General features: G+C 36.5%; 1 protein-coding gene across 2 annotated transcripts; it reads right to left on the reverse strand.

Moving 5' to 3' along the window:
* Positions 1-8,886: 8,886 nt before the first annotated feature.
* Positions 8,887-52,270, reverse strand: PHF6 (PHD finger protein 6). 2 transcript variants are annotated; one of them, XM_051967774.1, is made up of 11 exons: positions 52,078-52,270; positions 47,570-47,753; positions 47,266-47,367; positions 34,970-35,103; positions 34,674-34,717; positions 28,041-28,210; positions 27,738-27,881; positions 26,885-26,989; positions 23,737-23,870; positions 21,678-21,807; positions 8,887-10,233 (listed from the first exon to the last, which is right to left on the reverse strand). In XM_051967774.1, the coding sequence occupies exons 2-10, from the start codon at positions 47,705-47,707 to the stop codon at positions 21,678-21,680; spliced, it is 1,101 nt and encodes a 366-aa protein (XP_051823734.1). In that variant the 5' UTR covers positions 47,708-47,753; positions 52,078-52,270; the 3' UTR covers positions 8,887-10,233. The 2 variants fall into 2 exon arrangements, with proteins under 2 accessions (XP_051823734.1, XP_051823733.1); XM_051967773.1 differs by lacking the exon at positions 8,887-10,233 and adding an exon at positions 18,193-21,380.
* Positions 52,271-72,089: the final 19,819 nt, after the last annotated feature.

Here is a 72,089-nt window from a genome sequence, read left to right on the forward strand (position 1 = left end):
TACTTTTCTTTCTTGTACAGTGATGGATATTGTACTAGGATGTCCAAAATTAATGGCAAAGGACAAAATGTCCCACGATGTTTACAAACAGTTCAGGGCTGGGTATCACTTTATAAAAATAATAGCTCTAACATTTATATAACATTCTCAGGTTTGCTGGGCATTTTACACAGGTTATTTCAACAACCCTGTGAGGGAGGAACTGTTCATTATCCCCAATTTTACAGATAAGAAAACTGAAGCACAGTTAGGTTTATTGACTTGTTGGGATCATACAGGTAGTAAACAGTCTGAGCAGATTTGAACTCCAGTCTTTCTGACTTGCTTTATAGATGGAGTTTCAGCCCCAAAGCTAAATTTAACATTTCCTATAGATTTCCCTTACAAGCTTTCATTTCTTAGACAAATGTATGAAGTCGTTACCCTACTCATTTAAAAAAATATTTCGATAAATGTAGTTCAACCTACTGTAAATTGCTTTTCTTTGTAATCCCATGTGTTTTATTTGATGCGATTAAAAACCTTATTCTGAGAAGGGGTCCACAGGCGTCCTCAGCCTGCCAAAGGGGGTCAGGACTCTTAAAAAAGGTTAAAGACCTCTGCCTTAAAAGCTAAAGGGCCCCCAAAGGGGATTATTTTGTAATTTGATGGCCATTCTTTATACCAACCGAGCAGTATAGAATTTAACATTTATTGAGCAGCTAAAATTTCCTTGAGAAGTAGGTCTCCAACTGGGGTTTGTATTTTCACACTCCATAGGAGGGAGAGGTCACCCCTGTGTGCCCCAGACTGCAGATGCTTTTGCAGGCATTGCCTTAAGCCTCCTGCTCATGCCTTGCATTCTCCCTATCAGAAATGAATGGAAATCTTCTAATCTTGCTCTTTCCCACAATTGCTGCTTCAAACCTTCCCACCCCTTGGCCTGCCCCCTCCTTGCCTTTTGGGCAGTGGGAAGGAGATGAAATGCCTGAGAAAAACCCTGCTAAACTGTAATTTTTTTTGCAAACTGTTTCTTCTTTTTGCAACGTGATTAATATGGAAATAGCTTTGACATATGCACATATATTTGGCAAATTGTTTACCATCTTAGGGAAGGGAGAAAATTTGAGACTCAAAATGTTATTTTAAAAAAAGCATTTTAAAATTGTTTTTACATGTAATTGGAAAAATAAAATACTATCAATCAGTGGGGCAAAAAAAAAAAAAACCCTGTTAGAGGATTGTTGGTGAGATTTTTGAACAGAGTACAAAAATCTTAGCCCCTTCCCAGCAAATGTTAAGAAAACACTCTTCTTTCTTCAGTTCTCTAACTAAGAATCCATGGAGATGAAGGCTCAAAGGAATGTTTTCTACTAATGCTAAATCAAAACTCAATTTATAACCTGTGCTTGCTATGCAGAACTTAAAAATAGACCTCTTCATTTGAGGGTGCAGTGGAAAGAACATTTGCTTAAGAGTCAGTCTATGGTGCTTTAGAAGAATCAATTTACATGACTCTATTTCCACCTCTGAAAAATAGGCAAATAATTCCTTTATTACCTAATGTTTAAGGCTATTGCCAGAAAAGTACCTGTAAGCAAAGCCCAAAATGCTCTGTAAAACTGAACTCTATACTTTCTTAAAGAAAAGGAATATTTAGAAATCACTCTCTATAGTAAACTCCTTTTTAGCACCATATCCTTTCAGAATATATAGCTCCTAATTATTGCTTTAATTTCCTCTTCATTGGTAGTAAGTTTATCCTTTTCATTTTTGATTCTGGTAATTTGATTTTCTTCTTTCCTTTTTCTAATCAAATTAACTAAAAGTTTATCTATTTTGTTGATTTTTTTTTTCATAAAGCCAACTCTTAGTTTTCTTAGTTCAGTGGTTTTCTGACTTTCAATCTCTTCTTTTATTTTCAGAATTTCAAATTTGATGTTTAATTTGAAAGCATCCCAATTCATTGATTTTCTCTTTCTTTATTTTATTCAAGTAAGCATCTAGAGATATAAAATTTCCCTTAAGAACTGCTTTGGCTGCATCCCATAAATTTTGGTATGTTGTCTCATTACTGTCATTCTCTTGGATGAAATTATTGACTGTTTCTAGGGTTTGTTGTTTCACCCACTTGTTTTTTTAAGATTAGATTATTTAGTTTCCAATTAATTTTTGGTCTAGTTTTCCCCGGCCCTTTATTACATGTAATTTTTATTGCAGCATGATCTAAAAAGGATGCATTTACTATTTTTTTGATTATAGCCTTTTATTTACAAGACATCTGCATGGGTAATTTTTCAGCATTGACCCTTGCAAAACCTGTTCCAATTTTCCCTCTCCTTCCCTCCACCCTCTCCCCTAGATGGCAGGTAGACCCACACATGTTAAATATGTTAAAGTATATGTTAAATACAATATAAGGATGCATTTACTATTTGTTATTTTCTGCATTTGATTTTGAGATGATCATTTCAGAATACAGCAGAACAGTTACACTTGGGAGATTTGTTGCCTATCACTTTAAGAAATGAAGTAAAAACAAAAACAAAGAAACAAACAACCCCAAACACCACAGAATCAGCTCAAATGATTCATTTGGGGGAGAATTGAGGGGAAAAAACATTGAATTAGGAAGGTGTGAAATTTTCTCCAAAATTATTCCATTACTTGGCTCTTTCTCAACAATGCAGTGATTCAAGGCAATTCCAATAGACTTGAGATAGAAAATGCTATCAGCATCCAGAGAAAGAACTATGGAGACTGAATGTGGATCGAAGCACAGTATAGTATTTTCACCTTTTTTCTTTGTTTCTTTTCGTTCTTACGTTCCCCCCCCCCCCCCTTTGGGTCTGATTTTTCTTGCACAACATGTTAAATATGGAAATACGTTTAAAACAATAGCACATGTTTAACCTATATCAGATTGCTTGTTATCTTGGGGAGAGGGGAGAAAAATTTAGAATATAGTTTTACAAAAATGAATGTTGAAAATTTTTTATATGTATTTAGAAAAATAAATTATTATTGAAAAAGAATGAGGCATATATATTTTGGACATAGCCAATGTGGAATTTATTTTGATTAAGCAAATTTGTTATAAAGGCTTTCTTTTCTTTCTTTTTTTCTTTTTTTCCTGTGGGAGGGAAAATTGGAGGAAGAGAAAATAGATTTTTTTTGGTCCACTGAAAAAATAAAATAAAATAAAATAAAATAGTAAGTTAAAAAAACTGTCCCATTATTCTTGAGTTTGAAATATGCTCACTATGGAATAGGTAATTTTGTATCTAGACTTTTGTTTCTAGCTGACTTTCTCGGGAGTGTAAGTCTGGTAGTACAATGCTGGTTCATAAGGTCTAGACAGTTTAGTCATTTATCTTGCACATTTCCAAACAGATATCCAGGACAGTTAGACCAATTGAGAGCTCCACAGACAGTATGTTAATTGCCTGTCTCCCATCGCCTCGACAACAATAACTATTCTCATTTTTGTCTTGGCTAATTGGCAATATGTGAAGAAGGCAAACCTTACATTTCTTTTAATTTGCGTTTTTCTTAACTATTAGTGATTCAGAGCATGTTTTCAAATGGCTTTAGCTAAAGCTTACGGCCTCATTAAGACTTTTGGAACAACTTGTATATTCAACCAAGAATCATTCTCCAACAGATGAGAGGTCAAGGACAAAAAGGGGTTTTAAAATATTGCAAACTATAATGATCACTCAAAAACATGCTCTAAATCACTAGTAGCAGGAAATGCAAATTCAAACAATTCTGAAGTTCCATTTTGCATACTGCCCAATAGCTATTAAAGCTTTAAACTGCCCTGAGACACCCTGTGTTTATGACAGTTCCCTACATATTTTCTAAGTTAATTTTTTTTCAGTAATATTTAATGCAAGTATTTTCCCCACTAGATAATATTTCTTCTTATTCCATCTTCATTGATTTTGTAGACACAAAACTTTGAACAATTTTATATAATCAACATTATTTTGTCTTTTATAATCTATCTCTGGTTAGGAATTCCCCTTCCATTTCTCCTCCCTCCCCCATCCTCAGGCACAGCTATGAAAGGTACCTTCTATAATTTTTAGGTGAATTTTTATACTTAGGTTGTATAGCCATTTTGAATTTATTTTGACACATGGTTTAAGAAACTGAGCTAACTTTTCATCAATGAGATGATTCAAGGCACTTCCAATAGACTTGTGGTGGAAAGCGCCATACACACCCAGAGAGAAAACTGTGGAGACTGAATGTGGATCAAAGCATAGTATTTTTCACCAATTTTTGGTTGTTTGTTGGCTTGTTTTTTATTTTTCCTTCTCATGTTCTTTTCTCCTTTTGATCTGATTTTTCTTGTGCAGCATGATGAATATGGAAATAAGTTTAGAAGAACTGCATATGTTTAACCTATATTGGATTGCTTGCTGTCTTGAGGAGGGGAGAGAGGGAGATAAATTTTTTTGCAAAGGTGAATGCTGAAAACTAAATTTGTATCTATTTGGAAAAATAAAATATTAAGAAAAAAAACTGAACTAAACTTAATTTCTGCCAAACTGTTTTCCAGTTTCCCCAGCATTTCTTGTCAAATGAGTCCTCTTTGTAATAATTTATGTTCTTGAGTTTATCAAACACAGGGCTACTATTTTTGATTGTTTCTATTTTTATCAAGCTTGTTCCCCTGATTAACTTTTTTGTTTCTTATTATATGTATCAGATTCCTGTGAAAATGTCTATTTCATAATTTCTTTTAAAAAATTGTTTTCTTTTTTCTGGTAATACATTTAAACAATACACATTTGTTTATGAATCATATTGGGAGAGAAAAATCAGTACAAAAGGAAAAACCATGAGAAAAAAAACAAGAAAAATTTTTAAAAAGTGAACATAGTATGTGTTGATTTGCATTCAGTCTTCGATATTTCTTATGGTACAAAGTGTTCCATTACATTAATGTACTATAACATGTATATCCATATTTTAAGAGCATTTTATTTTTCTAAAAACATGTATAGTTTTCAACATTCATTTTTGTAAAACTTTGTGTACCAAATTTTTCTTCTTCCCTCCATTATCTCCCCCTTTATGCATGATTAAAAAAATTTTTTTTACAAACATTTATTATCTCTCCTATTCTCTTCCCTTAGAATAATTTTTAAAAAACAAAAAAGCTTCATAAGAAATGTGTATAATCCAGCAAAACTAATTCCCCCATTGGCCATGTCTAAGAATGTATCTTATTTTTCATGCTAAGTCCATCATTTCCCTGGCAGGAGGTGGGTAGGTAGTATGTTTCCTTTTCAATCCTCAATTATCTTCTTTTTAATTGTATTCATCAAAGTCTAAAAGGCTTTCAATGTATTTTTAGAAAAAATGTTGTCATCATATAAATTGTTCTACTTCAGCTCATCTTCCTTCCTTCCTTCCTTTCTTCCTTCTTTCCCTCTCTTCCTTTTTCTTTTCTTTTGCAAGACAGTTGGTATTACATGGCTTGCCCAGAGTCACACAGCTTAAGTGTTTGAAGATGGATTTAAACTCAGGTCCTTCTGATTCCAGGGATGGTACTTTATGCACTGTGCTATCTGGTTGCCCCCTTCTCATCCCCTCCCCCCTCCCCCCCACCCCTGCTTATATATCTTTGTCACAGACATTTGCTACAAAGATTTTTTTCTCCACTTACCTATTAACCTCGAAATTTTAAGTTCATTAGTTATGTTTGTGCAAAACCTTTTAAAATTGGCACAATTAAAAATGTCTATTTTATTTTGTTATTCTTTTTTTTTTGCACAACAACTTTATTATATATTTAAAAATAATAGTGAGCTGTACATAATAGATTTGAAGTTTCATGTTCTATCATTTTTTTTATTATACTATGTTATGGAAATGCGATTTTTATCCCATAAATTAAAAATAGCATAAATTAAAAAAAAAAGAATTTGTTTGCTGCAAAAGAGGAAAATATAAGTCAAAATTCAAAATATCTTTTGTGTTTTAGTCAATTTACTTTTCAGATGTATATCTGAATTTTGAGTGTGAAATTTTTACTTAAATCTATTATTCTTTCTATCTCTTGCTTGGTCATTAGTTTTCTTTTTTCTTTTTCTTTTTTTTTTTTAACCATTACATAAGAGTGATGATGACTATTGCTTTATCATATAGTCAGAAGTTGGGTAATGCTAGGTCCCTTTCAAACATAACTTTTCTAATTATTTCCCTTGAAATTCTAGACTTTTTGTAGAATGAATTGCTAACAGGCTTTGCATGGAGGGGCAACTACCTCCCCAACCATTTGCTCCTCTCCATTCCTCTCTACCAGTCACCCTGAGCAGGAGAGCTCTTGCACAAGGCAGGTTGAACTCAGTCCAGGCTCAGGCCAGATCAGACCACCACTCACCATTCCTTTTAATTCCTCACTCCTCATCTCCACCCCAGGTGAAGAAACAGAGTCAGACTCTCTGCATTATTGCTTAGAAACTGTGAGCTTCTTTCTGTATCTACCACCCAACTATTATCCCTGTGGTCCTTTCTGTTTCTCTCCTTATGACTGCAATAATTAATCACAGGCCATTTAAGGAAAAAACAAACCAACAAAAAACAACTGTCTCCTGCCTCCTCCTTCCATTCTCTCAAGCCAACCCCATTCATGTTACCCTCCAACGCCTCCCACTGCCCCTTACTGGAATTGCCATTATTTTATAGAGATTTAATCCTCCTTCATCTTGGATCTTTTGTACTTCTATTCTCTATTAGTCTTCATGGAGACTGGGCTCGCCTGTGAGGACAATGCATCCTTGCCTATCTTCTCCAGCACTTCTCTCTTCCTTCTTGCCTTATCCGGGAGAAACATCAGAATACGGTTTCCCGCTCTTACTCCCAGACTTTTGCTTCTGTCAGTAACCTTTCTTTCTTTAAAGTCTACACAATTACAATTTTCAGTCCAGTCAAAAATGGATAGTAGTACACTGAACCGGATTATATAGCAACTACCTTCTTTCTCAAGGAGTTGTCTCTGGCTCATCATTTTTCTCTCCTCCTCAACTCCTGCCTGTATACCAGGGGGCTTTAATATTTATGTGGATGGTCCCTCAAACTCCCTAACCTTCCATTTCCTTAACCTTTTAAAGTCCCATGACCTACCCCTTTATTCCACCTCAGTCACACATAGGCATGCATGGTCATACACTAGATCTGGAGATTACTCACAAATGTTCCACTTCCCTAATTAGAAACTCTGACATTCCCCTATCTGACTATAACCTCCTATCATTCCTGTCTCCCTATGTTTTCCCTCTCCTACACCTGTTCTCCTCTGTCATCGAGACATCTATTCTTTCCACTCCTTAGTACTTTCTCAGGCCATTGCCCCTGCTCTGACTTCCCTCTCCAAACCAAAGTTAGTAGTTTGCCATTCTAATTCTACCTGCTACTTTGCTCTTCAATTCCTTGTCCCTTTGTCCTATTCCCTCTCCTTCTCTTTTTCTCCCTCTCCCCTCAATTTGTCTCACGGTATCTCAGCTCTGGGTTATGTTCATTGATAATCAATTCCATTTCTATTCATAAGCCACTAATGAAGCTAGAGGATGTTGACTGGATACATAAAGAAATTCAGGTTATCCAAGCAAAATTGGGCCCTCACTACAGCAAGGCAGTTCTTTTATTTCTTGACTATTTTTTTCATTCTCTATAGAAGCTGTTTCAAAATTTCTTTCCTCTTGAAGCCTCCACATCTTCTCCTTGCTCCTTTTCTTGCAACTGAGAACCTTGCCTCTTTACTGAAAAAAAAACCGAACATACAAAAAAACCCCAAACTGAGGCCATTCAATGTAAGTTCCCTCTGCTTATTTTCTTGATTTCAAAATTCCTTGACACTCTCCTCTCTCTCTGTTGCTGAGAAAAGGTGACCCTATTCCTCTACATGTGTACCCATCTTCTCCAGATGACTTTATCCTCAGTCATCTCCCTTGCCCAGGCTCCTTGAATCTTGCCCTCTATCAACTGGTTCCTTCTCTGCTTTCATACGTGCCCATCTCCCCCATCCTTTTTTAAAAAAAACCCTTCACTAGGACCTTTCAGCCCCTCAAGCTATCATTCTATATCCCTCCTCCATTTCTCATCCAAACTCCTTGAAAAAGTTGTCAACACTTACTACCTTTACTTTTCTTCATACTCATTCCTTAATCTTTTCAATCTGACTTTTAAGCCAGTCATTTAACTGAAAATGCTATCTCCAAAATTATCAATGATTATTCTCCAAATCTGATGGCCTTTTTTTCAGAACTAATCCTTATTAAGACCTGCAGCAGTTGACATTATCGACTATCTTCCTTTACTGGATGTTTTCTCCTCTTAAGGTTTTTGTTAGCCTGCTTTTTGCTGGTTTGCCTGCGACCTGTCTGACCACTCCTCAGTCTTGTTTTCTAGCTCATCATCCACATCACACCTTCTCATTGTGGGTCTGTGTGTTCTGTCCTGAGCTCTCTTCTCTTCATATTTTTCTCTCAGTAACTTCATTAGCTCTTGTGGGATTAAGTATCATCTCTATGTGGAGGACTCTTGGTTCTATCCAGTCCCCGTTTCTCTTTTGAATCTTAGTTCTATGTCACCAATTGCAACTGGATATTTCAAAATGGATGTTCTGGAGAACTCTCAAACTCATCATATCTGAAAAACTCATCTTTGTTCCCAAATCATCCCCTCTTCCAACCCTCCTTATTTTTAAGGCACAACCATCCTTTTCAGCTTCTTAGACCTGTAATCTTTTTTTGCCTTTTTCTTTTTTAGTTTTCAGTAGTATTTTATTTTTCCAATTACATGCAAAGATAGTTTTCAACATTCATTTTTGTAAGACTTTGCATTGCAATTTTTTCCTCCCTCCCCGCCCTTCCCCAAGACAGCAAGTAATCTGATATTGGTTAATGCAATTCTTTAAAAAATATTTCCATATTTGTCATGTTGTGCAAGAAAAATCAGACCAAAAGGGGAAAAAAACATGAGGCAGAAACAAAAAGGTGAAAAAACTATGCTTTGATCCACATTCAGTCTCCACAGCTCTCTTTCTGGATGAGGATGGCATTTTCCATCCCAAGTCTATCAGAATTACCTTGTATCGCCACATGGCTGAGAAAAGCAAGTCCATCACAGGTGATCATCACACAATCTTGCTGTTACTGTGTACAATGATATCTTGGTTCTGCTCACTTCACTCCATCACTTCATGTAAGTCTTTGTAGGTTTTTCTGTAATCAGGCTTGTAACCTTCACATTATCCTGGACTCTTCACTCTTCCTCACTCCATAAATTCACCCATTTGCCAAATCTTGGTATTTCTGCCTTCATGACATTTCTTGAACACTACCCTTTCTCTCCAGGCATATATCAACCATTGTAATTCAGGTTCACATCATCTCTTACCTAGATAATTATAGTAGCCTCCTATTCTTTTACCTTAAGCACATCTTAACCATTGCTTATCAAAGTATTTTCTTTAAGCCCAGATCTAACTCAGATCAGTTCTTTTATTCAACCAATTTGAGTGGCTTATTGCCTCTAGGATAAATATAAATGTCTCTGTTTAGCTTTTAAAGTCAGGCCCCAACCTATCTTTCCAGCCTTAATGGACCGTATGCTTGCTCCCATACTCTGTGATCCAGCCAAATTGGTCTCCTCTCTAGTCCTCAGGCATGACCCTCCATCTCCCAGCTCCCTGTGTTTGCACTCGTCATCCCTTATGCCTAGAATGAAATTATGTATCATCTGCACCCAGTGATTTTCTTTTCTTTCTTTCTTTAAGACAGCTCAGATACCATCTTCAGCATTTAGCCTTTCCTAATTCACTCAAATTGCTACTGCCCCCTCCTGACGTATCCAATTATTGTATGTGTTTGTAGAAATGTGTATTTATTAACTTTACAAATGTACTTGTTTTCTCTTCCATTAGAATGCAAGCCTCTTGCCTGTAGGGATTCTTTCTTTTTTTTTTTCTCTTCTTTCTTCTTTTCTTCCTTCCTTTCTCTCTTTCCTTCCCTTTTTCTCTTTCCTTCCTCTTTTCCTTTTTTCTTTCTTTTCTCTTTTTCTTTCCTTCCTCTTTCCTTTCTTTCCTTCTTTCCTTCCAATTTCTCTTTCCTTTTTTCTCTTTCTTTCTTTCCTTTTTTCTTTCTTTCCTTCCAATTTCTCTTTCCTTTTTCTTTTTTCTCTTTTCTTCTCTTCTTTCTTTCTTTCTATTAGTATCACCAGTGCCTAGTACAGTTCCTGCAATATAGTAGGTGCTTAATAAATGCTTGTTGAAGAGAGCATTATCATTTGCTTATTTTGTAAGTACATAGCTAAAACTAAATTAATAAAAGAAACTTTTTTTTTTAAATCAAAGAAAATGCTACTTATAGGAAATCTTTTTTTTTCTTTTTCTTTCCCGCCCTGGACACTCAAGTTAAATCTCTGCTAAAAATCTTCAGCTGAAAAAGTGAAAAATTTAATCAGTAACTACTTTAAAAAATAGTATACTTTTAAAAACTAGCTAGTTGTTAGATTTAATGGTAACCTTAGGAATAAGAAACATCACCCTGCAAAGGGTCATTTGATCCTTCCACTAGAACAGTACATAACACTTCAAGTGTACTGAACAGTCTACCACATTTAATTTTGCACGTATGGAGCAGAGTCTATATGGACTCAAGGAACAGCTGTTGGGCAATTTGTTCCACTTCTGAAGTGAGGGGGAAGGGAAATGCTCCAGCAGCTCCCTGCTGCCAAACCTTAAAATATTGCTGTTAATAATAAATAAGAGGGAAAACCTTTTAACCTTAACCCTTTCATAGATTAAAAGTAGGGCTTCAAGAGTTTCAAATGTACTTTAGTTTCTAAAACACTAACTAGTTTGAAGGTTTAAAGCATTTTTATTTTCCATTCCCGAAGCAGGGAATATAAGCATTATCATTCCTATTTAAAGAGCAGGAAACTGAGGCTGGGAGCAAGGAAACATTTTCATCTCATTCAGTTTGGCTAAATGTTCTGGCTTGCTCTTTCTAAATGTCATTCACTATATTCACTACTTCTAGAGCAAATATGCCCAAGGTCACATAGAAAGTAGCAGTCCTTTTTAAGTTTGAGATGCATGCTATGATAAAAAAAAAAAAGAAAAAAAATTGCCAATAATTTGCTGCAGTGCTTTTTACAAGATAGCGGCCCCCTTCCGCCGCCATTTTGCCAATGCTAGCAGAAAGGACACAAGATCTGGTGATATCTTTCCCTTTCTTGATAATTTCTGAAATGGCTATTCACATTTTTAGAACTCTTTTCTTACAATTGCAGGAAGGAGGAAATGTTGCAAGTTATAAAGACCTTCTTTCCCCCCTTTGTTTTACAGTCAATGAAATGGAGATTCAGAGAGGTAGTTAAATGGCTGAGCTGTGCCTTGAATTCAAGGATTTGGACTCTCCTCCATGATATTACACAATCACCATTTAAAAGCATCCTCATGTGCTTGACCCCAAAGAAAACATTTACCTCAGGGAATCCTTTTTTGGTATCCTGTATCCCTTTGGGGATAGTCTGGTGAAGCATATGAATTCCTCAGAATAATGTTCTTCAACATTAAAGGAAATGCTAAATTTCAGTTAAAGGTTAATGAAAAGAAAGATGTAAAAACTTCCCCTTCCAAATTCAGCCACTCCTTAAAATTTATCTGTGGGTCCTCAGGACCTAACTCCTGTCCTAGTTTCTTAGTCTAAATATTTATTGGGTACTGATCACTTAAGTTTTTTTAATTAGTTTCTCTCTTTTTTAAAAAAATGCTATTTAATTTTCCCAAATAGATGCAAAGATAGTTTTCAACATTCACTTTTGCAAAACCTTGTGTTCCAAATTTTTCTCCTTCTCCCCTCCTCTTCCCAAGACAGCAAGCAATCCAATATAGGTTAAACATACAAAATTTGAAGGTTTTTTAAAAAATTAAGTACTATTAAGAAATGGGATTTATACTTTTCAGCATCTGGTTAAATGAAAAAGGAGCAAGTCCCCTATATACTTTAGTAGTGATGGTGATTTCCCTTTTTTATGGCATATAGCCAGAGGATCATTTAATAGCACAAGGAAGGCAAGGTTGTAATAATGGATAAGCAGCAGAATTGAGCATTGATACTTTGGAAGCAAAGATCTAAAGGCCACTGGCTAAATATCGTACACATGATCATTGTAGACAATGTTCCCAAAGCCTTTGGAATTATTCCCTCTACCTTTATAGGTAAGAACCCCCAAACCTTAATGGATAGTCTTTAGAGATACTATGGCTGAAAAATTAATTCCTTTGTAGCCAAAGTGATGACGAGCTTCTTTAATAATAATATTAATATAGTGTTATGTGCCAGGCCCTGTGCTAAATGCTTTCAATAATTATCTTAATTGATTTTCACAATAACCCTAGAAGGTAGGTGTTATTGTTATTACCCACATTTTACAGATGAGAACCCCAAGGCAAATAGAGATGAACTGACTTACCCAGGGCCTCACAGCTAGCAAATGTCTGAAGTCAGATTTAAACTTAGGTCTTTCTGACTCCAGATCCAAAGCTTCATCCACTGTGCCACTGGGATAAATTTATTTAGGCTGGGTCTTTGTACCAACAGATGTTACTTGTTGCCAGGCTCATCCAAACTAGTTTAGCAGGACCCATTAGAGCGTATGCTCGACAGGCAAAGGAGCCAAGGATGAGGGTCACTTAAAAGGTAAGCCAAATTAGCACACTGGCTACACGGAGAAAGCTTTTCACCTCTTAGAGATGGGTCAACTTTGACAACTTTTCTAATAAGTACCATCAAGCAATTTTTATCAACTGTACGATGGGGGAAATGGGTTTGATGACCTCCAAGGTCTCTTCTAGCTCTATGATGCTGTGTTTTTGCTTTGGAATGCCTGCTATTGGTCATGAACGACTTTAAAGAAAACTAGAGCTTCTACTATGTCAAGTTGACAAGCATTTATTAAATATCTACTATGTGATAAACACTGTGCTAATTGTGGCAGATACAAAGAAAGATTAAAACAATACCTGCTCAATAGAAATTACCCATCAGGACAATTCCAATAGACTTGTGATGGAGAGAGCCATCTGCATACAGAAAAGAGAACTATGGGAACTGAATGTGAATCACAACGTAGTATTTTCACCTTTTAAAATGGTTGTTTGCTTGCTTTTTTTTTCTTTCTCATTTTTCCCCCTTTTTGATCTGATTTTTCTTGTGCAGCATGATAATGGAAATATGTATAGAAGAATTGCACGTGTTTAACCTATATTGGATTACTTACTGTCTGGGGAGAGGGAGAAAAATTTGGAACAATGTTTTGCAAGCATGAACACTGAAAACTATTTTGCATGTATTTTCAAAATAAAAAGCTATTATTAAAAATTAAAAAAAAAATACCTGTCAGCTCTATGGATAGGGAGAAAGTTCATAACCAAAGAAAGATACAGGAAATAGGAATTTTGGTTTTATAAAATTTTTAAAAATGAGTATTAACAAAACCCAAAGCAGCTAAAGTTGGAAAAGCAGGAAATCTGGGGAAAAAAATCTTTGTAGCTAGTTTCTCTGAAAAGGTCTAATTTCTAAATTATATAGGGAACTGAGTCAAATGTACAAGAGTAAGAGCCACTCTCTCATTGATAAATGGTCAAAGGATATGAATAGGAAGTTTTCAGAGGAAGAAATCCAAGCTATCATTAGCCACATGAGAAATACTCTAAATCACTAATATTTTGGGAAAAGCAAATTAAAACAACTTTGAGGTTATCACCTTGCACCCATCAGAATAAGATGACAAAAATGGAGAATGACAAATGCTGGAGGGGATATGGAACAATAGGCACACTAATGTTTGGGCTATTGGGGGAGCTGTGAATTTGTCCAGTCATTCTAGAAAAATAATTTGTTACAGTTTATTAAACTATGTGTACCCTTTGACCCAGCAATACTATTACTTGGGTTACACCCCAAGGAGAACAAAAAAGGAGAAAAATGACCCACATATACAAAAATAATTATAGCAACTCTATTTGAGTTAGCAAAGATTTGGAAACTAAAGGGATGTTCATCAATTGAGGAATAGCTAAATCAGTTGTGGTATGTGAATGTGAGAGAATACTATTGTACTATTAAAAATGGTTTCAGAGAAACCTGGGAAGACTCATGTGAATTGATGGCATGTGAAGTGAATAAAACCAGAACAATATACACAGTAACAATATTGTAAAGATAATCAATTCTGAAAGACAGTAATTTTGATCAACATAAGGACCCATTATAATTCCAAGGATCTCATAATGAAACATGCTATCCATCTCCAGATAGAAAGCTGATAGACTCAGGAAGACAAACTGATGCATTTTTTTGGTGTTTCCTTCTGAACATGGTTAATTTGAGATGTTTTGCACGTCTTCACAGTTATAAATGAATTTTGTTTCTCTTGCCTTCTCATTAGGTGGGAAGGGAGAGAATTTGAGACCAAAAAAAAGAAGTCTGTGATTTAAAAAGGGAAAAAAATGGGGAAAGGATATCCCTGTTTTCAAGGAGCTTCTATTATAATCGGGGAACAACATACAAATAACTACATGTGTATATAAGACAGACAGGGCAAATTCAGAATAATTAATAGAAGAAAGGCATGAACATTGAGAGAAAGCTGGAAAGACTGCTTACAGTAAGTAGGATTTGAGCTGGTGAAAGAAGCTAGTGAAAGTGAGGCAAAGATGAAGGGCATCATTCCAGGTAAGAAGGGGATAGGCAGTGAAAATGCAGAGTCAAGAAAGGAATGGGGAGGTCAGTGCCACTGGATCAAAGTAGGAGAAAAGAAATAAAAGTATGATTATTGGAAAGGCGGAAAGGGACCAGTCTATGAATATATTGAAAAGCTAAGCAGGATTTTATATCTGATCTTGGAGGTAATAAGGAATTTGTTGAGTAGGTAGAGGGTGACATGGTCCAATAAGATCACTTTGACAACTGAATGGACTAAAGAGCTAAGAGAGTGGAAGTAGGGAGAACAACCGGCAGCCAAGTGCAATAGTCCAGATGTGAGGTACTAAAGACCTGCATCAGGGTTAAGAGAGGTAGCGGTGTCAGAGAAGGGGGACATATTTAAGAAATGTATTGAAGGGTGAAGTGATAGGGCTTGACACAGAGTGGACAAGGAGTACAAGGGAGATTGAGAAATTCAAACATCTAGGTTGTGAGCCTGGAAGGACTGGTGGTGCCCTAGAAAGTAGCGGGGAAGTTTGGAAAAGGGGAGGGCTTAATGTAGAAAAAATAATGAATTCAGCTTTAGATGTGTTGAGTTTTAAGATGTCTGTGGAACATCCACTTGATGGATAGAGATATATATTGACATCTAGTGATATTCAATGGGCAGCTGGTGATACAGCACAATACCTTAGAAAAGTGACTTGGGGTTCTATGTGAAGATCAGGGAACCATTTCCATAGGGATAATAATTCAATTCAAAGGAGCTGAGATCACCAAATAAAATAGTATAGAGGAGAAAGAGAGCTCAGAGAAAGAAGATTAAGAGTCTTGGAGGACACTTATGGTTAGTGGGTATGACCTGGAAGAATATCCAGTAAAAGAGAATAAGGAATGATCAGACAGGCAGGAGGACAAACCCAAGAATTCCATGTAACAAAAACTCAGAATAACTCAGAATATCCATTTAAAAAGGGTGATGACGCCAAAAGCTGGAAAGGTTAAGAAAAATATGAATTGAAAAAAGGCCACCATATTTTGTAATTGTGAAGGGTCAATAATTTTGAGAAAGCAGTTTCAGTTAAATGATATCAGAAGTCAGAATGAAAAGTTTAGGAGTAGTAGAGGCATTGAATGTAGATAGCCTTCTCAAGGAATTTAGCAATACAAGGGAAGAAAGATACAGGACAGTAGCTAGAGAGGATGAATCAAAGGAATGATTTTTTTTTAAGGGATAGAAGAGAGGATGTGTTTGCTGTCAGTAGGGAAACAGCCAATAATTGAAGGAGAATAAAAATGAATGAGTGGGAATGAAGAAAATGAGATGGAATTGGATCAAGGGTTTATATAGTGGAGGTTTCTTTGGGGGGAAACTTTGGAAAAGCTACTGTAATGAGTGGGACAGTGAATCTGTTTGGGAGGTGAAAAAAGCCATCTCTTTGGGAGACAGAAGTGAAGGAGAGTGAGGGACAGTATCTGGATGATGTGAGATGAGGAGGAGGGGAGAAGAGGGAGCTCTCAAAGAATAGCCTCAATTTTAAAAAGTAAAATATCAAGCAGTTATTAGCTGAAGGAAGGAGTGCCATGGGAGGTTTGAGGAAGGATGAAGGTCTTGTAAAGCCATTGTAGTGAGTAGGAGAGTGACCTAGGGAGGTGAAAAAGGATTGCCTTGCTGCAGTGAGCTCCAGTTGAGATTATGACATAAACCTGTAGTGAACTCAGTCAGCATGGTCTCATGATTTTTTTCTTTCTCCTTTCAGCAGCATGTGAATGGAATCAAAAGCAGTTGATGGAGGTAATAAACCAACACTGAGATTTAGCAAGGTATGATCAGTGAAGGTTAAGAGTACAAGGGAGTAGAGAAGATAGTGTAGAATTGAATATGGCTACCAAGGGGCTAATAAGACACTGTAGCCAGTGCAAGGAGTAATGGCCTGGGAAAACTGAGGGGTATAGAGGATTAGAGGTCATGGTGAGGATAAAGAGCATAGGGGCTAGAAGATACAGAGAAATATGGAATAGAACAGATTATGATCAGATAACTAAGGAAGAAAGCAAAGTGTGTCTTAGGGTTTGTAAGTAACAAATACTAGAATCTTGACTGGGTAATAAATATGGATGGAATGAATCTCAAAGGAAAAGAGGTTGCTGAGTGATGGCTGTAGAGGGAGAATCTGAAAGTCCCAATGGAATATTTTGATTCGTTTGCCCCCAAAAAACTCCTCGGTAAGGTTGATGGGTATGAGTAAACTGGTAGTGGAACAAGTAGCCAGGGATTCTATGTCATTAAGGAAGCATGAGAACTCATTGAGTGCTAGAAAATAGGAGTAAGAAAGGAAAGATGTAAGATGGAAACAAGTTTGTTAACTATGGAGCAGACAGATGCTCCAGTGGTGGGGTTAGACAGATTTCCAGTGGGTCATTAAAGGGGATGGGAATAAGGGCGATAGGAACTGGGGTTTGTGCAATGACCACTGTATGTGTGGGGAGGGTTCAGAATCACTGGGATAAGGAAAATATGATGGAGTGAGAATACGCTAACCATTGAGGAATGAGTTGGGGCACATTATCAGTGCCTAGAGAGAAGTCTATTGCAGTTAAGCAGGTAATTAGACAGTAAGCTCATTCACAGTTAGCTTAAAAAAACCCAACTATTTAACTATCCATATTTTGACTGCTCATTAAAATATGATCAAAATAAAGTGTTCACATAAAGTATTAAGAAATCTTCATGAACTAAAGCATACCAACACACTTTGTCATGTTCTTGTATCAATTAGGACTTGTTTTGTGTAATTTACTGTCTTGATCAATGCCTGCATACCTGCCTTGGGTCAGTCAATAGGTCAGGTTGCGAAGAATCAGAAGGAACATAAATGAACACATAAAATGCTTGCTCCCTATCTGAGGTACTGTCAGTTTGAACAACATAACCCTTTGCCCAGTGTCAAACCAGCCCTAGCATCAATGGAAACTTAGAATTAATAAGAATGGAGCCCCTTCCCCTCATTTTTTTTTAATGGAAAGATTGCATTGATAGCCACTATATAACCTGGGTAGTATATTACGAATTTTTGCTGTACTGTAACAATTATAAGTGTAATATCCCCATGAACACACACTCAGTATATGTAAATCCATGTAACAACAGGCCAAGATGTAATGGATGTTGGGTGGAAAGAGATGTAGGAAGGGAACTTGAACTGAATTTTCAAAAGAAATAAAAACACTTTATTTGGTCCAAAATGACATGATCCTAATATGTTGAAGGATAGGGAAAGAGGAGTCGATCTTTTAATAATGCTTTTACATTCTTAAACTTGGCATTTTCCTTCTTCCCACAAATGGTTAACAACCAGTTATTAAACTGTAACTACCACAAAATAATGCAAGGCTAAGTGGAATTCAGCACATAATGGCTCACAGAGCTAAACTATAAGCTTCATCATATGCTTTCATAAAAAAGACATATGCCAATAAGAAAGTTTTAACTCATTTATTGAATATATGCAAGAATACCAGTAAAAAGAAACTAATACTGCAAACTACAATTTTGGAAATAAAAGCCAACAGAACAAGAACAAAATATACATAACATAGTTGAGAGGAATGTTTTTGTTTGAAACCCCATAACACATTCCTTATCTTAGTATTTCGTGTAGACGTATGTGAGAGCAAAAGCTACAGGCTGTGGTATAAACAAACTTCAGCGCTTTTCATAAAGCACCATGCGAAGATCCTCTCTAGTTTGTTTTGAGATAAAATTGATATTTCGCTGATGATTATTTTATGTGCATCTATTTAAGTATACAAAGGCTGACTAAATGGAAGATCTATATTATTACTTGCCTAGTAATAGGATGCAATCCTGAGCAAGAAATGACTGAAATCTTAAAATTATTAGAGATCTTGGAAATAAATTATTTTCAGTTGTGGTCTTTAGAATTGTGAAATGAAAGTAAAACACACCCATTAAGTTGTTTTCTTTTCCAGGAACAAATAGATCTTATTAAAAGTACAGAAATTCAAGTCTATCTTTCTACTATAAAGAACTTTCTTTACTAACATTTCTGGTAAGGCAATAAATGCTCCAGAATAATCTTCAATATATGCTTGCAAAGATTACACTGTTTAAAAAAAAAAAGGAAAAAAAAAAGACACTCTTTAAAATTCCAAGCTAAAATACGCATAAAAGACAGTAATGGCAGTATTGTTTGCTTTTAAAATTATGTCGATGCTGTATACTGATCAAATAATTTTCATGCTTAATAAAAGTACAGTTAAGGACATAGGAGATGTATAGTAAATACACTGCTGAGGTACATTTTTCTAAATATTGACACCACAATGTAATTACTACCCAGAAGATGATATTGGGAACATAAGTACTGTACAATTTTTACATTGTAAGGCACTTTGACTCAGCATATGACAAAAATATGAAGAGAATTTGAATCTTATAGGTTTCTGACCCAAAGTGATTTTTCATGTGACTTTAGTTTACTTTTCATTACGAATGAAAAATCATTTTACCAAATCATCACACCACAGTGAAAGAATAGGTAGCCAGCCACTTGTTCTGTCAACCAAAGGTAAAGTGCTATTCTGGTTGCTAGTGGCACAGAATGGATTGAAGAAACCCATACACACTTAAATTTAACTAAAGACCAAATCCAGCAATTGACACCTAGAGCATTGAAAGTCCTTGTTTATACACATTAATTATATTAGACTGGCCATAATTACCCCAAACACCTTGCATTTTCCTTAATTCAAAGCAATACAGTAGTTGTCCAGAAATGAAGGTGTTCTGTTTCCATGGGCAAGCCATGCCTGTGGCACACAATATAAAAAAGTGATCTAGACACAGTGATTTCAAGATTTAGACTAATTCATTTCCAAGCTGTTATAAGAAACTGAAGTACAGATCTTTTAGGGGAAAAGTCACAAACCTTGGTAAACAATTATCTAGAGATCTGTCATTGCAATTCAAGTCATTTAATTTTGAAAATCATATTTACAAAAAAAAAATCAATGGCATAATTAGAACAAAAAGAAAACATTTATAACCTACAGGACAAGCTCCTACTAAAGCTACATTAGCCTTCTAGAAAAAAAGAAAAACAGTTCAACTATAGCATAAGTGGGTCCCTTGTTTTAAGTATATGTGTGAAAATATATTTGACAAACGTGGCTTTAAAATACTAACAATAAAAAAAAACAACAAAATCTTAAGCACAGTGTAAGTTTTCACCTGTTACATAAAAAAAGAACTGTTTATATCAGCTGCAGAATAATCTTCTCAATGTACAGTCAAGTTGTCAATGTGTCTTGCTTGTCGATTTGCTTCAAATGTAGAAAATCAGAATTCCTACCTTGCTACTGAGGTGCTATGGTAGTATCAGGCAGACCACAAAGGTTTTTTTGGTTTTATTAGAAAGAAATGTACCCATGTGCTTCAAGAAGTAAATGCAAGAAACTAATGCTTATCACTCACTAGAAGGGTCAGTGGAAAAATACTCTTTTAAAGAGAACTGAGCAGTTAGCCACTGATTAACCCCAACCTAAGGAATCACCAATCAGGAGCACACGGAGCCAGCCCTACACACACAAGATAACAAACAGTAGGGCATAAAAATCAAAGCAATGACTCAAAAAAGTCAAAAATGTTATATACGGTTTCTAAAGTAGTGGTCACATACTCAAAAGAAATACTGCTGCTTTATGAAAAGAGTCTTTATTATTCCTATAGCACACAAGACCTACTTTCATACTTGGGACCAATATGTGAAGCTTTCCATACAACAGGGCACTTGAGAGGTGTGGGTTTCAGACACGGTGGCTAAATTCCTCAGTGAGTAATGACCCTCTAAATTTCAAGGAGGTTTAATTTGCTGCTTCCATATGCTAATACAAAGATTTCGACCATTTTTGCCCAAAAGCTCTTGGTATATTTTGGAAAGAGGAAAGGTGTATGGGCAAGGGCAGGGAGGCAAGGGGAGTTAGAAAAAGAAAGTACACACAGCCCTTTGGCGTAAGCACTGGAGCTCACCAGTTGCTTGGAGTCCATGCTGGTAAGTGGGAACAACTTCAACTGGAACAAACTGAAAAATCTTTATTTAGCACACTTTGTGGTAAAGAAAAATTCTTTTATGCATGTGCTTTCCAAGCAAAGAGAGGAAGAACAGGAGGCTATCTCCCTTTGTAGCCTCAATTATTTGCATGTGTAGAGAAATCACAAAACTCTTAACTGTGCTGTCACCCTGGCCACGTCTGCAATGTGAAGTACAACTGGCTTCAACTTTTCCTTTATACTGAATCCACTAAACATTTTACACATTCCAGATCTTAGAATTTTATTCAGTCCAGAAATAGAGCTTAGTTCATTTCAATGTCTGCCTTAACTTTTGACACTGTACATATCATTGAGTGTTTCTAATTTTTTTTCCAGACACTGCAGACTACAAACTACATAATATCAACAAGTAAAACTCTGCCACTTATTGAAGGCTCACACACATGAACATCTCAGGCAGCTCAATGAAGGATCTAATAGCGTCAGGCAGTAGAAAGTTCCTAACCCTTTCTGATTTTAGAAAACAGTGAAAAAGAATAGTAGTAATGGATGTCTTATTCATTCCCAGTTTTCTAACTCTCTGTCCCTTGAACCTGTTCAAAAGATGATGAAAACAATCGTAAATTTAAAATAGAGAAAACAGGGGAAAAAAAAAAGAGTATCTTACAAATTTGACATTACATCTACATTTATTTGATAAAATGGCTCACTTGCTCTTTTAAAACTATTACAAAATCAGCTAAGGTTACAAAACTTTCCTTGGGTCTACGGGGTTCTCTAACAACATGCTATCAACTAAACACATTAGTATTTTTGAATCTACCTGAATTTAGTTATTTCAGTAACATACTGAGTGACGGGCAACTCTGTATCAGGAATAACTTCCATACCTAGTTTCCATTGAGTTGCTGCTGAGGGAAGCCACTAGGATCAGTTCCTATTTTTCCCCGGCTTTTGCTTTCTCGTTCTTCATCTTCTTCATCTCGCTCATCGTTTCCACTATGGTTTTTACAGTACAGTCTAGAGCAGTGAAAACAAGGGAAAATTCATCAGGAAACAAAGTTAGATGAAATGATAGCTGACATGTGTTTTCTATGTTGAGAACCCATGATGCTAGTATTAGTGGGTAAAATTGTCCTGCTCTTTTACATTGTTGAGGGTAGGATACTTATAAATGGGATACATTAATTACAGGGGTACTTGTATGCCTTTTAGACAGTAATAAATGAGCTATTTCCATTATGCTCAGCAGTTTACCATTTGATAGGACTTAATTTCATTTTTCAGATATCAGTATGGCAATTAGTTTTGAAGCTAATTTGAATAATTATCTTATTGAAAATAATTACTAAGGTGATTTGGTCTGCCTCTCATGTACCCTTGACGAGATGATTACTCATTCCAATTAATAGTCTTCCATCCCAAAAAAGGTATAGGGATGGTCTGAGTGCAGTCCTTAGGGATAATTGCACAAAGAAGCATAAAAAGATATATGAGTCTTTCAAGGTGGTGGGATTACACAGTTCACGGAATATCCTCTTGAGGTTATGACCTAAGATAAGGTATGATCAAATATGATAAACTTATAAAATAAAGTTTTGCGTAGGGAGATAAAACAGAAGGAAGAGGAAAAAGATTCCACATATATCACATTGCTTTGCAGAGAGTGGAATTAAAAAGTTGCTTACTTTAAGTCAAACATAAGTCAAATTTCTTCATAATTCAAGGAGATGGGAGAGGATATTATTTAACTAGTTTGATTTATTAGAATTTTTTCCCTTTAAAAATATACATACACATATAACATATATATGTATGTATGCATATTTTTAGTGAACTTTTAGCAGCCACAAAGAAATCATGCCAGCTAAATACTACCCCTTGGGAATGAGAACACACTGCAGCTCTTAAGATGGAATCAGGGTAAGAATTTCACCTTAGGAGCTATCTCAAGACACTGCTTCATTCTTAAGAGCCTTGATGCAGATACCAAGTTCCTGTCATCTCCTCCACTTAAACCTGGGTAACACCCACCCTTTTGCCTGTCCTATAAAACTTCCCTTATATCCTCGTTCTCTTCTGGGATCTAAGTATTTTCTATGAAAAATGGAATTCAGAATCCATTTAAAGAACACGGAAGGCTTTTGGAATCCAGTCTGAATATGGGACCAAAAAGGGGACGGGCAAATTGCAATTCCCAGTGTCCAGTTTAGAAGCAAACTGAAATAAGTTTGGCCACTCAGTCCAAAGGAATCGACAGCAGTGGGGCACAAGGCTATTTTCATCAGTAATTCTGGTAGAGCAGGTAAACAAAGATTACCTTCAACTAAGAAGACTAAAGACATCCATTACAGTTTAAGTTTGCATGTTAGCATGTAACATTATAAACAGGTCAACTTTGTGAGCAAGAATTAGACCCCACATGGTGACCTTAACAATTTGCTTGCCTAACTATCTTGTTACCCATGCTGTGAGACAGTGAATAAACAGGAGAGCTACAAGTCAAGCCTTTGCAAGTAAGAACATACTTCACTGTTTCTTGGAAGCAAACCATCAATTAGTTTGGTCAACGAAAAGATGACAGGTAACTTTACTTTGGATAGGATAGGGCAGAACTCAGGGCAATGAATGAATGCCTAATTTTCCCTATCTGTGAGCAAAGCAGCTGCACAAAAATCTGATGAAACAGGTAGGTGGCAATGTTGCTCCTAAATGGAAATCCACCAGTGCACGAGGCCAGCAATGTCAGAAGAACCAGAGAAAACAGGCTAATATCATGCCCACTCTTCCTAGGCATCTGGAGTCAAAGTAGAAATAGCCCATGCAGCCAACTCTAACTTTATGCTACCAAATGTATAGGGAACACCGATGGTAGCAGAGTGAGGTGCTCTTTTGAAACAAAATTATTTCTTATGTTCAAAAGAAAAATCAAGAATTGTAGTTTCTTACTTGTAAATCCCTCGTGACATATTTTCAATATATTTAGCTTTGTCTTGCACGCCACAGTGGTAATGGTAAGTCTTGACACAAGCTTTTATTTCGCATCCAATAGTAGCACCAGGCTGGCTACAAAGAGTACACTTCTGTTACCAGGGAAAGAGAGGAGTACCTGTTAGTAGGTTTGACAATTCACTCAATGGTTTATACATAAAACAAATACAGATAATAAATCACTATGTGGAAAAAAGCTAGAATTCACTCACAACCAAAGGAATCAAGACTAACTCAATTTTAAGATGTTAAACCAGTGAAATAAATAAAAAAGTTAACTTGAATGTTGAAAGAGATATGGGGACGCGGTAATAATGCTGTCCCAGAATGATCCTAACAACAAAAAGGTTGGGAAGGAGGACTGAGAAAAATCCAATTGCTCAACTACAGGAAAATGGCTAAGTAAGCTTTATCAAGATAGTGGATTACTGGAAAATTAGTTTCTATAAAACAAGAGTGTGATCTTATTTCTATTCACTATTATTTTCTGTAGTATATCTATACACCTTTTTGCTTTCAGAGAGGTGTTACAAGCTATGTCAATATGGAACACAACAAGCACATAATTCAATAGACAGCCTTTTTTTTTTTTTTTTAAACATAATTATAAAGAGAGTGGGAAAACCGGGAGTGTTGTCAGTAGTTTAAATATTCATTAAAGCTAACCTTGTATTAAATAAAACTATAAATTAAAATAAAAAAATTAAATTCATATGATCTTTTAAGAAAGTACCATAGCTTTCAAACATTTAATTTGTATATTAATACAGCTAGCATCTCATTTTTGGGTATAAATGAATGGAGTACATTTTAAACTGTCTACTGCACAAATGCATTTATATTAGCTATAAGCTGAAATAGAAATAGTTGAGGCAGTGTGCTATAGTGGAAAGAGCACTACATAAGTTTAGCCATCTGACCATGTACAACTTCCTCCTTCTGCCCGTTTCCTCATCTGTAAAATGGGAATAATATTGTTTGCACTGTCTTATGAGGTTGTTGTGAAGACAGTATTTAGTAAAGGCTTTTGTAGATATAGCTGAGAGAAGCCTATCCCTACCCTGTGTTGTCTGGGCAAGTCCCTTCACAGTTCAGTGATGAACCCCAGCTTCTTAAACTGTGGTTCTCAACCCCATATGGGGTCTCATAACTGAATGTGGGGGTCATGAAATTCTGATTTATTATCAGTAAATTTTTCAATTGTATACCTATTTTATACACCCAGATAGCCAGGGTCATGTAAAAATGTCTCAGGCGAAAAAGGGGTGGCAAGTGGAAAAAGTTCAAGAAGCCCTACTGTATGTAAGTAACTTTCTAACGAGGACTGGAAAGTTGCAGAGAAGATGCTCACCTGAATTGGTAGAGTATCTTCACCTGGGAATTCCCTATACCAGTAAAAATTCTAGGACCAGTTCTCACTACTATTATTGCTAAAATTTAAACCATATTTCATTTTGATAAATGTCATTATCACCATGAACATTTCTAATAATGAAACATTTACTAAAAAGTCAACTGAATTAAAGCACTCATTTCTTCCAGAAATAGTCACTCCAAAAATCTGTCCCCTCAAACATCTGTCATTCAATGGCACATAGGAAAAATTAATAACACTGAGTATAAGATACCATACTACATGCCTAAAAGAATACTAATCTAGATCGTACAGAGACAAGAGACTACTTCACTATAAAGGAGGCTGATATCCAGAAGATTAGTTGGTGGCTTTTTTGGGGGAGGGAGGGGGAGAGAACGAGGCAATGGGATTAAGTGACTTGCCCAGGATCATACGACTACTGAATGTCAAGTGACTGAGGCTGGATTTGAACTCAGGTCCTCCTGATTGCCAGGCCAGTGCTGTAGCGACTGCACCAGTTAGCCACCCTTCAGAAAATTAGTTGATAAGTCATTATGGTAACCTGGTTCTAAGAGAAACTCTCCTATATCCTATTAGTCCATTTTATTTAAGAAAGGTTACTATTTGGTTGGGACAGCCTGACATAAGTGATACAAGGTCAGCCTTGGAGTGGGCAAAACCTGGGTTCAAAGCCTGTCATCACAGAATAGGCACAGAAAAAGCTCTCAGGCCTGGTTCCAAAGAACTCTTTAAGTTACAGATATGTTGCTAATCTGTGGAATGACTTTTCTTAAAGGGAGATCCTCACACCAACAAAATCACCAATTCCAACCACTTTCTTAAATCAAGTGGGCCATTTAATGTGCTTCAGCTTCTCTTTTTCTCCATATTCAAAACAGCATCTGGAGCAGGGATTTTTAACCTTGTTTGTGTTATGGACTCCCTGTGGCAAACAGTCTGGTGAAACCCATGGTTCCCTTCTCAGTTCATGGTTTTAAATTCATAAAATAAAATAACCAGATTATAAAAGAAACCATTCAAGGATTCCAGATCAAGAATTCCTAATCTAAACCATAAGTTTAAAGCTACAATCTTTTTAAAGATAAGTGTCAGTCTGGAAAAAAAAAAAGTATGTGTATCTTCTACAATTGAGAATATCTGTAAACATTAATAGAGGTAGTAATCCATGAGCATGTAACAGAAGTTATAGACAAGAAGAATCAAGAAAATACACCCAGTATACCAGGAATTGGTTACATTTTAAAAACACGTGAAGGCACATTTCGCCAACGTAATGGCAAGGCAAAGATGGATATTTGAAAACTAGGCTATAAAGTGTACTTAAAATGGATGCCTTACTAGGGGTCACTAAACTTGTTTTTACATATCTGAAAAACAACTCATTCTGCTTAAATAACAGAAACAGTTGGGATTTCATCACTGAATATGGTAGTAGTTCATGTCCATTGCACAAAATAACCTGAAATCAATCCATCACAGTTCTTTTAATGATACTGCTCAGTATAGGATTTATGCTGAAAGGAAGTAGTCAGTGCCATCCATTTATTAATTCCTCAAACAGGTCAATATGATCTGTCTACAGTAAAAAGGTACTTTGTCATAATAGTAGAACAACTTTATATTTAGGTTTTTCAATGCCTCGATGAATTTGAAGCATGTTCTAAATATACAGCAGAAAGATAAAGAGCAAATATCTTGGTATCAAAAGAGAGACAGAAAAGAACATACCATTCGCTTTCCACGCTTAATCTCTTGAAGGACAGTTTTAATATCAAAATCACCAAATTCTGCTCTTGATGTTGTTGTAAGTTGAACTGTGCCAGAAGAAAACAACTATAGGAAGAGAAACCCAAGGACATTAAAATCCAGAATCTCTTTTTGATGAAGTGTAAGGAAGAGGTATAAGAGAAAAAGACATCCTATTACTTTTGTGTATGGATAAAATACAATCATTTTAGTATTCTCACAGGCAAGCCTGCCAAAGGAAGACTTAGGACATAGACAACAAGGCTCATTTTGGCAATAAGTAACATCTTGATTTGGAAATATTTTGGGGCTCTGAAGGCAAGAGCCATGTTGCTTCATCTTTTCCCCATATTTAAAAGGCTTGCCTATGTGATAAAACCCTCAGCATAAATGATGAGTAGTTTGAAAAATGTACCACTTATGACTAGGGGGTAAATCTTTGGTCACTCATTAAACCATAGAGCTTTTGGGAGAGCAACTAAAAAATGATGGTGACTGTAAATTCTGACAAAGCAAAATAAGAGAAATATACTCATAAGCTTAGAGAACATTTTATTCTGGCAAGACACCATGCCATATTAGAGCCAGTTTTTTTTTTTAAATCATAATAGGAAAAATTCCTACATTTGGCATCTCACCAAAAGATTACTTGAAAATTTTATCAAAATCCCTTGAATATAAAATTTCACAAGTAATCAATACAATTTATTTGATAAAAAGTGCTAATTGCAGTAAGAATAACTGAGCACCCAATTATTTTTTCTTAGTCAAAAGATACATCTATTAACCATTTTAAAAATATATTTACAAACTACACATAATAAACCATACTTACCATGCACTTATAATGTGCAGCTGCCTTTTTGGCATTAAATATATGAAGCTTTCCTCTTGCTTCATTCTCTTCTTCACCTACATGACAAAATCCACATTTAGGTCTGGTATCACTGGGACTGCTTCTGTGTGGAGACCTCTCTCTCTGAAAAATAGCCCCCACCCACAAAGAAAATCAAGTTTTAGAAAGTCAATCCATGTCAGCCACTCAAGCTTTTGTTACTTCGTATTATGACATCTTACTTGTTAAACCACAATATTAAAAGTGACAAAATGAATAAGGATCCACTTTCATGGTACTTACATAGGAACTGCTCTCTATTTCATCTGTGCCATGAGAAGATGTAGATCTATTATCTTCTGATTGCCCCTTTAAAATCATTTTTCTTGGTCTTCCTTTGCGACTTCTCTTTTTTCCCATGGGTGAAGAAGGCTCTAATTCATGTTCATTGATACTCTCTTCTACATCAGTGGCTTAAAATTTAAGGAAAGGTATACACAAATCAATCTAACAATAATGACTATTTGTCCTTAAAGTTTAAGTTTTTCCCTTAGCATGCAAATTACTTTCTAGGAGAGGGACTAACTTTTGATTTATTTCAAAGAATCAAAAAGCATCAAACATGCCAGAAGTATTTAACAAATGCTTAGTTTTAAGAAAAATCTCATCTAATTATACCCCTCTTCTCTACTAGATGGAAAACACGTGTTTATAAATGTATCACACTATAACACAATATAGAATATTTTCAAGTTCTACTACCAGTTAAGATTTTAAAAAAATGATCATATGTAAACTTCTAATTATTTTAGGTTCACGGGAAGCTTTACTTCATATTGTTATGAAATTAGATGCCTTCAATCATAACAGCATACTTACTTACCTAGATACTAATTTATAGGAAAAGAACTACATAATTGGGATGAGGGAAACATAAGTATGATATGACTTTAACAACTGTAAAATAAACTTATGTTTGCCAAGGAAGTCATGTGACTGAATTTAGCAAACTAGGTTGCCTTCTTTTCAGCTCTCAGGCTCTCTTTTGAACAATCAAATCAAGCCAGATGTTTATATAGAAGTACATTCTCGATCCACTTTGAAAAGGGAACAAGGAGTAGAAAACCTCAATTAGCAATGATCTCTATACATTTTAACAATTAGAAAAACTTGAAAATTACATATATAACTTTTATCCAGTTAGGAATGGGGTAAAAAAATCAATGATTGTTTTTCTAAGTAGTTTTTCAATATTTCACAATTTTAGATCTCCCTTCTTGAACTTGGATAACATCATTAAGGAAATATATACATTCATTTATATACTTATGTGTCTAGCATATGTAAGATGTTAAATTATACTGAAAAATCTTGAGACGTGGATGCAAAAGCATTTTATTAACCATTTATTACGTACAAAGCACTATGCTTAAAAAATACTAACACTGTAACTAAATGCTCACTTGCCCAATATTTGGCTTATAGAAAATGGCTTTTTCAAAGAAAAGAAGTCAGATGGTGCAGTGGTTAGAGCATCAGCCGTGGAATCAGGAGGACCTGAGTTCAAATCCAACCTCAGACATTTAACACTTCCTAACTGTGTGACTCTAGGCAAGTCACTTAACCCCAACTGCCTCACCAAAGGAAAAAAAGATATAACATATGTAAATAAAAAGAAAAACTCTACAGATCATTTAAATATCAAAAGAGGAGAGAAAAAGGAAAATGTGAGAGTATTATTCCTGCAATCTTTTTCTTACCTTCTGTTTCTTTCCCACAGATCACAAATAATCTTACTATTTGACTGATTAAGAACAGTGATCCCTATTCTTGCAGATGTTAATTCCTTTCCAAATATTTAAAAAGTGTTATGTATCAAGTGAGAGGTCTAAGATTCTATATACAATTGGATTTGTCAAAGAGACTACAATTCTATACCTTATTGCAGCAATAACTACTTATTCTTCTTTTTTAATATAAAAATTGTCCATTTATTGAACTGATACAGTGGATGTGTCCGCATACAGTATTTTTTTTTTTTTTGAAGCTCTTTATTTTCAAAACATATGCAAGGCTAATTTTTCACCACTGACCTTTGCAAAATCTTATGTTCCAATTCCCCCCCCACCCCATCTCCTCCCCTGGATGGCAAGTAATCTAATATATAAATATATTGATATAAATACTGAGTTCAAAAGAATTCATCTTGCCTTCTAGAAAACAAAGAAAGCTCAATGATCTTCAAAATGAAAATATTTTCACTATCTCGTCCTCTCTCACAGACATTTTTCAATACCTAACAATACCTGTTTCATGGTTCAAGAAGGACCATATACAGATAATGGGCTTTTTTAAGCTATAAGATAAGATATTAAGACTACTGTTTTTAAATTTTGAACCAAATTCTTCCATCACTTACCTTTACTGTGTGCAGGATTCCTATCAATTGAAGAAAGATCTCCTCGGGCCTGAAACATTTCAGCAAAGTTGCTCCAGGCAAAACCTCAGTAGCCATGGCTACAAATTCTATGGACTTTCCAAGAGTCACCATAGGTACTCCCCAAAGCAATAGCAATTTCATCTCCTTTCTTTTCCTTTTTTTCCCATCTCCTTTCTTATCAGTAGCCATGACTTGAACAACTAGCAGGGTTGTTGCTCTGGCCTTCTGAAGCAGCAACAGTAGCTAGGCGGCAGTTGCTGGGAGAAGACCCATTCCTAAAGGCGTGGCACATCTCAGGGTACCCCTCCAGTGAAGCCAAACTCCAAATTCCTAATCACCAGCTCAGTGTAAAAATTCTTAACTAGTGACTAGGAAAGAGTATAAGCCAGGGGTGCTTACACAAGTATCTGACTTGTTCTGTATACCACCTGTTATAGGGCCAAGTCCAAACAGCCATTTATTTAATGCATTCTTTTCTCTTACTGCTGCCTGTACTATTCCAATTGACAATAGCCAGCCTGGGAGGAAGCGGCGTCCTTTCCTCTCCTCTCCTCTTTCTCTAGCACAGAGCAATATTCTAGCTCCTTTACATGAAGACACAGTCTCTAGTAATAGTCAGTAAACACTAAACTCACACTTTACATTCCAGCATGTAGAGAAGGGAATTATAAAGGGGAAATAAATAATGGGGGAATTAAGCCATAAGAAAACTATACACAGGCAGAACTGACTTACATACTTCTAAATGTCATGAGAAGAATAGCAGCAGTTCACATTCATTTAGGACTTGAAGATTTACAAAGTGCTTTTTTCATAATGCTCATGTGAGATAGCTGTAGTGCAAATATCACAGAGATCAGTAGTGATAAAGATGAGAAAAGATGGGGTTTTTGAAATTATCTAAAGCTATTGTAAGTGACAGAGGTCTTAAGTAGTACAATAAAAGACTTAAAGTTAAGACAGTTTAAAAGAGAACTTGTTTTGGGATTATGATCTGCTACAAACCCTTAGGGTGGGTAGTTTAAAGAAGAGTTATCTCAACAGTTGGAAACATTTTTTTTCTGTCTCAACAAAGCAATTACAAAACTCATTATCAGAAATGAGAAATTCATGATGGAATCCATCTCTCTTCAATCAACCACTACTACAAAAGCCTGCAATTCTTATGGTGAGTGGTACAAAATAAAAAAAGAGTAGCTATCTTAACAGCTAGCAGTTCAATGCATCCATTACAGTGTCAGATTCTCTGCAGTTGCTCAATAAATGTTTCATGGTTATTAGTACTTTAATAACAAAATACTAACGAAAAAACTTACAAAAGATTGAGCTACTGCTAAAAATGGTACCTTTTCCATAATAGAGTAGTAACACTGACAAAAACAAAAAACAAAATCCATAGCCACTAAGCAACTATTATTATACTAAATGCTCTAGACAGAAAAAAAAAACCCCACAACAACCCTACAATGATAAAAAGAAGTCATAGCACTGGCTTGAATAGTACCTTTATGTAAATAATCTGAGTAGCACAGTACATACTTTTGATTACTGTTGCTCATTTTTAATAGTATGCATTACTTATTACAACAGTCTAGGTAGGCCTTTGGAGAAACTTTAGTTTGGCCTCACATTTTGGTCTTTGTATTGTTAGTGTCTTGTGTCTGATGTTTATTGAACTGATAGATATCTGTCCTTTATGATATCTCCTTAAAATCTGGCCACCCAGGGTCCCTAACTATGATATCTCACACAGGCCTGGATTTCCCTTCTCTCTCCCCAACCCCAAAGCTTTCTGTCCAATCTAAAAGAGCCTTGCTTTTTTGCGGACTTGCACAAGCCAATGGGTAGAAGTAGAGAAGGGGGAAAGGTAATGGTGTACTTTTCAAGATATACCAATATTGGAAGCCATCTACATAGCAAGCTATTCCTATGAAGAAGTACTTACAAAGCAACTAATGAGAGACCAAGCAAGTGAGTCACATACATTTAGTTTCTAAGCTTGTATAAAAAGCAGCATGACTATCCTAGAATGATAGCTCAAAACTATTTCCATTATTCTGGGCTGTTCTGGCAATTTTGAGAAAAAGATTACTTTTAAAAAATTCTTAAAACTTATGACTCTTAGTACATAATTACAAGGCTTTACTATTTTAAAATTCTATTAGAAATGAACATCATCATATATCAAACTTGACCTGATACAGTAAGTTGGAATGGTCTATATATGAGCCACTGTACTGGCTAAGTGTATAGCTATCCAACAGAGAGTATGTGGCTATGAAGCTAGCATGCAAAGCTAGTTCGTTCCTATATAAAGGCAGTACTTGTTCATTCATGCAACAGATCCTTGGAAACCAGACCACAAAGTAGATTCTGTTTTCTCAAAGGAACAAATGTTATATCATGGAAACAAACCTACAGTCAAGATATACCTTTATCAACTTGACTACAGCTTAGCCTTGTTCATTTTTAGTATATACCTTGGTCCTTTTTCCTTTCAAAGGTCTTACTTTAGGAGTGTGGTCTATATTTAGGCCAAAGAGATAATAAAATTAAACTCCAAGTCTTGTAAAATAAGCTTAACTATAGTATACATCAGTGCCTCTTTTGTGTTTGTGTTCTGAAATATATATAGACTACCTTCTTATTTCACTACCTGAAGGATCTGGGTTTTCATAAGTGTGAGAACTCCCTCCATTAATACAAATCACAGTTACTCTACGATAAAGGGGAGTCTATTCAAGAATTGCTGTGATTGAAAAAAACCCACCACCCCATGACAGCCAACTGGCTGGAGCTGTACTGTACTTAAGTAAATATCTGTATCTCTTTACTGTATCAAACCTAATATTTTGACTATAAAAAATGGTAAACATTTAACTACTAATAGTTTTGTTTTGCTTTCTTGGAAATAAGATAGACTTTGGGGAGGATAATAAAGGTGGCTTAGGTCTTCTACTAAAAAAATGCTGTTCATGGAAGTTTGAACACATGTTTCTTTACTCTTGGTAAATTTTCTTGCTGCATAGAGGCATTCAAAATCATTCCTCAGACCTTAAATCTGGTTTCTCAAAACAGTAAAACAAAACAAAAACAATTCCTTCTTTTTTTTAAATCACATGATGACAACACACCAGATTAGCACACTAAGAAACAAACCCATAAAATAGTAAAAAGGAACCAGTCTCTATTAGGAAATGTTTCTGAATAAACAGCTTGATAAAATTCATAGCAGCAGTTAAAGTGGGTACTCTATACTTTATACTACTAACAAAAAGTATTAAATTTTAATTCTAGTTTTAAATTAAAAGCTTCATCTAAATTCATTCATGCTGCAAAAGTATTCTGTACCAATCACTTATCTACAGGCTAGCTTATAGGGAGCAGTTTATATAGGAGGTCTTGATAACCAACATCTTTGGACAGCTAGGCATCTAAACAATCAATATACTTCCTTATAGCCATAAAAGTTAAAGTTATTCTAAATCTAATCAGATTTCTAATTTAATTGGCATATTTGTATTAAATTTTAGTCACAAATGGATGGAACAAGATCTGATAAGTCATTTATAAAAGATAAAAATTCCAAAGTGAAAAGAATACTTAAATTGTTTTGATTTGTATTGATACATTCACTGGGGCTAGCAAAGAGAACTACAATTGTCTGCATCACTAACTTAAATGGTGAGAGGAAGAAAGATGTAGTGGCTAAGAGGCTGTCCGTGGAGTCAGTAAGCCTGGGGGTCATAGCTTATCTCAGACACATACTTGCTATGTGCTGACCATGATTATGCCATCTAACTTCTCAATACCCATGGGCAATTACAGATAAATTACTCTCTGCAAAAAGCAACAGAGTTTCTACACATCAATGATATCACAAGTCTGGAACCCCCAAAATCTAGATGATGAGAATGAAATTAAATAAAATCCCTGATTAAACTAAAGAGCATTGTATATCAACATATAAAATAAATCAGACTGTTGCTTTCCAAAAATCATGTGCAAACCTGACTATCCAGTTTTATATAAACTTAAAAGGGAAAATCAATATACACTGTGTATTTTGTTAAGATGCTTTCTTTAAAAAAAGTATCAATGTGATTTTTAATAGGTTTGACAATCACAGAAACTATTCATCTTCTGAATCTACTATATTATATATTACTCTACAATAACTGAAATATTATGATCAATAGCAATCCTAATGACTACTTTAAAAACTTATTGATTCACTTACCTGTACTTATAAATCACCTACCAAAAAATTCTTCCTAAAAAAAAGTATATTATCTTCAACAAGAACCTCAGGACAGATGTTTATCCAAAAATTCTTATCATTTCACTCTGTATATTAAATTTACCCTAACATTTTACTTAATTCTTCCAAATCCATTTAGGATTTTCAGGTACTTTTATACTATATGTATTAGTTCAATCAATTCATTGAATTAATGCATCTTCACTGAGACCAGAAAATGGGTGAACAGTTTTACCTTCAGAGTTATGTGGAGTTTTCTTGTGTTTTCGACAATAAACCCTATAAAATGAAGAAGTTAAAAATTATCAAGTAAGCAAATAATATTCAGTTTTCATTGAATAAAACTAGCAGGATAATTTACTCTTCACAAGCAGAAGAGAATTAGTTTAAGAGCTCAGTATCAAATTTCCTACAGTTTTCCTCTGTGCAGTAAACTCCACATAGTTTAAATATTCTAAGCTTGACTATACAGAAACTTTCAGATTTTTGGAGATTTCTTAACCAAGAAGGTAAATATGAAAAAATAATTACATGTAAATTCCTTGTGAGGGTTTCTCTCGTATTTGAGCTTTGTCATGCAATGCGCAGTGGTAATGATATGTTCTGCGACACGTTTTCACATCACAGCCAATTGTTGCTCCTGGACAATGGCATAAAGAGCACATCTAGAGCAAAAAACAAAAAAACACCCCCCCCCCATGAATATTATTAGTGTATAAGATTTCATTTGGAAACATGACATGATTATACTAGAGTCCTTCATTTTTTGGCCAAGCGAAACAGGTGAGTCAACGCAATAATCAAACTAATAATGTTATTTTCTTTCTTGATCCTTCCATCCTGGAAATAATTTCCAATTAATCTCAATTGTAAGGTCACTTTCTGTTTTCTAGTTAAGAACTGACAAAGTCTACACTGTTATTATGAAGCGTCATGTTCAAAGCTATGTGGTCAGAATAATGATTACAAGAGGGGCTTATGGCCTCACTCCCACCTCCACAACTGTCCCAAAAGCAAGCCACTTTAGGAGTTGATCTTTTTTGTGTGTGTCATGGACTCCTTTAGCAGGCTTATAAAGTCTACGGAACCCTCTTCATAATAATGTTTTTAAATGTATATAATATGTAGGATTATTTTATACAAAGGAAATCAATTACACTGAAATACAGTTAGTGAAATGTTTTAAAAATTAAACAAGTTCTTAGGTCTTGGGTTAAGAACCCTTGCTCTACATCAGTGGTTCTCAAAGTGTGGTCCAGAGAATCCTGGAGTTCTCTGTCACCCTTTTAGAGGGTCTACAAATTCCAAATTTGTTTTTATTTCTAACATGGTAAATATCTATAACTCACATAAACAAACACTTTTGGACAGATCCTCAATATTTAATGGCACAAAAATACTGAGAACAAAAGTTTGAGAACCACTGCTCTAGATAAACAAAACCACACAAAACAACATGCAAGAAAAACTACTCTTTATCATAAAAAGAACTCTTCTCATAGGAGAATACAAACTTAATCCTATCTTTGGGCACAAACTAGCACTAAACTTGAGGAGTTTTCAGAAAAAGGATGTAAAAACCTAGTAAGCTATCTATTTTCAGGGGTGGCTGTAGGGGAGTGGGTTTAGTATTTAATACCTCAAAGATATTTGGAGTTTAGTTAGGTACATATATAATGGAACTTCTTCAATTTTAATAGTCTACAATACTTAATGTTCATATATATAAAGGTCAAATGCATTTAACTTTACATGGTTAAAAACAACTCATCTTCTGTTTCCATGAATGATTAGCTTCTTAACAAATGTTCCAAAATATTTCACTGTAATGAATTTTTTTACTGAGGATTTTTTTGACAAGATTAGATTGTAGGCCTTTAAATAAACTTACGAACACTTCTTTAATTTTTTCTTTTTTGGGGAAGGAGGGAGTTGATGGTAACATTCCTAGCTCAGAAAGTTCTTTCTATTCCCCCCCCCCTTTTAATTTTAATGTAAAGAATATGATCATTAATATTGCTGCTATGCTGGCAGCTAGGTGGCAAAGTGGAGAGATTTCTGGGCCTAAAATCAGAGTTTAAATCCAGTCTTAGATACTAACTAGCTATATGACCATGGACAAGCCACTAGAATGTGACTTCTGATGGTTTTTTCATAGGCAGCTTGTGAATGAAACATTTAAACTGGTTTAGTCATGATGTATTGGAGGATCATAGAATTACGAACTATCAAGGATCTTCAAGGTCATTCAGTCTAAAGACTCACACTTCAGAGAGGGGGAACTGAAGTCCACTGAGTGTAAATGACTTGCTCAAAGGTAGTAAGTAGCAGTGCTAATGCTGTTGTCTATATAAATTGTGTGAGATATTGAGGTGTAATCATTTTGAAAAAATAAATTATTTTTTGAACATGCAAAAATAAGGAGAGCAATCTAAAATAGGTGAAACAGCAGATGCTTTGAGTACTCATCTCTTTGTTGAAAATAATAAAAATGATATAGAAAGCTTAAAATGTGCTAAAAGATTTCAAGCAGAGTTATGCATCTAAACCTGTCACAATTAAATGGTTTAAATTACATGAAGCAAATGAAAGAAAAATCTGCTTTTATTTGCTATCAAATATCTTCTGGGGTAAGGATGATAATGACTGTGTTGAAAGGACTGGCATATCTTACATATATTCAACCTGTGTTCGTGAGCACTAGTTTTATGTGTATCCACAGTGAACTCAGACTGGCAAAGAAACTGGAGAGCATACCAACAATTTCTGAAACTATCTAGTCTACCCACAGCTGTTTAAAAGAAACAAAGCAGCCAAAGGAAAAGGAAAAGAAATTTAAATGTCCAATTTACATCTGTTGAAATAGCTGCAAATGTGTTACTGAAGAGTTACTGAGCTCTGTGTAAATGTATTCCCGGTAAGTAATTTACCCTTCAAAAGCCTAATCTCAGCCACTATGATGGTAATTTGTGACAAGATCAAGTCTTAACTGCTTAGCCTGAGATTCAAAGTCCTCATTGAGCTCCAGCCTTAACTCTTACTAAGTTAATAAAAAGCAGTGCTCCACCTCAACAGCACTATTTGCTGTGCCTCAACTCTACCTTACATTCTGCTTTGCAATGACAATGTCTTAAGGAATACATCAGACATACCTATATTTTAAGATATACCTCCTTTCCCCCCAGGCCCTCCAAGCATACTTTCCTTCTCAAGAATTATTTCTGCAATGTAAATGCTAATTACAATTATTTTGGGATTCTAAATACCATCAAGGACAGATGACTACAAGGTGTCAATTTCATGGGAAAATTATCAATGAGATTCTAGGAGTCAGATAACCTGGGTTTGGATCCTAGCTTTGTCACTTATTATGTGACTGACATTGGGCACAATGTTATTCATCCTTGCTGGGCTTTCCTTTCATCACTGTTAAATGAGAGAGGTGCACTAGCTGGCTTATAAGGTCCCTTCGAGTTCTTAAGTGGGGCAGCTAGGTGGCCTCAAGACAGGAAGACTCTTCTTGAACTCAAATCCAGCCTCACACATGTAGTAGCTGTGGGCAAGTCACTTCACCCTGTTTGCCTCAGTTTTCTCATATGTAAAATCAGCTGGAGGAGGAAAAGACAAATCACTCCAGGATCTCTGCCAAACTCCCCTCCCCATTCCCTCCCCAAAAAACCTCTAAAAGGGGTCACAAAAAATCAGACACAACTGGAAAAACATAAACAACAAAGAACAAAAGCTCTAATTGTATGAACTGTAAGATTAAAAAAAAGGCAATGAAGAAAATAGATATGTTTTTTAAAAACTAAGTTAACCAGTAATAATCAGTGACTCAGTTTTTATTCTCCTTGGCCCTCTCAAAGCTTTTGTTTTAATCTTCCTAGCTATCCCTACTAAATTATCTTCAAAAATCACAAAGGAATGTATCTTTTAGCATAAGTGGATAATCAAAACTCCTGCATTAAAATGTATGTTAAAATCAAAATAAGAAAAGCTCCATTTGATGCCATATAATTTAAACTACGTAAATTGATCTTAAATTATGCATATCCTAAAAATTCACTCTCTAATGTACTTTTAAAGACCTAATTAGCTAACTTAAAAAATATATAGTGCAAAACAACAATCAAGATGAATTCAAATCCAGCCTCACACACGTAGTAGCTGTGGGCAAGTCACTTCACCCTGTTTGCTTCAGTTTCCTCATAAGTAAAATCAGCTGGAGGAGGAAAAGACAAACCACTCCAGGATCTCTGCCAAACTTCCCCCCCCCCCCCAAAAAAAAAACCCTAGAAGGGGTCACAAAAAAATCAGATACAACTGGGAAAACATGACTAAATAACAGAACAAAAGCTCTAATCAAATGAATTGTAAGACAGAAAATAAAAAGGCAATGAAGAAAATAGATGTTTTTAAAAAAATAAGTTAACCAGTAACAATGACTGAGTTTTTATTCTCTTTGGCCCTCTCAAAGCTTTTGTTTTAACCTTCCTAGCTAACCCTTTTAAATTATTTTCAAAAAAATCACAAAGGAAAGTATCTTTTAGCATAAATGGATCAGCAAAATTCCTGCATTAAAATGCATGTTAAAATCAAAATAAGAAAAGCTCCATTTGATGCCATATAATTGTAAATTGACCTTAAATTATGCATATCCTAAAAACTCACTCTCCAATGTATTTTTAATACCTAATTAGCTAACTTAAAAAATATATAGTGTAAAGCAACAATCAAGGAATTTGTAAGAGGGATCAGAGGGGCTTCTAATGACTGTATAAAAAAAAGGGAGTGAGTGCTTACTAAATGAACATAGGATATTATTTACTTTATGTGGCACTAACTGCTGCAGTATTTTACAAAGTGACAGCTAGATGAGGAAAGGCTGAAGAAACCTGCAAACCCTTCTGTTTTCAACATTACATTCTGCCCTCAGAAATGCCTTTTCTTCCCTTGATTGCTCCTTCCACTTACAAATTTTGCTTCTCTTTCAAATTTCTCAAGCAAGTAACCTATAGTACAATTTGAATGACTCAAAACCTTCAGTTACCTGGAATTGTTGGACAGGAGAAGGAAGGAAAGGCATGGTAAAATGAGGTAAAATTACAAGAAAAACTGATTTCCACTGGACAACCTGACATCTAGGGGAGGGGGAGGAGGAAGAGATAATTTGGAACAGAAGGCTTTGCAAGGGTCAATGTTGAAAAATGTTTATTTTTATTTACAATGTTTTGTAAATAAAAAGCTTTTAAAAAAAAAAAAAAGAAAGAAAAACTGATTTCCAGCACATACAATGGATATAATCAGGTCAATTTCCTATACATGACTAAAGCTATAGTCAATAGGATGTGATGTTAAAAATGATGAGGCCGAGGCACTTCATGATTCTTATGAAAAGTTCATAATGAAAAGTTCACCAGAATGTACTTATTAGGGTAGGAATATAGATGAATTATTTCTTAGAAAGACTTGCAACAGTGCGGATGTTCAGTTAACCAGAGCATAGGACTACCCCTGCAATTCATTTCTAGCTCTTTGTCTGTTTCCATCCTAGCTTTACAATAGGAAATATCCTCAGTGTGGCCCCAACTAAATGGTTTGCTTGCCCCCAGTCTTCTCCTATCTTCAGAACACATCCTTTACATAGTTGCCAAAATAATCTTCCTAACACATGGGGTCTGATCATATTGCACTTATACCCCAGACCTTTAGTTATTCTAATATTGGCATTCAAAGTTCCTCATTATAAGACTCCCAACCAACCTTTCCAGACTTAATTGCAGACTCCTCAGCATGTAATCTATATTTCAGCCAAACAAGGCTACTCGTCAGTTCCCTCATCTTATCCTTTCCTTTCTTGCCTCTATACCTTAGTCATGCTGCGTCCATGCCCAGAATGGCCTAATTTACATATTTTGTCTCTCTACAGGCCCATCTCAAGGTGTCACCTCTTCCATACAGTCTTCCCAGGTCACTTCTAGCTCCAAGTGATCACTCACTTCTGGAACTCCTCATGACAATCTTTTTATTCACTTCTTATATATTAATTGGTGTTTATAAATTGTATATTGGTCTTATTCTCTCCCCCCCCATCCCTATTAGAAAGGGCCTAGTTTCATCTTCGTAATTTTAGTGCCCAGCATCATCCAGTACACAGAGAAGATGCTTACTACTCAGCAAACAGCTATAAATCACAGAGAGAAAAGGAGAGTTATTTAGGTTATACATAACACAAAACTTCCATATAATGAGTAATATTAGATATCGGGAAAATTACAATCTCAGTTCCCAGGAATATTTAAGAATGCCATAGACATTAATTTTATCTAGATTCAATCAATCCAATTTATGCCTAGAGGCAAGGGGGCAGAACTGAACTAACTTCTGAGATACTTTTTTGTTCTTGGATTCTAAGATGCTACGCTTTTTTCTCATCTTGATAATCAGTTTGTAGTTTATATAAGGCAGATATAATAATGATCCTATCACTTAATTTCATCTAGGGAAAAATGTACTTCTGACATACTACTGAAGCAGACTCTGTTTCCCAACAATCTCAAAAAAATGAAGATAGCATTAATAGAGAATATGCTTTACTAGCTTCCTCTAGAACCAACATTTCTTAGCCAGGGTCAATGTCTGAGTAAAAAACCCCATTCAGTGTTTCTAGGCGATTGCTGTCACAGCTAGAGAATAAGGAAAATGCCCAATTTATGGATAAGTTGCATTCTGAAAGTTTCTAAGTCCATTGTTTGGAACTTAAAAACAAATTTCCTCAGTAAAACAGTGTTGGTTAAGGTTAAGATTCCCAGACCGGCTCACAAAGTCCATTTAACCCAGAGCATCTAATATATTTTGAAGGAGTCTAGACCTGTGCTTTCATTTGTATGGATATTTTCTTGTGTAGAAAATGCTTTTGGTGATACCAATAAACAACATATCGAAAACTTCTAGTTTTAGAGTTACCTGGAACATTAAGAGGTTAAATGAAATGCTCAGAAGCCTTCCAGCCAGGAGCCTTTTTCAGCTCTAATTAGCCATTAACAGTAGTAGTAGTAGTAGAAGTAACAGTAACAGCTTAGTATTTTTACTTTTCAGGAACTCTAACTCTGCTTGACCCCCCACCTCCTAAGCAATAAGATGAGGCACTACCCTCAGGCAGCTAAGGGGCTCAGGGGATAGAGCATCAGGTCTGGGGTGACCTGATCTCAGACCCACACTAGCCATGTGATCCTAGGCAAGTCATTTACCTATGTTTGCTTCAGTTCCCTCAATTGTAAAATGGGGATAATAATACCACCTACCTTCCAGAGTTGTTTTGAGGAACAAATGAGATAATATTAATATAGCACTTAGCATAGTACTGGGCACAGAGTAAGCACTTAATGCTTTCCCCTTATCTCTAGTTTCAAACTACTGCTGGCAGAGTTCATGGCCTGGGTCAGACCCCCCAGAAGGGGCAGAATACAGTAAAGAAGAGAACACAAGAAGATAAGTCTATCTTGAACTGACTCTCTAACATCACTTTTATTCTGAGGGCATTGGCAATTGGCTTGCTTATCTGCTTTGCTTTCTACTGTCAGAGATATACTTAGATGATATGTGTGTGTTTATTTATCTTTAAATAGAGAAAGATTACCTACATTTTCAAGAGACTATCAAATTCAGAGGGTTCTCTAGGGAAACTGGGGCTAAGAATCTTAACTAATAGTTATGAGAAAGGATCCTAGCTCTAGAAAGGACCTTAGGAAATCACCTGTTCTACAGGTTCTTAAACTGGGTTTGCTGAACTTGTTTTAGTAATATTTTACTATTTTTCAACATAATTAGTTTTGTTTATTATTTCTGTATTTTCTTTTATGCATTTAAGAAATGGAGGTCTTGAAAAGTGAAACAATTTTCTTAAGGCCACATCATGACAGAGCTGGGACTAATAAAGCAAGACCTGTCAATTCCCAGTCTGGTCATCTTTCTGTTTCATGGTTGCTCCCTAAGAGATCACCATTAGGCTCTGTCAGTCACAGGAGTGCTGAGGAGGAATAAGGAGAATGCAGAGTAGGGAAACCATTTATTCTTTCCCTTTTACTCAATACCAGATGCAGCAGTGTACTTGGAAGGAGGGCTGGATTTGGAGTCAGTCAGCTTTCAAATTTTGATTCTGCCACTTACTACTTTTGTGACCACGATGAAGCAATTTAATCTCTCATCTATAAAGTGAGGGGGTTGGATAGAGGAGCTCCAGTCCCTTTCAGCTATAAATGTACAGAAACAGGATCTGGAATAACAGAGAAGGAAAATGAGGCCATCCCAAGTATCAGCAGCTAAGAAGGAAGGGAAGTTCCATGGGGCCACCCATTTGCTCCTCTTCAGCTTCAGAACCACTTTCTCCACTCTGGGTACCCATCTATCTTCTTCCTTTCCTAAAGGTGCTTGAGCAATACCAGGTGCAGGCTGTTTTAGAAAGCAGCTAAGCTCAAAAGCCTTTGTTCTTTTCCAGAGGTAATTGCTTTCAACTGGCACCCATGCGCCTAGAAACACAGATGAACAGGCAGCCTGCTGTGCTGACAATAGATATGAGATGAACAGGCAGCCTGCTGTGCTGACAATAGACATGCTCACACGGTGAAACGTCTCATACACAAAAAAAGTCAACTTGGGGGGCTGGGGGAGAGGAAGCTGCTGTTTATCCAGTTGATCAATTAGACAGATGTTCTGTCCTTCTGACTGATTTTGGCTTTTTTATCACTCACTGAAGACCAAGCAAAGCAACTATAGTTTGTCAATTCTGCTACTTGCTAGCACTTCAAGGTTTGGTGGAAGTCAAGAGACTTTGAATTATACGTGGATTTTATTTATCCAGGTTATCCCTTGGTTCCCTGTTACAAGAGATGCTTGAAAAATGATTGTTCTAATTACTATGAGTAGTGTGTGTGTGTGTGTGTGCAAAGTAATATTTTAGTTTTACCACATAGAGGTTCAATAGTATTCTCAGTGATATTCAATAGCTACTAGCGGTCATTATAAAAATCAACCAACAAGCATTCATTAAACACCTACTATATGTCAGACACTGTAAGGGGATGATGTTACAAAGACAAAAACCAAATAGTCTTTGCCGTTAAGAAACTTGCATTCATTACAATTCAGTAAATACCAGGTAACTGGGGTAGGGAGAGAGTAGCAGCTGGAGGGGGGAAAGGTGAAAATCAAGAAAGGTTTTAAGTAGGAGGTGTTACTTGAATTGAGCTTTGAAGGAAGATAGTGAGAGATTCCGAGAGCAGAGGTGAGAAGGGACTGCATCCTAGCCATGGAGAATTACTTGCGCAAAGGTACAGAAAGACATGGGAAACTAAGTGTTGTGTTACAGAAGTAGTGATTAGGACATTTTGGCCAGATGTGGAGTGCATAAAGAGAGTAATGAGTGTAAGTTTGGAAAGCTAGAGGAGAGCCAGACTCTTAAGCCAAATGTAAATGCCAAACAAAGGAATTAGTGTTTGATCCTAGGCAATAGGGAGCCACTGCAGCTTTCTGAGCAAGGGAATCAGGCTTTGCTTTGGGATTATCCTTTTTGTAGAGAATGGATTAAAGAGGAGAGAGCTAGGAGGCAGCAGACTATTGTAACAGTCTAGATGAGAGAAGATGCGGGCCCAAACTAACATAGCTGTGTAAGGAAACAAAAATGAGGAGAAGCTAGAGACACAGTGGGGGTAGAATCAATAAGATTTGAAAATCCAAATGGTCTTTACAGGATAATACCTTGTCTTTTACGCGGCAACAAATTATTCAGCATTACAATATACTTATTTAGTAAGCAGTGGTTAGTCAGTCAATCAACAAGCATTTCCTAAGTGCCAGGTACTGCCCTAAGCACCAGAAATACAAAGAAAGGCAAAAAGCAGTTCTGCTCCCAAGAAGCTCATAGTCTAATGAGGGAAGACAACATGCAAAATATGTTCCTCAAAACGTGTATACAATAAGTTAGAAATAATCTCAGAGTGAACGTGTTAGCATTAAAGAAAGTTTTGTAGAAGGTGTAATTTTAGCTGAGACTCAAAGGAAGCCAGGAGGCAGAGCTGAGGAAAAACAGAGCTGCAGGCATGAGGGACATGCTGAGAGTCAGGAAATGGAATGTATTATCATTCACGGAACAGCAGAGGTCAGTGGCACCGGACTGCACAGTATGTGGAAGGGAGAAAAGGCAGAAAATATGTAGAGTTTTCAAAAATAGTTTTTCCTATTTCTTCCTGGAGGGAAGAGGGAGCCACTGAAGTTTACTGAGTGGGGGTGGGGGGAAAGGTATGATGTGGTTAGTATTATCCTCAATTTACCCCCAAAATGTAGAAGTTTAATGACTTATCCAAGGCTACAAAGTGAGTCAGGATCTAAGTTAATATTAAAACCCAGACCTCTTTAAGAATATACAGGACAAGGTCTTTCTTAACCTGAAACACCACATCACCAGTCAAAAAACTGAGTTTGATTTTTTTTTTCCCTTTTATCTTGTGAAAAAATAGAGGGATTAAAAAAATGATTTATGGCCCAATCCATAGGAGTCCTCTGCTACGCCCCCTCAACAATTTCTTATGGTATGTCGAGACCCTTATGCTGACTCACACCACTGACAAGACCGTAGCTATGTTGTTCTTAAGAATCTCTGATGTCCCCCTTCACAAAGAAAGGCCCAAGTAGATAAAATTCTCTCAGAGAAATATGTGGTGCCTCAATTAACAATGACAGGAATGCAATGCCTACTGCAGTGAAATGAGGGTTCCTGAAATGAAAATAAAGTTGTGGCTACTTAGTCCTGCCTATGGAGAATAATTCCTAATTCAGTATTTATGTCCACATCCCAGAAACATGTAAATGTAAACAAAGAAATACCGGGGTAATGTCATTCAGAGTTCGAATGGGTTCAAGTACATAGCACTATTATACTGTGGATGAATGTGATTGAAGGATAAAGAATGTGACTATATTTCAGCAAGGTCTATTTCTTTAAGCTAACTTGTAGTATAGGTCATTGAAAAAACCAAAACCAAAACCAAAAAACAGCCAAATCCTAAATATGGGGCTTTCCATTAAACTAAAAAATTTGGAGGGGAGATGAAACCTTATGTTCTTTATTTTCAAAAATGAAACCAGGTTATAGAAATGTTTTACCTTTTGAATACTAAGGACTAATACTATAGGTATTCTGATCTTAACGAGGGCTAAGGAGAAAAGAACCATCATCCTTGTCTGCACCAAAAGCAACTTCCTTTTTAAAAACTGCTTTTTCCTAATCCACTTATGTGGTACTTTTCTTGCCTTATCAAATACCTGTCTGATCGCCATCATGACTACCTCCCTCCTCACATCACCATTTCATTTGAAATCTATTTGTTAAGATTCTAAAACAGAACTTAGAGGACAAACTATATCATAACTGTCTTTAAAATAGGGAGATGAGAGCAACAAGCAGAGGGGATACAAAGAACAAGATGAGACTGTCCTCAAGGAGCTTATGTTCTCTTGGGGGACAAAACATAGTGTGAAGACTGCTTCACAGGGTTGAGGATAACAATTAGGCAGATTCAGAAAGGCTTTGGATAAGAGGTGGCACTGGGGCTAAGCTCTGAAGGGAGCCAAGGTTCCCAAAAGGCCGAGGGGAGGGACAATCTGTGCACAGGTCCCACAGTGGGAAAGATGGAATGTCATGTACAGGAAATAGCAATGGGCCAGTCTGGTTGGAACCCAGGGTGTGTAGGGGGGAGTAATGTAAAATCAGACTGGAAAGCAAGGCTGAAGCCAGCCCATGAAGGGCTTTAAATGACAGAGAATCTGATGTTTTATCCTAAAAGCAACAGGAAACCACTGAAGCTTCAGGAGTAGGGGAATGCCATGTGCAGAGTGGAGCTTTAGGAACACCAATTTAGCTGCTATGTGTAAGATGGACTGAAAAGGGACACTGGAAAGGCACATTCAATTATTTTACTTTCAAAAGACATATCTTAATAAAGATTCTAAACCAAGAAATACTCAAATGTGAGAAAGAAGATCTTTTGATCTTTGATCTTTTAATGATTTGAAAATGTTATATCATTTAAGAAAATTTAAATGAGATAACACTAGTTTCCTAAAACAATAGGCAATAGAAACTTCCCAGACATGTTACTGACAGCAACAACTGCTAGTTTATTTTATACTAGTATGGCTTCAGTGAAATTTCCACAAAGATTCCCAGAAGTTATTAAAATCTCATAGTTAACTTCACAAATTTTACTTGATATCCTCTATCACCAGAAAATCCTAAATTTTTTTATTTAGTAATAAACATCTTTGTAGTGAAACTATATTATCTTTCTCATTTGTATTGGTCACACTAATTTTATGAGATCAAAATATATCAGCAATTCATGATGGGGGAAAAAGAAATTACACACAGACCACTTGTTCAGTGTAAAAAATCTTGCATATCACACCAAATAATTAACTGGCCAATTTATAACTCAACTTAGTCTACCTCCAAATACTTATTCTTTGTGACAAAATGGGAACACTATACTCACATGAATAAGCCATATATACATATGTATGTATACGTACCTATGTACACATGTAAAGATAAATATACATACACACATGTGTATATTTTGTGTGTGTGTGTGTGTATGTGTGTGTGTATCTATATAACTATATGTTCAAAGCTCTTTTGCATTACATTTTGTCTGTTATTTATCATTCCTTGGGTTTCAATGGCCCATAAACAGGGCACACCATAATTGCAAATAATTTCCTACACTGTGAAATGAGTAAATTTCAACTTTGGTAGTTCATAATTGACTTACCAGTTTAGTGCCTCTTTTTATTTCCTTTTGAACATCTTCAATAGAAAATCCACCAAGACTTTCATTATCAGAGTGTGAGGTCACCAATGCAGATGAAAAAAGCTATAAGTTATACAAAAGACAACATTTTAAAAGCTTCTTATATTAAAGTACTACAGTAAAACCCAATATGGTAACATTTCTAATCAAAACAGTGTGTTGTCAGTCACATATGATTTCCATAAAGAGTTAGTTGAGATTTTAAGACTAATTAATATTTTCCTAGTCTAATGAATGACTTCTTTTTGTGTTTTACTGTACTTACCATACATTTGTGATGTGCTGCCACCTTCTGGTTTTCAGATATCAATAACTGTCCACATTCTTTGTCTCTATTAGATTTACAAAAGCCACATTTGCGCTGTCTTGTAGACCCTTTTTTCTGTCCAACTGAGCTTGACATGATTTTTAAATTGCCTTTAGAATGCCACTTTAAGTCTCAAAAAATGCTACAGAGAATAAAAAAGGCAACAACTGTTCATTTCATCTTAAAATTGCCTCCTTGTCTAAATTCTTTTGTATTTGCCATATAATTTTTTAAAAACCACTTATTTCGAGAAATCTGTCTAATGTATACATAGATTCATATTGAAGCACAAGATGGGACCACAATCAAAAAGCACCTCAAATAGAACACTTCCCAAACAAAGTTTATAGAAATATCTCCTAAACTGCAATCTAAAATCTTAAAATCTGGAAAAGAACCTATCACTTAGCCTAATGGAAATTGGAAAATATTATAATTACTTGAAAAACATTCTCTACTTGACCTATATGTGTATGATGCAAAAAAAAAAATTAAACCAGTATCTTTTGACAAAGTAGTAATTTTAAAAAAAGCAAATTTAGGTGCCCCTGGGGAAAAAAAAAAAGAATCACAGGTCGTAGTATACAATGACAACCAAAAAAGTATAATTGACTAATATTCTATATTCACAATAGTCAGAAGAGAGTTAACCTTCGTGTCTCAATAAAACAATGAAAGTGAAATAAATTTATCTTTTCTTTATATAGACTTTCAGAGATAAGGAAGCAAGTCACAGTGACATTAATTAAAAACTATTTTTAAAAGGTGTGAGGTGAAATGGAACAAGGATACAGATCTATAATTTTATAGGCAGAGAGACCAGCAGAGCCTTCACTTATGATCACACTGTGAAAAAGAGATTAATGGTAAACATCTCATTACTCCTTTTCCCAAAAAGGGCCCTCATTATGCTATGATTATTACATGGTTACTAATCATAACAACTTTCCTGCAATTATTTTGCTAATAACTCAAATTTTCAATTCTAAAGAAATATCCTGAATATTTATCTTAGGAATTATACTTACACCATTCTATTTCTTTTTCTATGGTAAAGGAAAATTTAAGTTAATAATACTACACTAAAAAATTTAGGATTTTAGATTTTGCTGATTTTATACATCAATATATAATCCTTTCAGTGACTCACAGCTTTGTTGTTAATTAGGTAGGCCTTAGGGATAAAAAATGACAGTGACCTAAATGCAGAAACCTCAACAGTAATAAGTGGAAAAATTTTCCAAATGAACCTTAATTTTAATTAAAGTAAAATAAAGATAGTAAGTGGCATACTTAGAAACAAAGAGAAGAAGGGAGAAGTATCCCATTTAGAACCACAACTTCATCGTAGAGAAAGCATTCAAGTATTGACTTTGATTTACATTAATTTTCTACAATCTCAAATCGAATAGAATATACAATTTCATATTCAACTGAATGGTTCAGGTCCATGGCTTGCAAAATATATAGCATATCTTATATAACTTCATTCAAAATTTTTATTTTTAAAATAATCACTATTACTATTATTTTATCCTTGTTGAAAAGCACTTATTTACCTATGAGAAAAAAGTTGGGATTTTTTGGGGTATGTGTGAAATTTAATAAACATTTAATAGCATTTATAAATATTTAATAGCATTTTCCAACAATATACTAAAATAAAGAATTATATCAAATGTTAAATACAATTACCTTAAAATAATGCCAGAAAGAAACATTTTGTTATGATTTATTTGTAGTTTTCCTTTAAATTTGAAATTTAAAAGGAGCTAATAGTTTGTTTTAAGAGCTTAAATCTAACTTACTGACCATCACAATTTTTAAAATGGCATTCCTAATGATTTATAAAAGTATTTTATGTATAGCACTACCAATATACTTTGAAATTGATGAAAATCTATCCTAAAATAAAAAAGAATATAAAAAAAAGTATTTCCACATTTGCTTTTAAAGTATGTGTACAGCTGCTTTGCCCTGTTTATATATAGCTGCCAAAATCTTTAAATTATCTATCATAAATATGTGAAACATCAAAATTAAGAAATTGCCCCAAGATTATCCATCTAATGATCAAATTCTAAATTAATTTTTTTGATCCCAATAATTCTAAAACTATCATCCTGCATTTTTATTCCATTTCAAAGAAAGAATGCTATACTATAGATTTAATCTGTATGATAGACATCTTTGTTGAATTTAATTTTTAAAGTAGTTTCTATAAATTCCCATCATTGGCTGTAAAATGGCTTATGACATTAAAAAAATATTTTGGGTTGTGAGGAAGAAGAGCTGGAACTAAAAATAAGTGAGTACTTTTTATTCTCAAAAAAAAAAAAAAAAAGAAAAGAAAAAAAAAGTAACTTTTATTTAATCCTGACATCCTGTCAGCCTATGAAAGGGTCAATTTTCTCACTGTAATTTAGATAACCTCCTGTTCTTTGTATCAAAGACTACAAAGTCTGAAAGAGTAAATTGATGGCATAAATTCAACTGATATAATAAAAATATTTGTATATTTTTAAAAAGCGAAAACCTGTTTAGATTCTTAAGGAGAAAGAAACAGGCAAAGTATGGATCAATTCAATTATATTATTTTTCTGAAATATGGAAGAAGTAGAATTTCCCATTTTCTCTTAAATAATGCTTGTGTACAGACTTCATTAAAATTTTTGTAGCCACCTTGTAAAACCTGAAAGGAGTTTATTGAGGAAACAATGACTCCCCAGCAATATGCCATAAAATACAGATTTTGAGCTCATAGCACTATACTTGTGATCTCTACCTAGGAAGATTTGGGGGTTTGCCAAGAACTTATATTAAGGGGTTCATAGCCAGATGGGAATTTATTTTTAGTCCATAAAGCTTTTGTGTGTGTGTGCATATAAAGCTCAAAGTTGGATGCTCTCACCCTGCGACTGAGCCTTTTTCCTTAAAAGTTTTGCTCTTCAATGTCCTTTTAACTGTTTTGCCTTACAACTGCTTACTGCAAAACATCATTTAAATGTCTGGAAAATAATTAAGAGCTGGATCAGTTAGACTGAAGCAAATCAATGCTTTTGTGATTTCCCAGATCACTGTGTAGCACCCTGGTATTGAAAGTAAACCAAACATCAAGGAGAGCATTCAGGAGCCCAGCATCAGCTTCAAGAGCATAGAATCAGTTCATTCAGTGCCTGAGAATCACATTCAGTCTAATTTTTATTTTCAGTGAAATTCAACAAACATTTATTGGACTTTTACCATATGATTTTTGGATCCAGATGAATTAGAAGTCTCGTGAAAAAATAAAGCTATAGGGCAGATAAGTAAAAGCAACATATAAATGTGATTGCAGGGTTTTTTAACTACGGAGAAGCCGAATTAGGAGGAAACTTGTGGGTACAAAAAAATGTGCTAAACGAATAAAATGTACCGGAAGGGCCTTTGAATTTGGAGGGCTGGTTAGTATCAGATTTTTCTTTACTGTCTTCTGCAGTTGTTCAGAGGACTAGCGGGAGGATTTTCCAGTGAGGAACCCAGAAATACAAAGAGAGCCCGCAGCAGCCCCAAGTGTATGACTGAGTTTGACTCTCGAGGCAGTAAGGACACACACACACACACACACACACACACACACACACACACACACACACACACACACAGACAAAAAGGGGGGGGGGCGCAATGCCATTTTTCGGAGTTAACAATTACACTGTCTCGCACAGAACAGGCACTCCATAGATAAATTTTTGCTCAGCTGGTCCATTCCTAGACAAAAAGAGACGCTCAAAAACGCACAAGGATTCCAAATCAGGCGCCTTTCACTCGATGCTACTTACCTGGATAGCGGCCCCTTTCACTAATGACACCTCTCCCCACATTAGGGCCTCAAGGAACTCTCGAAGACTTGCAGGGAGCCCACACAGTAGGAGTCCCACTCCCCCTAAGCTGATAATTCTAGTTTCCCCCTTTCCCCGCTTTCCTCTAACTCCCCTAAAATCTGGGATGATCCTTAAAATCTTCGCAAAAGTCAGGACCTCTGCGATTCCCCCCAATAGTTTCTTTTCATCCCTCCTTCCCCCGGGCCGGCCCCTCCCCCACCCGTTCCCCTACCCCCAGCGCACTCCCTGCAGACTGAGACCCTCCCCTTGCTAAGCGCCCCAGAGCCCCCCAAGTCCTCCCTCCAAAAGGGCGAGCACCCTCTACCTGGGTACCCGTCCTCCCCACCCCCCGAAACGCCCCCTTTTCGGCTCCCCGTTTCCCCGGCTGGGCCCCTCCGACAAGAGGCCGCTAAGGCTCGGTCCCAGGGTCCTGCACAATGCAGCGGAGCCCACCGAGAGTCCCCCCCGCAGCAGGGGCAGGGGCGGCGGCCGCCATCCTCCTCCTCCTCCTCCTGCAACTCCCGGGAGCGGGACTTGGGGCCTCGGGGTAGGCACTGCCGGCGCGCGGGCGGGCCGGGGGGCAGGCGCGCGCGGGCGACTCACCGACTGGGCCCCTCAAATTAGACAGGGCCGGCGAAGCGGGCGGAAGCGAGAGCGAGCGGGCTCGGGCGGCGGGGCTCCTGCGGCGGCGGCGGTTAGGGAGCAGTTCGAAGCCGCCGGAGGTTGTTTCCTTTCATTCGAGGAGAGACGGGGCTCCAGCCGAACACCCTGACGTCGCCCCCCCTCCTCTCGCACGCAGCCGACCCCGAGTAGCGTAGGCACGTTCCCGGCGCGCCGGGAATTCCGATTGGTTGCCGAGGCACCTCCTCCGGGGCTGAGTGGCGCGTTGGCGCATGCGCGGGAGGCGCGGCTCGGGCGGAGGCAGGGCTCCAGCCCCCCTCTGCCGCTTAGCGGCTGCTGCGGCGCCTAGCCCGGGCCCGGGGGCGTTGCTTTGAGATGGGGCCCGGGAAGCGAGGGGAGAAAGGGAGGGAAAGCGAGCCCTTCCTCATTGGCGGCGGGAGATGGGGAAGAAAGCCTGGGTTGGGGCTGTAAACCGTGTGGGGTGGAGGCGGGCTCTAGCATTCAAAGCACTTTCCCTTCCATTTTGTCCTTCTCCTCACACAGCATCTCTGTGGGGTCTCAGTTTTGGGGCCGCCTCCCCCTGGGAGAATCATCTTGCTTCAGGCTATCCCACAGCTGAGGGGAGAACCCAGGTGGCCCAAGCTCCCCGTAAGCTCCTTTGCTTCTCTTATCAACCCTGGGGCCCCACAGGTTGAGACTTCAAGCCAGAGAAAGCCTCACAATGTCTTGTGTCACTAAAGATGGCAGGAAGGAAAAGGCTTTGAGGTTTTGGGGGTTTGGTTTGATTTCCTAGTAGTACAGGGGTGGGTTTGCCCTGGTATCATCCTGTGTAGCTGTTCAATATTTTCTTTATTTTTCAGTTTCATGTTTAAGATTAAGCTCTTAGAGGAGAAGATTTATGCCCTTTAAGTCATGTACCTGATATTAGATTAAGTAGCCACAGGGGTTTAGGAGTTTCGAGAATTTGAAAGAGCTCTAGAGACCTGCTGATTAATAAATATTAATTAATGGCCTACTATGTGCCAGGCACTGGGATGTTAGGGATACAGAAACAAAATGAAACATTCCCAGCCTTTCAGAGAGCTTTAAAGGAGGGAATGGGGAAGCAAAAGAGATTAATGGATTCACAAATTTGGATATGAAAGAACCTCAGGCCACCTAGAACAACCACTTCCTTTTAAACAGGCTTGAAGCTGAACTGACTTGGCCAGTCACATTAAATAAGAAATGGTATAGTCAGGATTTGAATTCAGATATGCAGACTCCAAATACACACATTGCTTAAAGGAAGTGGATGAAGTCAAACAACTTTGCTGACAGGTTCCACTACAAATTCATGTTATCTAATCTCCAATAGGGTTTTACTACAAGCAAGCAATCCTTTTTCTCTTTCCTGACTGGGTCTTTATCACAGTCCCTGCTGTGGTGATTCTAAAACATTTTCCACCTCAGACCTCCCCCCACCAACCCAGGTGAAGACTTCACTTTATACTTTACAGAGAAAATAGTGGCCATTCATTATGAGATCCCTCTTCTTTCCTCTTCTACATCTCAAAACTCTTTGCCATCATCCCTCATTCTCTCCAGTCTTTTCTCCAGTCTTTAATGAAGAAGCAGCTCTTAACTATACAACAATTTCTTTTAAGTACTTTTGAACACCTCCCCTCCAGAAATCTTCAGCAAACTATCCCCTCTCTCTAACCTTCAGTCTTTTCCTTTTTATTAGTTTTTTCCTTGAGTCTTACAAACAATCCCAGGTTTCCCCCATCCTTAAGAAATCCTCATTTGATCCTACCATATTCTCAAGTTATATATATATATTTTCCCTGTCATAGCCAAACCCCTAGCTATCTCCTCTCTTACCTTCTTCACCTCTCATTCTCTTCCTCACCCTTTGTAACCTGGCTTTCACCTCATCACTAAATGAAACTGCTCTTTCCTTAAATTACCAGTGATCATAATTGCCAGACATGATGGCCTTTGCTCAATCTTTATCCTTCTTGATCTCTTTATAGCATTTGGCCCTGTTTACCATCTTCTCCTCCTAGATACTCTTTACTCTCTAGTCTTTCTAGACACTATTCTCTCTCTGCTTTTTGGTAGTGAGATCATATCTGAATTACGCTATTTGGGGGGCCTAGTGTTATAGCAAGTAAGACTGCAGAATCTTTAATAAAAAGGCTAGAATATGTCTATATTCAAAACACTCATTTGAAAACAGATTCAAAATACCTCTCTATAAGTAGCAATTTCCACCAAGTTTTCACCCATGTACCAATTTTGTGGTAGTGATGGCATAATACCTCAAGGGCTTTGGTACCCATGCAATGAATCTCCTTTTTGATTTCTATAAAATTTTTGTTACTTTATAGTTTAACTACTTTTATTCATTCTTTTGTATTCAGTGTGAACCAGTATTGCATAGAAAACCAAACTTGCAGTCAGGAAGGCAGGTCAGAACATTTATTAAGGATCTATTTTGTATCAGGCACTGTGCTAAGCACTTTACAAATATTGTCTCATTTTATCCTTACAGCAATCTTGGGAGGTTATTATTTTCCTCATTTACTAGTTCAGCTCACTGAGGCAGATTTAGTGACTTGTCTAAGGTCACATAGTTAATAATAACTGTCTTAGTGTTTACATGAGTTCAACTTTTCCTTACTCTGCACTTAGTGCTCTTATCTACTTTAATGTCTAGCTGCCTCTATCATATATAAGCTGGGTGATCATAGGAAAGTCACTTGGCCTTTTGGTCCCCTAGACATCTCTCTAAGACTGTAAGTTAATAAGGAATTGCCAGTCTGCTTCAGTGGAGGTTGCTTCTACTCCAGAGAGTTCTTCCACATTGATAAAATCACGAGTGTAGACAAAACAAAACAAAAACATTCATTTATTGAGTATGCCTACTTGGTAGCTGACAGGGATACAAATCACAACAAACCACAGTAGAATCCCATAAGAGAAGTACAGACTTCTGCTATAGGAGTTCAGAGCAGGGAAGATCAATGAATCCACTTTGTTTTCAGATCTGAATCAAATGCCACTTAACTTCAGGTTACATTTATTAACCCAATTATCATCATTTAGATGCCACTAAAAGTAGTCACATTGTATTAACATGGCTTGGTGGTGACTAACTGCATGATATATTTTGAAAGTGTTAATTTTTTATTGGTTCCCTGTGCACTCCACTGAGGCTTACAGACCCTTTACTTTTTCTTAAAGGTCCCATTTCCATTTTCTGACCCTCACTAATAGGGCCCAAACTAGTTGCCTCATACCTTACACTAAGAAGATTAAAGCTATCTTCCTAGAAGTCTCATAAACAAAACTTGTCTTAGCATTTCTCTTCTTATCCTGTTTCTTTTCAAATTAAGAAGTGGTAGAGGGAAAAATAAATTTGCAGAAACCTTGATGGAAGAACTAACTGAACAAAATCATTCCAAAAGCCTTTAAGGATGAGACTAGAAGAAGCACATCAATCATATGAAAAGTATAAAAAATCTGTAAAAATTTTGATAACAAACTTTAAAAAAATCCATTATAATGGAGCTATAATATGTCCCCCAATGATACTAAGAGTATCTGGTACAACCATCTAATCTAAAATTTTCTTTGAGTTAAGCAAATTTAATACTTTTGGGAAGGGATAACATATCATGTGTGACAGAAGGGTTCAAATATCCAGAAAGTTTTGAGCTAGAGTCAAATATTTAAAGAATAACTGAAAAATGTCCAAATCACCATGCTGAAGAAAGTGTTATTTATTAATAGTAGTATGCTTTTAAAATATGGTTTCTCACTACCTTTTGTCTTTACATCATGATTATCCTCCCTCCTCCCATTGAATTCTTCCTTGTGATAAAGAAAAAAAAAATTAAGGAAAAACATTCCATGTAGAGACTGTATCCTACAATGTATATACCACATTCTATGCTTGCATTCTTCTATCTCCCTTTCAAGAGGAGGAAGATATATTTCATTGATCTCTAGAATCTTTAATGGTTTTCCCATTACTCTAGTAGTTTATCAACCCAACTATCTTCATTTAAGTCCCCATAAAATTAGCTTTTCTAGACTCTTCTTTTTAAAAAGTTTCATTCACATTTGCTATCCCTCCCTGTAGGATCTCTGTTATCCCTGTTAACTTCTTCATTCCATTTTTCTCATTAGCTTCAGCAACAACTGCTGATCAGTTGCCACCAACAGGAAGGAACCTTGGTAGTGTCAGCACCATATAGATCACCAGTCCAGATTCCAGCCCAGTCTTCACAGCTGTCATCTGGGAAAGCAGCTTCTGTTGAGAAGGGGCCACCCATCCCCACCAACTGCCACACACACACACACACACACACACACACACACACACACACACACTCCAGGTGCCCAAGTAAACCAGTCTAGCTGAAGCAGCAGGGTGCCTTGACAGAGATAGAGGGCAGTATGTACCAGGCAGGTCAGACTGCCTGCCTCTGTCTATAGACTACTTCTACCATCTTGACTACCATCTCTCCTCAGATCCTAATGGAGACAGCCCAAGACGCTAAATCCAAGGGCCTTGAGAATAACAATGCTTACAGTCCAGTGACCTCAGCCACCATAATGAGAATCAACCCCTAGGAGATAAGGCCTGGCCATTGCTCCTGCAGGTGCTACAGCTGCAGCAAAGTTCTTGATCTTATCAAATGGATCAACACCAGAAGCTGATATGCTTTTATCAGTAGAAATTATGTAAAAAGGGAGAAATTACCATCTGCTTTATCACTGTATCCCAAGGACTATGGGGCTTTTCCATCTCTGCTATTTCACTTGATGATCTCATCAGCTTCCATGGATTTATTCATCTCTATGTAGATTTTCAAATCTACTTATCTAACCTTAACCTCTCTGCTGACCTCCAGTCTCAAATGTCTAGTTGCTTATTGGACTTCTCAAACATCTTAAATTCAGCATGTCAAAATATGAACTCATTTTTTCCCCCCTCTCCCCTCCCACCAACAAAAAACCTTTCCCTCCTTAGAACTTCCTTAATACTATGGAGGGTACCACCATCTTCCCAGTCACCCAGGCTCAAAACCTAGGTGTTATCTTCTACTCTCCATTCTTATTCCTGTTATTCGATCTGTTGCCAAGTCTGGTCGATTTTACCTTCCCTCATATATATACCCTTCCATCTTTACACTGCCACGGTGCTGGTATAGGCCTTCATCAGGAATACTGGTCTATTACCACAGACTATTGGTTGGTTTCTCTGTCATCAGTCTTTTCCCACTCAGTCTATCTTCCACTTAGCTGTCAAATTCATCACAACTGGTTTGACTTGTAGGGGAAACATCAGAAAACTGAATGTTCAATTAGAGTTTAAGAGAACTCCACCACACACCAAGTTTTTCTCCAGTGTTTCCTATGAATTAGGGTATCAGAGAGATCCAAAGATCTCTCCAGAGGAAATGCAAAAGGCTCCCAAACTATCTCAGATGAACCCCCCAAAGTATAATACCCACCTTATGCTCACCCCCTCAAAAATCACACTTGCTTTGGAAGGTTGGAGACCTAGAGTAGTGATGAGTTTTTCAAATAATTTAATTTTATTTTTATTCTAAATTTAATGAGCACAAAAGTGAATATATCTATATATAAAGTAGAACATAAAAGAAGCTTATATAGGAAACTGGATCTATTAAGCACATTTTTCATAAAAATATATATACATACATACATATATGTATAGACAAATATTAAATATATTACTTCCTACGCTTTCCCATTTCCCTGTTCTGCTCTGAACTTCCTTCTGTTCCCGTCTGTGCATTTTAAAAGAGGCTTCAATGACCCTCTTTTATTTCATTTTGTCTTCACTTTTGGGGAGGGGGCAATATTTTCAATAACTACCTTCTTTCACAAGTCCTCCTAATATAAAGGGGAAAAATAAAATCTTTATATAAATATAATATATAATCCTAATATAAAAGATAGAGAAGCAAAATGAATGCACATATTATCCATGTCCAGAATTGTATATCTAACCCTGTATTTCATGCCCATCATCTGTCCACCAAGAGGTGGGAAGCATGCTTTATCTTCATTCTCTTGTAATCATGGTTGGTTATTGATTCTACTTGTTCCAATTTTTTTTCCCCAGTGATGCTGTTATTGTATAAATTGTTTTCTTTGTTATGTTCACTTCCCTTTGCATCAATTCATAACATCTATCTAGTTTTCTCTGAAACAATTTCTTTTATTATTTTTAATATCACATTATTATTATATTAAATTCATGTATTTTAACTTATTCAGCCATCCCTATATGATGGGATATTTTCCCTATTGCTATAAAAAAGCCACTATAAATATTTTTGCACATATGGTGTCTTTACTCTTTGGTTTTTTAAAGGGGGATAGGTCTTGTAAGTGGTGTAGCTCAATCAAAGAGGATATATTGTTTAGTGATTTTGGGGGTCTAGTTCCAAATTGTCATTCAGAATGGCTGGATTAATTCTCAGTTCTACCAACAGTGCAATAAATACCTGTCTTTCCTCAGTTCCTCCAATAATTATCATTTTCATTATGTTATCTTTGTCAATCTGAGGAATGTGAAGTGAAATCTCAGAGTTGTTTTTATTTGGATTTCTTTAATTAATAATGATTTGGAGCATCTTTCATGTGTCTGTTGATTCAATGAGCTTTTTAGCCAAGTTAATTTTTAAGATGACACGGTAAGAACAGACATCAAATGACCAATGTTGGAATTTGTTTTGCTTGGCTATCTGTATTTGTAACAGATGTTTTGTTTTTCTTACTATCTTAATGAAGGCAGGAGGTAGAAGAGAAACACTAAAAATAAAATACAATTTAAATTTTAAAAAATTTTAAGAGACAAAACAGTAAAAAAATTCTTCCCCCTTCTCCCAAATCTGGGTTATACTCTTCAGAAAGGATGAGGACTGAAAAAAGCCCACTGAATATGGCAACCAGTTATTAATGTAATAGTTATCAGAGAACAGTTACAGACATCATTGAGTATTGTTTGTAGCAATTGTAGATATTTTAAAAATAGGTTTATATATAGCAATAAGGGAGAAAAGAGAGATAACAAGTAAGTGGATGGGCTTCTTTAGGATTTGGCAGAGTTGAATGTGTTTGTAAACAGATAACCATTAGAGAAAGGGATATTGTAATCTATGAGATAAAGGATGAAGATTGCTGGAGTAAAACAAGAAGAAATCAGGAGGAGTGGGATAAAAAGCATAGATAGAGGATGAGCCTTAATGAGTAAGAGAAGATAGTATATAATAGAATAGAAGTTCTTCTTATGAACAGGGGTAATGGGACTCAGTTTTATAAAATAAGCCAAGTGGATTAGATGATTTTCAAGTTACGTTCAAACAGTGTCCAACTCTGACATTCTATGATATCAGGAGTCTGGGCAATAACAAGGAGAAGTTATGAAGAATGGAGGATGATTATCCTTTATCTGATAACTAAATTCCTGTCTTATCCCCTTGTGCCTAAATCTTAGCCTGCTATTTGAATTCTTCTGCATCTGAAGTCCTGCTTTGCTCCTTGTAGATCTATCTCCAAGTCATAGTTAACACATCTACATTCCCCATATTCTGGATGCTAACTCTATGCTTGCTGACTTCTATCAATTTCACCTGTCACAATGGTCAGTGTCCTTGTTTCCTACATTATAACCAACTCTGCTACCTTTCCAGGATTCCCTAACCTCAGTTCCCTTCTGTTTACTTACACAACTTCTGCTCTTGTTCAGGCCCTCATTGCTTCTCAACCTAGATTATTTTAACTGTACTGTTTGGTTTCTCTGCTTCCACGCCAACATCTATTCCATTCTACCTCAAACTGATAAATTTGTATTTCTAAATCACATACATGATTACCCCTTTCTACTCCCCCTCCATCCTATAATAATTATAAATCTTCTGTAAGGGGCAGCTAGGTGGCACAGTGGATAGAGCACCAGCCCTGAAGTTAAGAGGACCTGAATTCAAATCTGACACTTAACACGTTCTGACTGTGTGACCCTGGGCAAGTCACTTAACCCCAATTGCCTCAGCAAAAAGACCAAAAACAAAGAAATCTTCTGTAAAAATACAAAATCCTCAGCTTTGTATTTAAGGTACTCTGCAGTCTGATTCCATATATCTTTCCAGTCTTAACTCATATTATTCCCCATTCAAACATTTTCTATTCTAGTCAAATTATACTGCTAGCTATTCTCTGTACATGACCATCTCTTGCCTCTATTCTTTTGTCTGGAATGTATCCCTTCCTCACTTCTGCTTTTTGAAATATCTAGCTTCTTAAATGATATTGTTCAAGTGTCACCTCCTACATGAGACATTTTCTCTGCTCTCCCCCTTGAAATTTTCCCTTGGATTTCTTTAAATGTACTTTGCATTAATTATATATTATGTGCACATATGGTATTCCCCAGTAGAATGTTAGCTCCTTAAATAAAGGTACTGTTTTATTTAATAGTTGTATTCTCAATGTTTAGCACAGTATCTGTACATAGACAATAAATAATTGTTGAATTTCTTTTTGAGATAGGGAATTAAACTGGTATATCAGGGGAATTCTGTAGATGGGAAATAGAATGAACTTACCAACTTCAGAATGGATTAGAAAACAAATGTCAATAAATTCCTGCTTACAAAAAGCACATTTAAAACAGGAATTTGGCTATTTGTTATGGGGGGGTAATTTGGTAACGGAAAACACACAAAAATTATTTTAAAAATATGAATATAGCAATTTATACTCATACAGAGTCAAAGAGTATGGTTCAATAGAATCTTTTAAAATCCATTGTACTTTAGCTGAATCAAAAAAAAAAAAAACAGAGAGGCATCTGATGGCATAACGAATAGAGAACTTGGACTGGAGTCAGGAAGATCTGAGTTCAACTCCAGCTTCAGCTACTTCCTAGCTATTTGATCCTTTGCTTGCCTTGATTTCCTCAACTGTAAAATGGGGATTATAATTATACCTTCTTCAGAAGGTTTTGTGAGGATCAAATGAGATAATATTTGTAAAAATAAAGCTTTTTAACACAGTGGCTGGCATTTAGGAAGAATTAAATAAATATTCCCTTCTCCTTCCTTTTTCTTCACGATTTCATGAAGTTTGAGGCCAGAGCAAACAGATAAAATTTAGAGAAATGCATAGAAAAACCACATAAGCAATGAAACATCAAGTCAAGGTTGTATACAGAAACTCCATTAATCCTTCTGAGTGATTATGAATCTCATTTAGGAGAGTCTATTACCTTCCAAAATGCCATTTACAAATAGGAGCATCTGGAAGACCTATCAACAGGGAATTCCCTTTCTCTTTGGAGTCTGCACTGTACATTCTCTAAGATAGTAACAAATACATTTGGCCAGCATACCTCTCCCTGTATGATCCTTTTTTTTTTTTATTAATAATCAAAGGGTCCAACAAAATTATCCCTGTTGTTACATATTTCCAGGAGTCTTGGTTAATTTTTACACATCTATGGGAGACATCTTGTTGGCTTTAAGTCTCTGAGGCAGTGTTTTGTTTTACTTAATCAAATGCTTTTTTTATAGACAAAAAACAATAATCTCAGTGGCTTCCTGTACACTCCTGTACATATGTCTTTCGTTCGTTTGGGTGATTGTGAAGATGCATTTTCTTATAGAATATTATTTGTGAAAATATTCTTTTTCTCTTCTTATTTATTTGTCAAAGATATCCTGGATATTTGTAAAGATTATTCTGATAAAAAATTTGTAGAGATGGTAAAGTAGACATATGGCACAGTAGTGATTAGTATTATCACAGTCATTCCTTTGGTATCTTTCCCTCTTTTAAATTCCTTGAAAATAAATTCCTCAATTCCCTCAAAACTGCATTGCCTCTGTCATGGACCTTCTTGGTAAATACTTGATTTAGTCCAGATGTTCTTCCCATCATTGTTTTCTTTAGAGCCATTTTTACTTTCTCCTGTAGCACATGTGGGACCATGACTTTATAGCTCCACTATAATGGATTTAAAAAGGTTGGTTATAAAAATTGTTAGTTTTTTGTACTTTTCATGTGATCGATGTGCTTCTTCTAGTTTCATCCTTAAAGGCTTTTGGAATGACCTTGCTCAGTTCTTCCATTAAAGCTTCTTCAAATTTGTTTTTCCCTTCTCCGATTCATGACATTTTATGATGTTATATTACTTGTGATATTCTACTACCCTCTTCTGTAGTTTCTCACAAATTAGTTTATGCTGGAAAATGTTGTCGCCCTTAGCTGTCATCTGCTTCTTCTTGACAAAGAGTTGAAATGTTTGACTGAGATAGTTCTAGATTTTTTTGGGATACTTGGCCTACTTAGGTAAACCTAGATATATCTTAGTTAATCTTCCTTGAAAATGCTAATTATCCATTATAATATCTATTCTTTTATCCATTCTCATTTTTGGCATAAAAAGTTTGTTTAAGTGAATTAGGATATTAATTCAATTTTGTGCCAAATTTTCTCATCTTTAGTCTTCTAGTTTTGTATTGATATTGAACTTAATCCTAATAAGTATGTGATTTATACACGGACAATTCATTCTAAAAATAATCTTTAAACTACATCTTGTTTTCAAAAATAGAGAAAGAAGTTTCTTTTAAAACCCTTATTAGTGAAACTAACACTACTCTAATTCCCAAACAATGAAAAGAGAAACATAGACCCATATCAACAAGGAGTAGTGATGCAAAATTGTTAAATAAAAACCTGACAAAATTATTATAGCAATATATCCAAAATATATCATTCATTATAAATAAGCTGAATTTATAGCATACACAGATGGATTTTCATTAGGAAAACACTTAGCATAATAAATCCTATAAATAACAAACCCAATAAAAACCACATATTGATGACAATGACATAGAAAAAAATAACAAAATATGACACTCATTAAAAAAAATACAAAACTAGAATTGAAAGGATCTTTCCTTAAGGTGACCAACTGCATTTATTTGAAAACAATAATTAGCATTATTTGTAATGAAGAAACACTAGGAGATTCCTCAATAAGGAGAGAAAGGAAGATGCTCACTGCTGTCATGCATAGATTTTATATCAATATAACTCCAAAACAATTTACATAGAAAAAGGAAGACCTAAACAAAGTTCATGGTGATCTAGTAAAAAAACTGATGATGGTGTATCCAACTTAATTTATAGATTAAATATTATGTTAATGAAATTATTCAAAGCCCATTTCAAAGAATAAATGAGAATAATAACAAAAGTCATGTAGACATGCAAAAGGTAAAGAATATATTGGGAAATGATTTAAAAAATAAAAATGAAGAGTATTTGGTATTTCCATATCTCAAATTATATTATAAAGCAGTAGATATCAGAACTATCTGGTACTGGATGAAAAATTGGTAAAACTGAGTGGTGGAACTGATTATATAAGCAAGATTTAAATGGAAAGGTATATTATCCTAGTCCTTAATAATTCCAAGAAAGAATAAGGAAATAGCTTTTTATTAAACAAGGATGTCTTGCTAGCAGTTGGTGGAAAACAGAATTAGGCCGGTAGCATCTTACATTATATATTGTATTTGTTGTTGTTCATTCTTTGTTCTCCAAAGAGGACCAACAATATCAGGAGGAAGATGTCTTGACTTGTGTGTGAATTGGATTTAAGTGAGGCAGAGCTGTGCAAAGTTATCAGCCTCACTTTCTCCTCCTAATTCCAGCTGGATAAATGAGCTACAATAAAAAGTCAGAGTAGTAAAGAGTAAGAGGGAAATGGGAATTTATATCTCTCAGAATTTTGAATAGGGGATGAATTTTTAAATACCATGATATAGAAGATATCATAAAAGACAAAATGGAATATGATTTTATAAAAATAAAAATTTGCACAAAGGGAATACATGTAGCTGGGAAAAGTAAAAAAAAAAGATATAGACTATGAAAATATTTTTCTATAACACGTTTCTGATTTTTATCAGAAATACTTTTGTATTACATATAAGGTCTATAGGGAATTGACACAAATCTATGAAATTCAACTTCATTCTACAAAAGATAAGTTGTCAAAGGACAGAATCAAATGGCTCTTCTCAGGCTGAAACACTGGGGCTAAATCTAAGATGAAGTTCAATGGTGATAAAGGTAAAATATTAAACTTCAGTTCAAGAGTAGACTTGTAAAATACAAAATGAGGGAGCCATGATGAGCCAGCAATTTGGCTGAAAAAGATCTGGAGGTTTTAGTGGACTGCAGACTCAGGATGAGTCAGATAGGATTGCTGTGGCAACCTTAAAAACTAATGTATATTTAAGGGAGCTTCTGGAAATCAGGAGATGAAATTCCCACTGTGAGCTGTCAGGATAAGACCACATAGAAAGCATTTGTTCAGCTTTGGGTGTTATAGTTCAGAAAGGACATTGATAAATCTAAGGGTATACAGAACATGTCAGTTAAGATGGGGAGGGCCCTTGAATCAAGGCCCTATAGGAGACAGCTGAAGTAAGTGGAATGTTTAGCCAGGAGAAGAGAAGCGGGAAGGACAGAAAAGCCATCATGTGGGAGAGGGATTAGATGGGCTTTGTTGGGCCTCAGATGGCAGAACCAGGTGCCATGGGGGGAAGTTGCAAAGAGGCAAATGTAGACTTGAGGTCAGGAAAAGTTTCCTAACAATTAGAGCTGCCCCAAAGCTGGATGACCCGCCTGGAGAACAACGAGTTCCCCTTCCAAGGAAGTCTTCGTGTTTTGTCCACTTATCAGAGGGATGGTGGTGGGGACTCTCAGTGGTCACCGATGGCCGCTAAGGTCACTTCCGACTTGAACATTTTGTGATCTGGGGGGGAGGAACCCCCCCAAATGGTGAAAAATTACCTCAGTGCTCAAAGTGGAAAACGACCAGGGAAAGGCGAGTTAAACCTGCTCTGAGGCTTCATCTGGCCCTCACCAATCTGAGCGAGATCATAAGAAAAAGGGAGAAATGCAGCCCTGGACGTGATGAGGGGAAAGGGCGAGCCTCGTGAGTCCCCGGCCCGAGTATCCGTGAATCGGTCGGACTGTTTTGGTTCAAAACATGGGGTCACGCAAGAAAAATGACATGGCCCGTAGAGCCCTTGCACCATATTGGATTTCTGCCTCCAGGACATTATTGATAACAAAACTTCAGAGCCTCTCCCAGCCTCCCGCCGGGGCAGACTGAAGCAAACCGCCTGACACGGAGGCCCCATCCCCATGGCCTCCTCACGCCCATCCATCATTCCCGCCTCCCTCCTGATTGGAGGGAGAAAATCTGTTCCCTAATCTGTCCCTCGGGACTAGCGCGGCTCATTAGGATTCTTTTGCACGTGGCCGTCCTCCCCAGCACGGCAACGGCGGAGGGTGGCCGCTCGCTCCCGGCCGGCTTTGTCTCCCTCGGCGAATCGCTTCGGGGGTCCCGCTTGTCGCCGTCCCCGGAACCCCCTCATCTCCCCCATCTCCCCCCCTCCCCCGTCCTCGTTCCCTTCGGGGACGTGGCCCACGGTGGGTGAGCCGCGCGCGGCCCGGGGGGCCCGGCCTTTCCCCGGTCAACGGGCGTCCAGTTCCGTCTAGTCGGTGTTTGCTCCCACAAAGCGCGCTGCTGCCATGGCAGCCAATCTTCCCGGCCGCAATATCCTCCCACTGCCCTCCTCTAGTGGAGTGGTTTCATAGAATTCGGGTTCACAAAGGAAAGAAGAAAGATTCTTTGAATACTTAGGGATTAATGAGAGACAATTCCTTCCCTCCGAGGGCCCTTCCCCAGAAGGGCAGGTGCCTCCCTGCTCCGAGCATTTCTTATTTATCTTCCTTCCAACTCGAGGCCGAACCCCTTTATTAGATTTTTACTTATACAGCTTGTTAATTTCAGTCTTAAAGCCTCCCTGTTAAGCGCTGGGAGCAATTGGCTTTTAGTTCTCCTGACCTACGCATTCTCTCCCGTTGCCTAGAGATCCCGGCTCCGAGTCTTCTCTGTCCTTTCTTCTCTCCCCGTCCTAGAGAGCCACAATTGTGCGCTCTGAATGGGAGGCAGGCTCACGGGGGTCACAAATTGACTGCAAAAATCTCGAGCCGCACTTCCACGTTTTTAATTAAACGCCGTTCTTGATGAAACCAGGTGAACGAGACTCCCAAAGCCAAGCATTTGTTCGGGGAGGAATTCGGCGTCCTTGGCTTCTTTTCCATTCGTTAGATGTAAATTATGGCACAGAATTGTCAAGTGCGGAGGGATTGGGATCTGCTTCCCCCAGACCGAGGAGATTGAAACTCCAGCCGAGCCCCAGAGACAACTGGAAAGAAAGTTCTTTCCGGGGGAAAGAATGGCGCGTCCCCCCATTCCTACCCACGACGGTAGTTGGAGGTGCACGGGCGAATTGTTCAAGACCGCCTCGGGGGAGGACTGGTTTTGTCTCGGGACCCCGCTCCAGCTGAGGGAGCCTCACGGTGAAAGGAGAGCTGGCCTCCCTCCAGCCCGAGAATAACAAACGCAAGGCACCGTGGGCTCGGCTAAAGAGTGCGGGGCCGGCAGGCAGGGGCTCTGGATTCAACCCTCTCTCCTCCTCTCCGGCCAGAGGTGGGGGCCTGCGGGTGTGGAGCCCGGCCCACGTTGTCAGACAGTTAGGTGGCTAGGCCTGCCGTTACCTGAACGGTTTTCTTTGTCCCCACGGAGGGTTCGGTGCCCGTGGCTTCCTGGGAAACGACTATATGGCAAATAAAAGAAAAGGCATCCGGGAAACTATGGAAACCCAGAAAGGTCGCTGGGCTAGGAGTTAGAAGACCTGTTTTTCACTTTGAACTCTACCATTTATTGATCATAGCATGTTGAACTGGTCAGTCCCCTACCCTGAGCCTCAGTTTCCTCATCCCTAAAATAAGAGTCATAATTTTGCGTCATGGAATAATGAGAACCAAATGAAAAAAATGGACAGATAACACACTTTTACAATCCTGGGATAGACTCTTGGTCAACAAGACAGCAAGCATCTTTATGTCCATATTATGTGCCAGGCAATGTACTAAGCATTAAGAAAGGAAAAATTAGTTTTTTGTTCTCAGGGATTTCACAGTCGAATAGGAAAGACAATATTCAAACAATTATGTACAAAGAGACTTATATAGAATATGTTGGAGATCATTTTTAGAGGTAGATTAAGGAGGCCTAGAGAAGATTTCTTGTAGAAGATGGAACCTTAATGGATAACTTTTTGATATGGTTATTGATAGTTTCAATTTCTTTTCTCTGAAAGTTACGTTTTTATTTATCAATTGGAGAATGGCTCTTACTATATAAATATGAATTCCCATTTACCTGCTTTAAAAAAAATTTAGTTGAATTACATGATCTTCTATAGTTCTTTTTTAGTCATAAATTCCTTCTTTCTCCATAGTTCTGCTAGGACTTGTTCTCTTAATTTGCTAATAGTATCACCTTTTATGTCTAAATCACGAACCCATTTAGAGCTTGTCTTAGTATGTAGATGAGACGTTGACCTATTCCTAATTCCTGCCACACTGATTCCAGTTTTCCCAAGAGTTTTTTGCTAAATAGCAAGTGAGATCTTTGGGTTTATCAAACACTAATTTACTGCACTCATTTGCTTCTGTATATTATATATGTAATATGTTTCACTAAACAACCTCTTTTTACCCAGAACAAAATTGTTTTGATGATTACAGCTTTGTAACATAGTATGAGATCTGGTACTGAAAGACTCCCTTCCTTCCTGCTTTTTTTTCATCAATTAGGATGAATTGTTATACTATAGTTTCATTCAAGAGGTAAACAGTGTATTGTTTCCTTTTCACTTTGCCCCCTGGTTCTCAGAGAATTGGGTAGTCCTTGTTTATTAATTCATTAAACATAGCATCCCAACTTTTACTTTGAATCATGATTTTCACATTGTCAGATGAATCTTGCATTATTTCTGTTTTCAAGTCTCAGTTTTTAAATAGCATATTTCTTACAATTTTATATTTATATTATAAATATTTATATTTATCTTACAAATTTTATATTTGACCAAGAGTCTAAAAAAACAATCTTTTTATTTTGTTTTAATATTTCTTGTTTACATTTAAGTTTAGCCCATTTTATGTTTGGCCCATTCTAATGGGAGTTCAATTTTTGGCAAATTTTTTTTTTTTTACCATCATTGGTTCTAAGATATTCTTCTTACTACTCTTTCCTTCCCAACTATTCTATTTTTTATTTTGCTTTATTTCTCCCAGGTACCCTTGTAGTACTTGTGGTCAACTCACATTTTTCTCTGAAATTCTACTTGAACTTCTTCTGGATTTGCCCTCTCATACTTTTCTCAGTACAAATTATCTCTGGCCTCAGTTTCCAGCTTGAGGCTTGTGCTTGTGTCAAACACCTCATACTCCTGGATGGTTTGGGTATACCCTGATTTATCCTGAGTTCAATGGTTACAAGTAGGCCCCACCTTCTTCAAGATTTGTTTGGCCTTTTCTCCTACTGTAGTACAACCCCAGGCTGCCTGGATGTTGGGGTAGGCACTGGTTGGATATAGATGCTGAAGTAGTCATGGGCTGCCTGTTGCTGGATCGGGTACACGTTCCCTGAATATAGATATGGCCATGTCTCTTGCCTCAGATGGAGCCTCTGGCCCACCTTAAACTAGATTATCTGTCTCTATCTCCTCCCTTGGATGGTCCTTTTTATCTCCCTTTACTGTGTGCTGCTCTAGCCTTGTCTTTTGCTACGGATGAGGCCCCTAGGCTTTCCCATACTGGGTCTTTCTCTATCTCCTCTGCTGTCAATACTGGCATGTTTTGAATTTTGTTTTTGCTCCAGTTCCACAGGATTCTGACAGTCCTTCTTCTTATAATCCTATACTGGTCTGAGGGGTTTATAGCTGATTATCCTGATATTCTTTACCATTATTTATTCAGTTGGACTTTTAGAGTTTCATTAGATATGTTGAGTAGGGGAACAGGGAATCTGGGATGTTCTATATCCTAATAGACTACCATATTCCTACAATTGTCTATGTACTACATTTATAATTATCTCCCTTAAAGTCTCCCTCTGATACCTTGGGATCTTCAAGGCTATGATAGTTGAAAGCAAGCTCTGTTTAGCTCTACCATGATTTTTAGCTGCCATGTCATATTGATAATGGTTGAAAAAATTGTGATTTTGGATCCTTTTTTCCCTTAATGCTAAGCTAGAAGTTCTTGACACCTAAGTAGAAAATATTCATGGGAGTTTTTATGGCTGTCACATCACATTGCTGATTCATCTTGAGTTTGCAATCTACCAAAACCCTCAGATGTTTTTCAGAGAAACTGCTGTCTTACCATGTTTCTCTATCTTGTACTTGTGAAATTTATTTTTTAAATAATAACTTTTTATTGTAACTAAGAAATGCAATATAGATTAATTGTGTGCAATATGGGAAATTCATTTTTGAATATAAGTATGAGATTTTACATTCATCCCTATTACATTTCATCTTATTAGATTTATCCCAACATTTCAGCTCAAGAACCACTTGTTTCTATTCTGTGACTACTAGTCTATTGTAGAATGGATTTGAAATACATAGATTTGTATCAATTTGCTATAGCTCTTGGATGGAATATTTTTTCTATTCCTTCTGGGTAAAAGTAGTCAGGAGTAGTTTACTTTCACCTGGAAAGGAATCCAATATATCTGTACTATCCTTCCCCTGAGCTGAGATCTCCCTCATTCTGGCACATTATGGCAGGCAGAGAGACATGGAAGAGACTTCCCTTTCTGAGGACATTGCCATATGTTATTACATCGATGACATAATGTTGACCAAGCCAGATGAAGCTACAATGGCTGAAGTCCAAAACAAAGTGGCTCTTATGAGGGATAAAGAATGGGCAATCAATCTTAAGAGGAATCCAGGGTCTAGGCCATTCAGTTAAGCTTTAAGGAATACTGTGAGTGGGAAAAACCTAGAGAATTCTGAATATAGAATAAGCAAATGACACTTGCTTTCCTACAGTCTAAGAAGGAAACCCAAAGATTTATTAGATTCTTCAGGTCTTAGAGAATACACATTCTCCACTTGGATATTTTGATGGCCCCCCATTAATCAAGTCACCCACAAACCTGCCTCTTTCAAGTGAACCCCAGAACAAGCTTCTTTGGAACATAAAAAGCAATATCCAATATTTGCTACCCTTGTCCGGTAATTGCTCCTTTGGGTCCTTAAACCTTATAGGACTCATGTTTCTATAGATCTCTCTCCATAAAGATCAGGCCAGAATAAATGCCTGAGGCTCCTGAAGCTCCACTCAGAACAACCACTCATTTTACCATCTTTAAAAACCAGTTGCTTGCCAGTTGCTGGACCCTAGTTACTACTGAAAAGATACTATAAAGTAATAATCACTCCAGAGTTGCTCATTATGGGTTGGTTGAGGCAGTAAAGTAAAAACAAGAGGAGAGAGTAGAGGAAGAAGATAGAGGGGAATATGTGATGTACCCTAATCAATTCAATTGTTAACAATGAAAAGAAATAACTTCTGAAGGAAGGTGAGGGCCTATAGTAGAATGGATGAAAAAGCAGAGGGAACAAATTGAAATATGTGGAAAGGAGGGGGGCATCTCATTTTAGTGATAGGCGGTTTCACCAAAGAATGCTTTCATGGGGGAAGAGCAATATTCTATAATTGGAATTGGGGATGTTACTCAATTATATCAAGTGTACGGATCAATTTGGGTACATCATTGTAACAAAATTGTCATGAATTAGCCATAAATACTAAATCTCTCCATTTCTTTATTTCTTTTATTTCTGTGGTGATTGTTTTGTTTTGTCTTCTTGAGATCAGAGACTATTTTGTTTTTATTTGTATTTGTTTTTACTTGTACCAGAGCCATGAATGGTACCTTGTATATTGTAAGAGCTTAATCAATGTCTGTTTAATTTTTTAAAAAGGAAAAAATTGTTTTGCAGTTATATAGCTATAAGTGCTGTGTGTTGATAGGTTAACTGTCAGATTTTTAATGCATGTTGTTGAAATTTTAAACAGTATTTCTCTTTCTAGATTTTCCTCCAAGTTTTTGTTAGTCATATATAAAAAATGCTAATGCTTTTTGTGGATTTATTTTGTGTCTGTTGCTGTTTTCCCAAAGCTGTTAACTTACTCAGTTAATTTGTGTGGACTCTTTAAAATCCTTTAAGTAAGCAAATAGAGCTAATTATCTTCATATGGAGATACTTTTTCATCCTTCTTTCCTACTTATTCCTTTAATTTTTTTCCAGTGGAATGAAAGCTCCTTATGGGCACAGACTATTTGATGTTTGTCCTTGTAGCTTCAACACTTAACAGTTCCTGGCACATAGTAGTCACTCAAAATTTTGTGGAATTAAAATCAATTCACTTATATTCTTATTTTTATTATAATTAGAATTGGTTATAATTAGAATTAGACCATATCAAATAATAAAAGTGATATTGGGAATCCTTGGTTTACTCCCTGTTTTATTAAGAGACTCATTGGTATTTCTCCATTATCAATAATACTATTGCTCAGCTTCAGATAAATGATGACAAGTTATTGATGCCAAAAACGAGAAATGGAAGAAAGACTAGATATCAGAATAGATTATTAGCATTTCCTCTAAAAAATGTAACCAAGGAAAAACAGTGTCAGAAACAGGTCAACCAAAAGAAATTGACTTAGTTAGAAAATGCTTGATTTCTTTGACAAGTAAAAAGATATGACAGCTAAGGACTATATTAGTTTATAGCATCAACTCAAGATCTTTTACAAGGGGTTGGAGGAAGATCACAGTAATAAAAAATCATAAAAAAATCAATAATTAATGGAGGAAAAATAAGTTTGTAGAAACCTTGGTGAAAGACAACTAAGCTAATTCTTCCCAGAGTTATTTAAGAATAAAACTGAAAAGAGCACATGAAACAGATGAAAATCTGTTTATATATATATATATAAC

The sequence above is a fragment of the Antechinus flavipes genome, chromosome X, assembly GCF_016432865.1.
Source record: "Antechinus flavipes isolate AdamAnt ecotype Samford, QLD, Australia chromosome X, AdamAnt_v2, whole genome shotgun sequence".
NCBI lineage: Eukaryota > Metazoa > Chordata > Mammalia > Dasyuromorphia > Dasyuridae > Antechinus > Antechinus flavipes.

Coding starts and splice junctions, on each gene's coding strand:
- PHF6 (XM_051967774.1), bottom strand. CDS start 47,707: ATGTCAAGCTCAGTTGGACAGAAAAAAGGGTCTACAAGACAGCGCAAA. Junction 34,718..34,969: donor CCCTCACAAGGAATTTACAT/GTAATTATTTTT, acceptor TTCATTTTATAG/GGTTTATTGTCGAAAACACA. Junction 28,211..34,673: donor AACTCCACATAACTCTGAAG/GTAAAACTGTTC, acceptor TTAAATTTTAAG/CCACTGATGTAGAAGAGAGT.